Source organism: Brassica rapa, chromosome A04 (assembly GCF_000309985.2).
Source record: "Brassica rapa cultivar Chiifu-401-42 chromosome A04, CAAS_Brap_v3.01, whole genome shotgun sequence".
In the NCBI taxonomy this organism is placed as follows: Eukaryota; Viridiplantae; Streptophyta; class Magnoliopsida; order Brassicales; family Brassicaceae; genus Brassica; species Brassica rapa.
Window position 1 is genome coordinate 3731571 of NC_024798.2, and position 69338 is coordinate 3800908.

Consider the following 69338-nt stretch of genomic DNA (forward strand, 5'->3'; position numbering starts at 1 on the left):
TTTATGGTTGAATAATAATTTTTCACCATCGTCGCTAAAATTAGAGGATGAACATGCCTACGGATGAACACGTGATAGCGTAGCCAGAGCCAAAGGTCTTGAAGAGAAGGTCCAAACTTCATTCTTAACGATATTGAACTCTTGTAAACAATATGTCTCAAACTCAAACATATGAATCCCAAATAAGAACAAACTCTTTTTTTATCAATCTCTCTTAAGGAAAACTATCTCAAAGATCTTAAGCTCTCACACACAATTATAAAACTCACACGTTATCCATGCCAGCCATAAACTCAGCCTCACACGGCGATAACACAACCATCTCTTGCTTTGTTGAGCACCACGTGATTAGTCCTTCGCCAAGGTAAAAGATGTGTCCAAGCGTGCTTCTTTCACACTGGTTTAGATTAAATGAAACTTAGAAAATATTTTGTTACTAATAACAAAATAATGCTATAATACAAAGCCGATAGTGATGGATTTCTCCGGAGAAATCAACGAAGGAGGGAAGCCAAAAGAGGAGATCGAAGAGGGTATGAAAGATGTTGTTTAATTGTGAGAGAGTTAGAGGAGTTGTGGTTACTGTTAGAGCATGATTTATCACATAAAAGGTCCAAAGCGCAATGGATTGATTCACCAACCTATCAGCGAAGCTCATCTATTCCGGTCCTAAAGGGCTACTTCTCAGCCCGAGGTAGTCTGAGCCTACGGATAACGAATAAAGGCCCGGTCACTTCGCGGTCAAACGGTTACGAAATAGGCTGAGATTTCCGGAGCTAGGCACGAAACGTGCACCCTAGATACACGGAGTTGTTAGAGTGAGCTGATCAGCATAAAAGGCAAAGCCCAAGATCATTTACATGGGATCTTTTTGGAAACTAACTTACTCGAGATCTAGATTGCTCTATCTCTGATGTATTCTATTGTGCTTTGTTCCTTATGTACTCTAGATTCACTTTAAATAATATATATCAGTCAAGTTCGTGCAAACTATCTTAGAGATCTACTTATAGAGACCTTTCCCACCGTTTTCCTAAGTCTTATTTCTTTCCTTATTAAATTTCTGATTGTGAAATTTAGCTCCCACATGTATTATGTAAATGCGAAGATTAAAGGATATATAAGGAGAAAACAGCGGTGGTTAGAATGTTTAAGAGGGGAAGAGTCACGGAGCTAGAGCTCAGATTCTTCGTGATTGACATTGAGTGAAATCCAAATAGAAGATGGATCATGTATGAATACCAGAGTAATGCCCCAAGAAACTACAAATAATAAGAGCCCATTTCACAAATAATGAGATCCTAGTGAACGCAAAACAAAATTCTGCAACGAAAATTAGCAAGCCACATGTTTCAAAATGAAGCATGCTTTGCTGAGGTGACATCAGAAGAAGGGACAAAACCTTACTTTATTGTTATAGATATAAGAAAAGGACAATCAGATTTATTTATGCTCGTTCTCTATCGAATCCACAAAAAACGTGGACACACATTAAATCAGATCAAATGTAAGATCAAGTTAGGCAAGAATATATTAAAACAGTAAATAAGATAGATGTAGTTGTAAATGGATAAGGCAGAGAAGCTAGACTTTCATGTTTAGGTAATCCAAATTATGTAAGAACATGTGATAATCAATCATAGAACTCGAATGCAAATATAAGATCTCCAGCTCTCACTATGAGTCTTCATGTTTAAATATGTATCATACTTTCATATGCGATATGGAACAAGTGTCGATCGATGCACCTATAGGATGTCGATCGATACGCTTCCAAACAGGCTTTATTGATCGGATCGATAACTTCACTAAGTCGACAATAGACCAGCGTGTTACTGCGCCTAATAACTAGCTCAACATGATTATATTCAGGTATGAACCTACTCTTGGAGTTTTCAATTATAAGATCAATATTTTAGTTAGCTATTCTAAATGCAAGCAATAAAATTTAATTATGCAAAGGATTTCAATTAATCACCTTCAGTTTTAAATCAATAATTCATCATAACCATCGTAAACCCTAAGTCTAACAAGGACTTCTACTCAGACATAATCAAACAAGACACATAGATAAAATGAATTAATTGCATGATAGATTAGAGATGGAAAAACCGAAGTTTCAATACAATACTCTAAAGGAGTTAAATATCTTCTCTCAAATCTTACAAAGACTTCAAAGAATAATGAAATCTAATTTGTCTCTCTCTGCTTAAACATGGCATAACATATATATTTAAGCAAAACTTGTCAGGCATTTTTGTAAATAGTGGAAGCTTATGGGTCCAATTCTTGATCTTGGTCCGGCAAGGCTTTATCGGATGAGTGTCGATCGACATCAGGGGTGAGTTCTTTTTATCTTCATAAACTCCACAATGTTCCAGAACGTATGTAAACATGTAAAGACTCTAAAATAGAGTCCATACATAACATACAGATTCTAAATAAAACTTATACTATGACATAAAATTAAAAAATGATAATCCCTTTCTTATTAATAATGGAGAATGAATTTGAAAAAAATAACCTTTTATATCCTACTATATATTAATTGAGAAGTCACTTTAGTTATTTTTGCTTACGTATCGATCATAGGTAAACTCTTACAAAATTGTTATAATTTGATTGGTCGATGATTTTTAATTTTTATTTATTTTAATTAGATCTAAAAATAAAATGTAAGCATATAACCAATTAATATCACTTACCAAATATAAAATATTAGTTACCTTATGGTAACTCTTAAATATAAAAAATGATCAATTTATTTCTCTTTCTATAATTTCAACAATTAGCTACCATAAATCAGTATTTGTAATACTAATATGTAATATTATTTAAAAATAATCAAAATTGTTATGTAATAGAATTTCAACAATTAGTCACATATGATCGATATGTAAGCAAAATTCACTAAAGTATTCAAAATACAGACGTAGGTAACTAATAGTTGAAATTATTACAAATAATGATTTATGGTAACTAATTGTTGAAATTATAGAAAGAGAATAAATTGATCATTTTGTATATTTAAAAAATACATAAAATAAAAACGACAAACCGTTTATATAAATCAATATAATGATTTTATATTCTTATTTAAAAGCATTATATTTTATATAAATTATCATAATAACTATTAACATCTCCTAAAGTTCATATTATGTGCTTTATAAATAATGTATAAGAACATTTATCAAACTATTTATCTTGGCTTATTGTATATTTTAAATTATTATAAGAGTTTGTAAGTCATCTTTAAGAGCTTAAAATCAAAGCTATATATCATACTATATATTAATTGAGAAGTCATTTAAGAGATTTTTGGTTATGTGTTGACCATTTATGAAATCTTAAAAAAATGGTATAAATTTATTGTCGATAATTTATAATTTCAAATTATTTTTATTAGATTTAAATGAAAGAAAAATTGGTATATAAACAATTAATATCACTTGCCAAAAATCTACATAATATTACAAATAATTATTTATGGTAACTAATTGTTGAAACTATAGAAAGAGTAATAATGTTCGATCATTTTTTATATATTTATAAACTACATAAAATAGTAAACAATTTTTTTTAAAAAATGGATATAATAATTTTATATTTTTATATAAAGCCATATATTTGTATATGGCCTTATATTTGTATATAAAGTATTATAATAACTATTAATATCTAATAAAATTCATACATGCTTTATAAATTATTTATAAAAATTATAAATACATTTTTAAAATTATTTATCTTTGCTTATCATATGATTTAAATTATGATAAGAGGTATTAATTTATTTATACAAGCTCATAAATTAATTTATAAAATATATTTTAAAATTTTATTTTATATTAAATGATAAATCACTTAATTTTTTTTTTTTTAGGCGTCGATCATATATAGAGTTTGAGAAAAAATATTATAATTTGATTTGTTAATGAATTTTTAATTTTTATTTATTTTATGAGTACGAAAATTAGTTCTAGAAATAGTTTTATCAGTATACGAATGACCTAAATATATTGCACAAAATAATTTATGGTAATTAAGTATGTAGTTTATATAATATATATAATGCTTCATCATCATTTTTAGCAATCAATTATTTCTAAACTATATAAAATATTCCAAAAGTTTCCGTATTACATATTACATGAGAAAGCAAAACACTCTTTCAATAAGCATCAAAGAAACAAATGACAAACAAACAAATGAAATGTCTCACTAAATCATCACTACCATATAAAGAGTTGAAAATAATCAGAAACTTACCTTCTTTGACCCGGAGATGCCATTTTCACGGTCACCAAATCTTCTTTTGTTACCTGAAGCTCTGGTTGCATTTGAAGCGGAATGGTCTCCGTCAAAATCTCCGTCCATTATAGCATGCGCATCAATGAACCGGGGGATGGTTCACAACTTTAATTGTTTATTAAATTTTTTTATAGCAACTTCACTCAAACGAAAGCTTGAGGGTGGTTTTGGATTGGGTGAGGGAAGAAGAGAGAATCGGGTCGGGTCGGGTCAACCCCGTTCGCATGTTTTACTTTACACGTGTAATTCGTTCCTTTTCCAGGATTAAAATGTCAAAAATTAAAGAGAACGTGTGTGGTAATTTTTGTATCGTTCCTTGATTTAAGGTTTTTGGAGTCTTCTTACAATTTTCTCAACAACAAATGGTAGTGGAGGAAAGCTGGAAGAATTGTTCAAATGATCAGATGTGGCTAAATTAGCTGAAAATACACATTCTTCGTATTAATTAGGATGGACGCATGTGAGATCAAATCTATTCTATTAAAACAGCAGTATGACCCATTGATAAAAGTTATGTCCAACTTATAATTTCAACAATACATACTACTTTAATATAAAAGCATCATAATATATATTTTTTTATATGTAACCACCACTTAAATTGCCTACTAATCGGTAACCACTTTTTGTAACTGCATCCAAATATCTTTTTTTTTATGTAACCACCACTGTTTTTATTGTTTAAATCCCAGCAATTTTTTCGATGATGTTCATGTATTTCACCGAACTTGCTCTTTTGTTTTCCCAACTTGCTTTTCTCTTCATGTGGAAATAATATCCTCATCATCCTCAATTTATCGGGAGAGCCTTTCACGGATATTAGATAGAGCTTTTTTTTTTTGTAACTGAGAGAGAGATTGAATCAAGAGACGTTGTGCTTTCTTCAAATGTGTTTGCATGTATCTAGAAGAATTCGTTGGTGCCTCTGTGGAAGAATATTGCAGGATTGCTTTGCTGAAGTCCGGTGGTGGCGCTGTGGCAGTTCGTGAGAAGAAGGACACCAATTGCGTCTTTTTTTGCAAAAAAATAGGTTTTGTTTTTGTCATTGGATGATAAATTAGGTTTGAGGTTTTATCTTTCAAAGTGTATTTAATGATATACGGGATTCGTTAAAACGTCTAAATGATTCTACTGCTAGGAGCTTTCACTTTAAATTTTTAATAAAATAGATATACGGCAGAAACAGTTTTGTATATGTTTTAGCATCATGAGATCATGTATATAAGTTTTTCTTTTTCTTTAACATCAAGATCATGTATATAAAGTTACTTGACATTAGACAACACAAAATCTTATGGCTGTATGGTTTTACAAACCATTATATATGTCTTTATAAAAATCTATTCTATTAAAACAACAGTGTAACGCATTGATAAAGGGTTATGTCCAATTAAAATTTATGAATCATTACAACACTTCTAACATATACTCAATAGTTTTCCTATTTATAATTTATATTTAAAATATATTTTTCTTTAAGGGTTACATAATACTAAAAACTAAGTATTTTTTTTTAAAATGATCATATCTTCAAATACACATACATATAATATATATATAAACAATATAACAAAAATATATAAATTTTTGAAAACCCGATTGAACTGGTTCGACCAGTCACCCAGTAAGGATAACGAGTCGATGTCTGGTATGGCTTTCAAAACATTGGTTCAGTTCAGTTTTCTGGATAATTTTGCATAATGTATGTAAAAACATCGGATAATCCATGTCTTTAGTATAAATATCGGGTTAAGTGACTAAAAATATCGGGTAATTCAAATAGCTTTTAAGGTATTGGATAAAAAGTATCCGAGTAATTCGGTTAATAAATAATATTTTTAGTATATTTGATTAATTAGAAATAAATATAATTAATATTTGTAGGTATATAATTTTTTTCCTTAAAATTTGGGTTTGAAGATTGGTTATGTCAAGAGATATATGATTTTCTTGATTATTTATGAATTTGGTTCTGATTTAGTTTTGATTCTTTGGTTTCAGATAAACATGTGTAGACCTATACAATATTTTACATAGAAATTCATATAAAATCTAGGTTTTGTAGGTTACGTTTAACAATTAGGCCATGAGTCACGATTTTTTTAATAAACACAACTGGTTTTCAACAACTAAAATGGGTTTTTTTTTCATTTTTTAATAAACATAAATATGATTACAAAAAAACACAAATATAAAAATTAGATTTCTAAAAAAAATATGTAAAACAAAAAATATACCCGCCCTCTCAGGGCGGGTCAGATTCTAGTAATCAATAAAATTCTAGCTAGGCTGGTAGGTAGGTAAGTCCAGTTCATTGATTTTTTTCTTTACAGAATCATTTCGCATATATAACATGCATGCATCTCGATATTTCAACACTATGTGGTATCCAAAGAAACTTTGCCTCACGCCAAGTTTGACTTCGTTCAACACTTTTCATAGACAAGAGGAGTTGTATAAAGAAGCTGCGGATAATTCAGATAGATATTCAAAGCAAGAAAAGAAAACGAGAGATAAGTGTAGATTTGTGTACTGTATATGTGTTGTTCTATTAGAAAGCCAATGGCTGAGTATTTATACAATATGAGAGTCGACGTGATCTTTACGTAACAATAAGATTCACTCTAAGATTTAGCCTTATCTTGACTATCTATACGGACTTATCAACACTTTCGTGTATATCCTATCATATACCCCCAATACTCCCCCTCAAGTTGGAGCGTGTGGGTTAACAACACCCAACTTGGACATGATACTTTGAAAAGGTACTCGCCCGAGCGCCTTAGTTAAAATGTCTGCTATCTGAGAAGCCGAAGTAATGTGCTGAGTGGCAATAAGACCAGCTTTCACAGCATCTCTAACTGAATGACAGTCACGTTCCAAGTGCTTAGTACGTTCATGGAAAACGGGATTAGCTGCGATATGTATGGCAGCTTTACTGTCACAAAAGAAGCGCGTCGGATCACTCTGTTCTGCACCAAGTTCTTTGAGCAGACGACGTATCCATTTAGTTTCCTTTAAAGCAACTGCCATCGACCGATACTCCGCCTCTGCTGACGACATGGCAACGGTGTCCTGTTTCTTTGTTTTCCACGCAATAGGAGAGCCACCAAGCATTACTACACACGCACTTAAAGATCGTCGAGACAATGGACATCCACTCCAGTCTGCATCGCAGTAGACAGTGAGTGTGAGATCATCCTTTGACGAGAGAAGTATCCCTTGTCCTGGCGCTCCTTTCAAATAACGAACCACTCTAAGCGCAGCAGACCAGTGTTCTTCCGTAGGTGCTTGCATGAACTGAGAGAGCAAATGAACAGAATAACACAACTCAGGTCGAGTATTCAAAAGGTAAATCAAGCGACCCAACAAGCGACGGTATTTAGTTGGATCAGTGAGCAAAGGAGCCTTAGACTTTGCAAGGTTGTGACCCTGCTCGAGAGGAGTAGCCACTGGTTTTGAGCCAAGGTAACCTGTATCTGCGACAATATCCAGCGTGTACTTGCGCTGTGACAGAAAAATTCCCTCAGGGCCTCTACTGACTTCGATTCCAAGAAAGTATTTTAACTTCCCTAGGTCCTTCATTGCAAAACATTTGCTTAAGTATTCTTTGAACCTCTTCACCATGTGTGGATTGTTGCCGCAGATGAGCAGGTCGTCGACATAAACAAGGACTCGAAGCTCCACACCACTGCGTTCATAAGAGAAGAGAGAGTAATCTTCATAGGACTGAATGAAACCAAACCGTATTAAGGCATCAGAAAGCTTCTTGAACCAACATCTCGGAGCCTGTTTCAAGCCATACAACGACTTGCGCAGTTTACATACTTTGTTAGGATGAGAATGTCGGAAACCTGGAGGTAGTTTCATATACACTTCCTCTTCAAGACCTCCGTGTAGAAAGGCGTTTTGAACATCCATTTGATAAACTTCCCATTGTTTTGCTGCAACAAGTCTCAAAAGGGCACGAACTGTTGTCATTTTGACCACCGGCGCAAATGTTTCTTTGTAATCCTCACCCTCAACTTGACTTTTACCGTTGACAACTAACCGAGCCTTATGCCTTTCGATTGTACCATCCGCGTTGTACTTGATTTTGAAGATCCATAGACAGCCAATCGCCTCTTTCCCTGGTGGTAGGTCTGTGATATCCCAAGTGTTACTGTCTTCGAGAGCTACAACCTCCTTGCCAACTGCGTTTCTCCACACTTTAAGTTGCATGGCGTCTTTGAAATTTCTCGGCTCAGTTGAGTTTGTAATGGCTGTCAAAAAAGCTCGATGGTTCGTAGAAAACTGCTCGTCAGAAATATAATCAGACAGAGGGTACAAGCAGTTACCTGAGACCGATGACGAAGGCTCTAATGTGGAGGAGGTAGAAACAAAATAGTGTGTATTACTTTCAGAGTCAGCCGTAGTGTTGTAGAGGAGATAATCTCGAAGAGTGACTGACTTTGTCTTCTCCTGCTGGCCTCTACCAAGTGTCTCAGAGCTACTTGCTTCGATAGGAGAAGTTGTATTGTTGGAGATGAAGTGTCCTCTGGAGTAGACGTCGAGGGCACCAGAGATGATGAAGTTTCAGAAGCAGAAATTATATTGGAGACGGGAACAGTAGGCGTAGGAGGTGTTGGTGGAACAACTGGAGCAGAGTGCTCTGCTTCTGTCTCAGGTGATGGTGCTGGAGCATTATTACTCCCCCTTCCGTCCAACTGTGTAACGATCCAATCTTCATCACTCACACTATCCACCACCGTAGGACTGACTGCAGGTTTCGGATCAGCAAAGGGAAACAAGTCTTCGCGAAACACAACGTCTCGTGAGACGAAGAACTCATTGCTTTCCATGTCATAAACTTTCCATCCCTTTTTGCCAAATGGGTAACCGACAAATACACATAAGCGACTTCGAGGACCGAACTTATCCTTGTCTCGAGAGGCTCTGTGTACGTAACAAGCTGATCCAAACACCTTCAACACTTTGTAATCAGGTTTAACACCATTGAGGACTTCGTATGGTGTGCTACCATTAAGAACCGATGACGGAGTTCGATTGATTAAGTAAGCAGCCGTGAGCACTGCTTCTCCCCAAAACGTAACTGGAAGTGATGCTTGAAACAACAGAGCGCGTGCAACGTTCAGAATGTGTCTGTGTTTCCTCTCCACACGACCATTTTGTTGTGGAGTGTTGACACAAGATGTTTGGTGAACTATACCCTTGTCTTTGAAATAAGACGAGAGTACTAAAAATTCTGTTCCATTGTCGCTGCGTACCATTCTTACCGGCTTGTTGAACTGCTTCTCTGTGTAAGCCAGGAACATCTTCAGTATTTGTTGGACTTCTGACTTTTCCAGAAGAAGAAACGTCCATACGGCCCTGGAGTAATCGTCTACTATTGTGAGAAAATAGACAGCTCCACAAGAAGAAGGAACTCGGTAAGGACCCCATAGATCAACATGAATAAGTGAAAAACATTCTGCTGTTTTATTCATACTTTCATAAAAAACTTCTCGAGTTTGCTTAGCTCTAAAACAAGTGTCACACGGACTTGAGCTAGCTGGTTTAGAAACAAAAGATAAATCTGAAAATACTGAAAACGATGGATGGCCTAGACGTTGATGCCACAAGACTTGATCAGATCCTCCGACTGCCCGATGACTCTTCGCCACGACCAAATCCGTAAAGTAATACACACCATTCCGTTCCTCACCGGCTCCAATCAGAGTCCTCGAAAAACGGTCCTGAAAAACACAGATTGTATCAGTGAAGTGAGCAAAACAGTTCGCTTGTTTTAAAAGCTTTGCAACTGATACCAAAGTGCAGTTCATATCAGGAACAAACAACACTCTCTGCAGTTTTATCTTATCAGATAAGGAAAACGTTCCCATTTTTACTGCAAAGGTTCTGTTTCCATCAGCAAACGAGATGGAACAAGGTGGAATCATCTCAATATCGGTTAACAAATCCGAGTTTCCCGTCATATGGTGCGAAGCACCTGTATCGAGAATGACATCACCCAAAATTCTCTTACCAGCCAACTTGTCAGAGGCTGTAACACTAGCCTTCTCCTGTATCATCTGAGTGAGCACTTTCCATTGTTCTGATGAGAGCTCTGGAAGGGTTGGAACTGAAGTGTTGAAGCTTGTGGCTTGAGCAACATTAGCCTGACCACGTCCTCGACCATTCGCGCCTCGTCCTCTTCCTTTGTTACCAGCTCCCTGACCACGACCACCACTTCGATCATTGTACCACTCAGGAAAGCCCACGATCTGCCAACAGTCACGCTTCTCGTGACCTGTGCGTCCACAGTGAGAGCAGAGCGGTCGAGAACGCAAGATCGAGTTGTCACCTTTGCTTGAGACAGAATCGCTTGGAGAGTCTTGTCGCGATGAAGCTGAATTTTGTCGAGCTACGAACCCTACTGCTTCCTGCTGTTGATCGCGACCTCGTGCAGTCTCCAGCCTCTGTTCTTCTCTCACCATTTTATTATAAATTTCACCAAGCGAAGGCAAAGGATCAAGACCAATCACGTTTGTTGATATGTTCCCAAAACGTGAATCATCTAGCCCCATTACGAACTGGTGAATCTTCTCATGCTCTCTTTCTTTTGCCATAGCCGCAGCTGCTCCACACGTACAAGCATGAATCGGTTGATACATCTGCAGCTCCTCCCACAACGTCGAGAGTTTGCCAAAATAGTCCAAAACGGACTGTCCATCTTGTCGACACGCCGCAAGTTGAGACTTGATTTGATGAACACGTACCGTGTTTCCCACGGAAAACCTTTGCTTCAGATCTTCCCACAACTGATGCGCATCCGTAACATACGTGACCGTGGAGCGTACCTTTGGTTCGATAGAAGCTCGTATCCACCCCACTATCATCGAGTTAACCGTCAGCCAGTTCTCCACATCTGGACTCGTCTCTTCTGGCTTCTTCAAGGTTCCTCTAATGAAACCCAATTTACGCTTGGCTTGCAGAGCATTAACCATCTCTGAAGACCATTCATTGTAATTTACTCCGTTCAACTTGACAGAGCAAATCACGGCCCCTGGATTGTCGGAACCATACAACATGTAAGGTGAGCTTGACGTCGCTTCATCCTTCCTTTCAACAGCTACAGTATCAGCCATGACTCTCTACGCTAATAAGGAACGAAAGATCAGAGTTTCAGAATCTTCCGCTCTGATACCATGTAGATTTGTGTACTGTATATGTGTTGTTCTATTAGAAAGCCAATGGCTGAGTATTTATACAATATGAGAGTCGACGTGATCTCTACGTAACAATAAGATTCACTCTAAGATTTAGCCTTATCTTGACTATCTATACGGACTTATCAACACTTTCGTGTATATCCTATCATATACCCCCAATAATAAGGAAAATAAAATGGCTGCCTTATCAGAGAAAGAAGCTGAAGCTTACCTCGACGCAAGGCCGAGATACCCGATGGATTGGTATAAGAAGATAGCCGCACAGACACAAGACCACAAGTTTGCTTGGGATGTCGGAACTGGTAGCGGTCAGGCTGCTATTGGGGTAAACCTTCTCATTATTATCTTCTTGTTTTTTTTGTTTTAAAAGATTTATATCTTCTCTCAAGACTTCGAAAAAACTGAAACATTCCGTTACTATATGATTGAGTTAGTTGATTTGCGATAGACTAGGCTGATAAATTCAGCAACAAGATAGCTAGTTTACTTAGGAGGACTCTTTTATTGTTTCATGTTCATTATTAAAGAGGTAAGTCAAATTTGGTGCGGACACACTGATTGTTGTTCTTCAGGCTCTTGCATGGGTTTGTTATTTTATTATATGCATATTATATAATTTATTTTATTTGTGTGACTAGAAAATATTATTGCACAAAAATTCTACTTTTAAAAATATATAATATAAAGAGACATTCTTTTTTATTGATTAGAACTTATTGCAAATGAGCTTATGCAGATTAATTTGGGAGAAAATGTTAAAGGCAAAACTGAAGAAGAGAAAAGAAATTGATATATATATATATATATATATATAGATTTTACTCACTTGGTCTCATTTATGATTGATAAGTTTATTTTGTGAATATGTTATAAAAAAACAAGAACAGTTTAGTTGATATAGTAAGAAAATTTGTCCTGCTAGTCTGGTGAGTTTTATTATATAGCAAAAACTAATCTTGACAATATCAATAACTTTTGATTGACAAAATCAAGAACTTTCTATATTTTCACAGCTTGTTGAGCATTACGAGAACGTGGTGGCTACCGATATAAATGAGGCACAACTTAAACGAGCAGTCAAACACTCAAGAATCAGCTACCATCACACTCCAAAAAACATGTCAGAAGACGAAGTTGTCGCTTTAGTCGGCGGAGAAAACTCTATCGATCTCATAGTTGCTGCACAAGCTGTCCATTTTTTCGACTTGACAACATTTTACAACATTGCAAAACGTGTTCTTCGCAAGGAAGGAGGCCTAATAGCCATTTGGGTTTACAACGATATCATTATTTCGCCTGAGGTCGACCCCATAATGAAGCGCCTTGTCGACTCTACACTTCCTTTTAGAACTCCAATAATGAATTTAGCATTCGATAGCTATAAAACGTTGCCGTTTCCTTTTAAGAGCGTAGGGATGGGGTCAGAAGGGAAGCCTGTTACACTAGATATTCCGCATAAGCTTTCGCTTAAAGGGTTTATAGGATTCTTGAGATCATGGCAGCCAGCGATGAAGGCCAAGGAGCAAGGAGTGGAGCTTGTCAATGAAGATCTAATAAACAAGTTTGAGGAAACTTGGGGAGATGAAAACCAAGTTAAAGATGTTTTCTACAAGGCTCATATGATTGTTGGGAAAATTAAGGTATCCATCCAACATGTTAATTAGGTATTTCACATTTAAATAGCAATTACTGATACTTATTAGCTTGTTGTCAATTGTCTTTTGAGCAGGAAGTGAAATGTGAATCGGAACAAGTGTCTAAAGATGGTAACAAAGATCTCTTGCACCGAACGGAGGTTGGGAGAAAACAAGAAAGGCCACAACCATCTGATGAAGAAAACAGACAAATTAAGAAACAAATTACAAGTAAAGATGAGGCATGCTAGATAAAAAAAATATGCATTACCTCTTGTTATAAACATAAGTATTTGTAAATTAGTTAAAATTTGAATCATCGTCAGTATTTTGGTAATATTTCAATATATAAGGGTTTTTAATAAATTATTAATAAACCATTTGAGAAAGTAATAAACTAATGTTTATTTTATTTTATTTTTTTTGGTCAAACCTTCATTTTTATAAAACTTAAGCAGTAATGTTTATGTTTTAGCTATCAATAACTTCAACGCCGTTGGATCTTGCACAAACCTGGACTACGATAGACTTGAGAATTGTTTTTGAATATATAGACTTGAGAATTGTAGGAACATGCCTGTCAAAATTACTGGATTTGTCCAACATAGTTTTTACATTTTTTGGTAAAATAGTTTTTATTTTTACCATTCGGTGATGACTTAATACACTTTTGTATTGGTTGAGAGTTACTATTTATTGTTGGTATTTATATAAGAGGCCAAATATTATTTTTTGTGCTTTCGGACACTCCAAGTTATGGTTTTTCAAAAACAAAAAAAAAAAATTAACTGGATTTGGATGTTTGATAGAAAATTAGTTACTAACGTTATGACCATGCTATATGGCGTCGGGACACTTTAATATGGACTAAAAAAAACTACAATACACAATATTTTAACAAATTGTCACTCATTTTTTACTCTTTCCTTTATGTAAATGCTACTAATATTTTACATTGAGTAAATTAGCACAACGTACGTAGGTGGCAAGATATTTGCTTATGCTTAAACACCATTTAGAGAGCATTTGAAGTCAGCATCACTATTTTGAATTATGATTTCTTTTGGCTAAAGTTATTTTGTGATGATATAAAAGTACAAATAATTTATCTAACCCATGATTTGAGAGTTGTGAAAAAGCTATAGTAAAAAGGTTATATTCTGTTGACAAAAAAGGTTATATTCTATAGACAGTTGGAGGTCAAATATTTTTTTTTGTAAAATAAATGAAACTTGATTATTTTAAATCATCAACTTGTTTATACACCTATAAATTCATTTCTTTTATAGACATATATGTTCCCATCATTATAGTTTTCATAAAGTGTCACTTTCATACAAAACAAATTATTTCTACCAGTTAAGTTTCTGAACCCATTTTACATGTTATACACAAATATATTTAAGAAATCACCAATGAATTGTAGGAAAATAAATATTTCTACCAGTTGAGTTAAATGTTTTAGAACTAGAATTTTCACACGTCTGGAAAAAAAAATTTGAGTTGTATATGCAACGCTGATAAATGAGTAATTAGGATGCTTTTTAATTGGATTGGAAGAATCAGTGAATTGATCGTAGAATCAAGAAGCAAATTACGTACTATGATCCAAATTTTCCAAATAACTTTATACTATATGAAAAATGAATATATCAAGTGATCACATTGCATTGATGGGTTTTGTTTATATATACATCCCAGTTAGATCTGTCAACAAATGATATTATTCTGATATTGGACCTAGCAACAACCTTTCATACTAACGTTGATGTCTTTATCACTTCGCGTAAGACACTTACCTGCATCACAAAGTTTTGATTATGTTTTCAGTTGGTCTTGGTTTGAGATTTGATCAAATAGTTGGTTTGTTGATGAGCCATGGTTAGCTGGTTAGAACAGAATAAGTTTGTTTAGAATTAGCAGAGTTTTGATTATGTTTTCAGTTTGATGTTTTAAGCCAGCTATTTTTTCTTAAAGCTCCGTGTAATATAAACTGACGTGAGTATGTCTATCTATCGAAACAAACATTTTTTTTTTAATATACTAGGGTCGGCCCGTAGGGCGGGATATTAGTTAATTTGATATTCACTAAATGTTCGAGTTGAAATTTGTTTTAAGATTCAAGAATTTGGTTATCTGTTATGTGTTACTTATTAGTATGCGGTGGTATAGTTGTTTTTCGATTATTCTTGATTTGGTATTGTATCAAATTAACTAATTGTCCAACTCATAATTATAGATGTATAAATATGGATTTGTGATAAAGTTTGATGACAATACTATTTTTTTTAATTCTTATTCATAGTGGAGTGTGCATGTGTCAGAAAGAGGCATATATCAACTTTTATGTTTTTGCGTATGGATTTTAAATATATATTATTTTGTATAATGCATATTTGCTTTACAACATTTGCTTGTAGACTAAAAAAACTGTTTTCTATATTTTTAAAAGAGAAAATATTTAGTTTAGAATATAACATGGACATATGTATTGACTATATATAGAAATTGGGTGTTATTTTAAAATGAAATATGTATAGAGATTTTTCAACCATTAATTCACTGGCACAAAACATTTATAACTCCAAATATTTTCTTTTAAAAGCAAAACTAATAAAAGCGTGTACAACAAATATATTTTGATATATATTATATGCATCAAGTTATAAATGTTGGAAACATTGCAAAATTGTTTGGAGCAAAGTTTTTAACTTCACGATCTTCATCTTGACGTCAGTTCAGTGCCGGCCTTGGCCACAAGCATAAGAAGCATGGACTTCCAGCCAACACGATAATAAATATTTTCGCGGCCACATATTTATAAAAAGTGACTTTAGCGTAGTGGTTCTAAGAGAAATTACCAGTGCTGGAGGTGCTGGATTCAATTACCCCTGACAGCTTTTTGTTTTATTTTGGCCTCAAATATAAAATGGGACACGTGTCACTCTTATAACGCACGACTTGATGACATGGTATCACAGGAAGGAGGCGAACATATTTTTATATATATAGATAGATATCGAAACAACATGAATTAGGCCATTATTACCATTATTATGTATCAACTGATTTTAAGAGTTAATCATTTATTGAAACAATAGATTAAATATCACTTGGGAGGACTACACCATGTGAACCCATATTCCTACAAGTAATAATAACTAAAATAATGCATTGGATCTCAGTCTCTCTTAAGTCAGCGGCTAAGTGATTTTTGCTTACAAGATAATCTAATCCTTAAATTATTACTTGTTGATAATCTTCGGGATGATTCGATGACTTTCAAACATGTATTAAAGAATTCGAATATAAATTACAGCTAATCATTTGGGGATTAAGGAGTTCAAGTCAACAAGTTATAATTGGAGATACTGCCAAATCCTCAGTAGATATTTAGAAGTTATAATTGGAGATACTGCCAAATCCTCAGTAGATATTTAGGATTCAGTTTTTTTATTTGACATCATAATAGGATCCAGCTACGTGGATGCACATGCATTCCTTCTTTTTTTTCGGTATTACTCGAAGAATCTTTAGATCAACTATTAATAACTTGAAAATAGTTGTCTATTCTTTTTTTTGAATAAGAAAAAAGGTTAAATCCGGATCTATTAAAGACACAGACCTAATCTCTGGGTGGAGGATATAACCCACAGATAGATCCTTTTCTAGATATTCAAATGAGCCGAAAGCAATATTCCATATCCGTGTGGCCAGCGGAATTCGAACCAGGGTTCACCATAATAGATTTAATTTCTCAAGCGCCACTAGACTACCAGCACTGATTAATACTTGTCTATTTGCCCCTGTTATTTCACCTAAACCAAATCAAACCCCCATTATCTTTTACTTTCTCGATATCACTATCCGTAGTTTTCAAACGATCAACTAAAATCTTCTTTTTTCTTCTATTTTGACCCTAAAAGCAATGTTTGTTATCTACCAAAAAAAATCAAATTACTGTAGTTTTATTATCCTCAGAAATCCAACAAATATCAATTAAAAGGTCCAAAACCAAATATAAAAAAAGACATTTTTTTATTTTTCATTTTTTGATGAACCAATAATATATCAAAAGATTATTAAAGTGGTGGTCTGATTATAAAACATTCTAATTTTATGATTCGATTTTTCCTTAAAAATATCACAAAATGTGAAAAGAAAAAGATTTAAATAATTTCTGAAAATGACGTAAGGAAATACATAAAATAAAAAAATAGACACTCTTTATGAAGTATGAACACAATTTTAAAAAGAAAACTCAAAATTTTGTTTTCTTTAATTTATTTTTGACAAAAGTTATTGTTTTCACACTTCTTGCTTTTATTGTTTTTTAGTGGGAGAGGTCCACTAAAGTTAGGTGGATGATTCCTTTCGGATATAAATGAAAACTATCACAACACTGGGGACGAAACTGCAAACATGGGAAGAAAAGTAAAGAACGCTCTTCTATAGTTCTTCTATCCATCTTCTTGGATATAAATAGTAAAGCTGGTAAGTGGAAACAGAGAGTCTTCCAACTTTCCAAGCTCACACCTCATTAATAATACTCCCACAAGTGCCGTGTAATCATTCTCTTATCGCTTTACCCTTTTCCCAAAACTTATCTTTTCGTCACCCATCTCCGCCACCGTAACCGTCAACTTCTGTTTCGGACAAAGGTTTGCTCTTTCTTGGAGTTTTTAGTTTTGTCTTAAGCTTTTCCGTTCATTAACAAAGCCTTTGTATCTCGCTTTTTACACAGAATCTTGAATATTCTTAATCTTTTTTTTTTCCTACTGAATCTTGAATATTCAGAGCATGGATTTTATGCTTGCTTTTATGTAGTGGTCGTTTCAGTCTATTCATAAACCAAATGAAATGATTTTAGCTACTTGAAACCACTATGGGGTTTGCTCATATATACCCAAAGTATTCAGCTTTAACTTCTTCTTTTTTCCCCAACAGTTATTTGATTGAAAAGGCTCATTTTTTATAGGACTATGGAAGAAGAAAAGGATGTGTATACTGAAGATGGAACTGTCGATATTCACAAAAACCCTGCCAACAAGAAGAAGACCGGAAACTGGAAAGCTTGCCGTTTCATTCTCGGTACCAATCCTATCATGTTACTTTAGGACATGATCACTGTTTTGTTATAATGTTTTTTGTTCTTTAGGAAATGAATGCTGTGAAAGATTGGCGTACTATGGAATGGGAACTAACCTCGTGAACTATCTTGAGAGTCGTCTGAATCAAGGCAACGCTACTGCTGCAAACAACGTCACCAACTGGTCTGGAACGTGTTACATAACTCCTTTGATTGGTGCCTTTCTAGCTGATGCTTATCTTGGACGTTACTGGACTATTGCAACCTTTGTTTTCATATATGTCTCCGTGAGTTTTTTTCACTTCTTCTCTCCTAATGATTATCCTTGAAATGTTGAGTTTTATTGGAAGTAACAAGTCTTCTCTTACAGGGCATGACTCTTTTGACCCTATCAGCTTCAGTTCCTGGACTTAAACCCGGTAACTGCAACGGCGACACGTGTCACCCCAACTCTGGCCAGACAGCTGTTTTCTTTGTTGCCCTTTACATGATCGCGCTTGGGACAGGAGGTATAAAGCCGTGTGTTTCCTCCTTTGGAGCTGATCAGTTCGATGAGAATGACGAAGCCGAGAAGCTGAAGAAAAGCTCTTTCTTCAACTGGTTCTACTTCTCCATCAACGTTGGAGCTCTTGTTGCCGCCACTGTTCTTGTCTGGATACAGATGAACGTTGGCTGGGGATGGGGTTTCGGTGTTCCGACAGTGGCTATGGTCATTGCGGTTGTGTTTTTCTTCTTGGGGAGTCGTTACTACAGGCTTCAGAGACCTGGAGGGAGTCCACTCACACGGATCTTTCAGGTTATTGTTGCTGCTTTTAGGAAGGTGAGTGTTACGGTTCCAGAGGACAAGTCTCTGCTCTTTGAAACTGCAGATGATGAGAGTAATATCACAGGTAGCAGGAAGCTTGAGCACACAGACAACTTAAAGTAAGAAACACAAAAAAGTTTACATTTTTGTCCTATTCTAATCAATGTTCAAGAGAAATCGCTAGGCGGCAATTAAACGTTTTATAAGGGATTATTGATTATTTTTTGAATGGTCATTAATTTTTGAACGTTTAGACCGATTTTAAAAAAAAAAATGTTCTAGAAAAATCATTTTTGTTTAGGTCCGGTTGCCGCCTAAGCCGATTTTTAGAATATGTTCTAACCATTTATTATGAGGTTTCTAAGGGGATTAGACGTTGCACAGGGGATTACAGATTAGGCGGGTGTTTAGACCAATTTTTTAAAAAATGTTCTAGAAAATTCATTTTAGAACATTGTATCTAACCGTTCCTTGTGAGGTTTCTAACCAAAGTGTTGAACATGTTAGGTTTTTCGACAAGGCAGCGGTTGAGAGTCACTCAGATAGCATCAAAGACGGTGAGGTGAATCCATGGAGACTCTGCTCAGTAACACAAGTAGAAGAGCTCAAGTCTATAATCACTCTTCTTCCAGTATGGGCCTCAGGGATAGTCTTTGCCACAGTGTACAGCCAAATGAACACAATGTTCGTCTTACAAGGAAACACAATGGACCAACACATGGGGAAAAACTTCGAGATCCCATCGGCTTCCCTCTCGCTTTTCGACACGGTCAGTGTACTCTTCTGGACTCCTGTCTACGACCAGTTCATTGTCCCGTTCGCAAGAAAGTTCACACGTCAAGAACGTGGCTTCACTCAGCTTCAACGTATGGGAATAGGTCTCGTGATCTCCATCTTTGCCATGGTCACTGCAGGTGTCTTGGAGGTCGTGAGGCTCGACTACGTCAAAAGCCACAACGCTTATGATGATAAGAAGATCCCCATGTCGATCTTCTGGCAGATACCTCAGTATTTACTTGTTGGGTGTGCTGAAGTTTTCACCTTTATAGGCCAGCTTGAGTTTTTCTATGACCAGGCTCCTGATGCCATGAGGAGTCTCTGCTCTGCTTTGTCTTTGACCACTGTTGCGCTTGGGAACTACTTGAGCACGGTTCTTGTGACGGTTGTGATGAAACTGACTAAGAAGAATGGTAAACCGGGTTGGATACCGGATAACTTGAACCGGGGGCATCTTGATTACTTTTTCTACTTGCTGGCGGTTCTGAGTTTCCTCAACTTCTTGGTGTACCTATGGATCTCAAAACGCTACAAGTACAAGAAAGCTATAGGTCGGGCACATTGATGAAACAAACTGGCTTCAAGTCTTGAGATTCTTCACAGGGTTACAGTGTTGGTTTAGGTTTTGTTTAATATTATTTCAAAGTTCTTGGTTGTGATTTTTAAATGTAGATATACGTGTAGTTGATGATTTGGGTTTCCTCAACTTTATTGTGTGTTTCCTGAATAATGCTATTACTTGTCTGTAAAAGGTTTATTTGATTAAGAAAAAGTTTGAAACTTGGGACAATAAAGGTGAATATTTGCAAACTAATCCAAGTTTTAATTCCCGGTAGGTGTGGGCACTTCAAGTTAATTCGGTTCTAGAAATTTCAGTTATTTTATTGGTTCGGTTAATTTTGGTGGTTTGTGTGTTCGTTTCCGTTTAATCAGAGTTTATTTTAGTTTAGCTTCAGGTTATTCGGTTCTAGAAATTTCAGTTATTTTATCGGTCCGGTTTGGTTAATTCGATGGTTTGTGTGTTCATTTCCATTTAATCAGGTTTATTTTAGTGTAGTTTAGTTTGTCATGTTTAAAACATTAACATAAGGTTGTTAAGTCTTCCACATTGGTCAGAAAAAATAAACTACGTGACTTGATCCAATACATAATTGAAACAAAAACCTTTTAAAAGTCGTAATGGGAACTTTTGTTTTTAATGAAATTTAGTTTAACTTTTAAGCAATCGTGTTTCCAATATAAGAGACTTTTCCATCTTCTTAAAAAATATTTTGATTATATATTAGGTTAGAATATTTATGATTGAACAAAATGGAAAATACGTGTATGTATGATTATGGAAAATACGTGTATGTATTATAGGATTATAGTCCTAGTATCTTATATTCCTTGTAAGTTTAATTCAAATAATTACATAAACTCATTGGTTCTCGATTCGGTTTAGTTTAAAACCAAACTGAACCAAACCTTTATGGTTGGAAAAATCATAACCCAAATGTTTTGATAGTAGACTTAGATTTGGTTTGGATCGATTTAAGTTTGGTTGTTTCGGTTTGATTTAGTTCGCTTTGAATTTTTTGTCCACCTCTGATTCTTAGCATTACCTTAACTTTGCACATTTTTTTCACAAAAACAAAAGAACCAAAAAATCACTGTTGAAAGGTACATTGTGTATCTAAGTAGAAAAAGAGAAAGTAAGGTTATAAACTAAATATTTGAGATATTCATGAAAAACTTTTATGACATGTATTAGATTATAAGGTCTAATTATAAATTTTGATAAACTAATTAAAATCATATTAAATACATCAAATACCAGACTAGTGAATGTACCTTGTGTCGACGGAATGAAGATAGGCGAAGGACTAGACGAAGGGAGTCTCAGACTCTCAATCAAGTTCTTCAAAACATAGTTCTGTCCCATGACAGTGAAAACAGAGAAGACGGCACAAGCTAAATTCTTTCATTACCTAAAACGTTAGGAATTTTGCTTCATCCATGATGGAACAACACATAATTAAAATGTCGAATTACATGGGTATCATTTCTTTAAGTTGAAATTACTAGAATGAAAGTCTTGTGGCTCAAGGCAAATGGATTTAGGATCAACAGATTTTACGATTAGTAGCATCTAATGCAAACTAAAAATAAAGATTGAGAGTTCATTTTCTCTTCCAAATCTTAATTGTATCTAACATTTATAAATTTTATATGGAATTCAAGCTTTAATGGGTTTGATCACTTGCATAAGTTCTCCTAAATTCCACCTTGTTGAAAAATATGGATTTTATCAATAAAATCTATCAAATAATAAAATCTATCAAATGGGATTTGATAGGATTTGGACTATATTTTATTGTGAAAAAGCAATAAATCGAAATCCACCAAATAAGATGGTAAAACGTTTTTAAAAAATAAAAAACTTACTTCACATTTTTGAAAAGAAAATCAAACTATTTTAAATGAAAAAGAAATGGAAGGATTTGAAATCAATTTTTAAAAACTTCTAAATATTTTAAATATTTAACAAACGATAAAATATCAAATTATAGTAATTTTAAAAATAAAAATATTTGTTAAATAAATATTAAAATTAAAAAGTTTTCTGAAAAATTCTGAACTCTAAAAAACCTAAAAAATTGTAACCAATCTTTTTAAAATTTATTCAAATTTTGGATTTTCTTGGATTTACTCAAATCTTTGATTTAATAATCCCCCTTCTATGCTCTAATTCTCTTGAAGTCAATTATTTTTTCCACATGGCACACATTAACATGTATAATGTAGTCATGTCAGAGAAGTTTCCTAAGATAATACTAATTTTTTTTATCATAAATATAACACACAAATGTCAAAATGATCAAAATATTTTATTAAAAATGTAAATATACATGTATACTCATATATGTCTCCGTGAGTTTGGGAGATGAAGTTTATGATTTTTTAAAATAAATAAATATTTAAAATTTAAATTATTATTTTTTAAATAGTTTTAAACAGTTTTCAGATTTTTTTAAAAAAAAAATTGAAAAGGAAAAATTTATAACAAGTTCAAATTCAGAAATGCATTATTAATAATTTTTAATTATTTATCTAAATAATTAATTATGTTTATATTTATATGTATATAATGAAACTTATTTTAGTCTTTTTTGTGGGTTCTTTTGGTAAAACAATAATTATTTTAGTGTCTTTGAGGTAATTATCCTTTGTGTCACTTGTTCCGAATGGTAACATCGGGTAGAGTGGTGCGAGACAAACGTATTAGATACTGCAGTATGGTTTAGCTGCGGTTTGTATAAGAGAAACGCAAGCTGCGGAACAATTGCGGTTCGTCAAAGAAAGCGGTTAAAAACTAGAGAAATTTCCTAGGATAACATTTTTTAAATTTTTCTCACAAAAATAGCTTTCAATAAAAAAAAAAAGATCAAAATAAGTTTTATTAAAAGGTGAAAATGTACTTTTACCCTATGATTAACTAATCTAAGGGCCGAGTTTTGGGGATAGAGTTTCAAATAAAAAAAAAAAATTTTAAAAAATTTAAAAATAAAAAAAAAGACTATTTTGATTATTTTTTTTCTTGAAAGCTATTTTGTGAAAAAAACTTGAAAATGACTATTCTAGAAAATTGTCCTAAAAACTATGAATATATACAAGTTTTTACAAAAAAAGAACGATGAAATATACAATAAATAGGTAACTGCTGGATACATTGTAAATTATTTGCAAATGTTGGAAAATTGTAAAAACAAAATGAAAACTCATATGACAGGAAAGAAGGATAACGAAAGGGAAAATAAATATTCTGTTTCTAACCTCCGATCTCCTCATTGCTTCCTCTTTCTCCTTCTTAGCCTCTCGCTTCCTAATTGCTTCAAGGCAAAGACTCTCGCATCGCTTCATTAATATAATATTCGTCAGGGAAGCAGAAGAGGAATCTTATGGAGCGAACGAGCAACGGAGGAATGTTGTACCACGAGGTTCAGGAAGCTAATCTTTGCGCCGTTCACTGCGTCAACACCGTCCTCCAGGGACCCTTCTTCTCCGAGTTTGATTTGGCCGCCGTCGCTTCCGATCTCGACGAGAAGGAGCGTCAGGTCATGCTCGAAGGCGCCGCCGCCGCCGATTTCTTCTCGGAGGAGTCTCACAATGTCTCCCTCGGCGGCGATTTCAGTATCCAGGTACAATTGCGATTGCGTATGACTTTCGCCTCATTGTGATTCCATTTCTTATTAAGATTAGACGAAATTAGGGTTGAATGCTTATCTTAATCAATTCACCAGTTGAAAGATTTCAACTTTATGGGCATGAAGGAACTACTCTATAGGTATTTGATCATGATTGTCTCTTGTAATAAGTAACTTATCATCTATGGTTCTTGAAGAGCTTGAAAGCTTGTGGCTTGACAAGAAGACGAGTCAGTTTTTTCTTAGTCTTGAGGAAGCTTTGTGTTTTTGATTGACAGGTCTTGCAGAAGGCTTTGGAAGTGTGGGATTTACAAGTGATTCCACTCAACTGTCCCGATGCAGAGCCTGCGCAGATCGACCCCGAGCTTGAGAACGCCTTCATCTGCCACTTGCATGACCATTGGTTTTGCATAAGGAAAGTGAGCGGCGAATGGTATAACTTCGACAGCCTCCTCGCTGCACCCCAACACCTATCGAAGTTCTACCTTTCTGCGTTTCTTGACTCTCTGAAAGGCTCGGGATGGAGTATCTTCATAGTGAAAGGAAGCTTCCCTCGGGAGTGTCCCATGTCGTCTTCTTCTGAGGCTTCCAACGGTTTTGGACAGTGGCTTTGTCCTGAAGACGCAGAGAGAATACTAAAGGAGACAAGCTCGACGCAGAGTTCTTCTTCTTCTTCTGCTGTAAACAACAGAAGTAGTGACAATGTTGATCAGCAAAGACCGTATCAGGCGTTGTCGCGTGAGGAAGTGAGGACTTTTTCAGAGATGGAAGATGATGATTTGAAGGCAGCGATTGCAGCGAGTTTGTTAGATGCTTCTGCGGCTGGGGCTAATCTTGGAGCTGTTGGGATTACTTCTCAGAGGGAGGAAACTGAGAAACAAAAGTAGCAGAGAAAACAGAGTACAATGCTGTATTGATGAAGGTGAAGACACATTCACTTGTTTTTTTGTTATCAACAAGTTTACATACAGAACATAAAAGTTTACATGGACAAAAACAATAAACGGGTTGTAAAATGGTGTTTTGTTTGATTTCTTTTTCCTTAACAGAGCATAGCATAGGTTGAATTTATTTATTGAAAGCTGATGATGGCTTTGATGATGATGGTGATGACCCCAACTTTAGTTTCATCACTTCTTTTACTTTCTCTTCTTGTGATTCATCCGGTTGTTTCGATTTGAGAGCCTTTGTGATTTCCTCTGCACATGATGATCTGTTTCTGATATTCAGAGTGAAATACAAATATCTTGGTAACAGTTGAGATCTGAGAAAATCTGAATCCAAGGTTGCTGATCGTTCTTCTCAAATGGGTTCTTCTTTGGAAAAGTTGTTCAACAGATAGAGGACTTGTACATGAGAGTCTGGGAGGTGGCAATGGTAAGTGAATCAATTATTAGAAGCTAAGTGATGTCTTGCTTGTGTAACTTTTTGTTCTTCTTTCTCTTATGAAATGAATCTGCAGTTTCAGATGTGATGCTGTGGAGGAAGAAGAATATGAGTGTTGGTATAGTGACGGTAACAATAGGATCATGGATGGTGTTTGAGACATTTTCTTACACCATCCTCACTCTTCTTTCAAGTGTTCTTCTCCTCTTGCTCTCTATTCTCTTCCTCTGGTCCAAATCTGCATCTATCCTCAACAGGTAAAACCCACAACTCTCTGACAAGAGATCCTGAGTTTTCCATTCATTTATGATTCAGTATTGCTTGGTTCCAGGCCATTACCGCCACCATTTCCGGAGTTTCATATAACTGAAGCAATGGCTAAAGAAGCGTCCAAGTTGTTACGCATCCATTTGAATAAACTGTTTCAAGTCTCGCATGACATTGCAATGGGAAGAGACTCAGAGTTGTTTATCAAAGTAGCCATCTCTCTGTTTCTCATCTCATTCATCGGAAGCCTCATGGATTTTCAAACACTTTGCCATACCGGTAAGTAAATATATCTCATAGACTTGGACTGGTTTAAGCTGGAAATTCATTAAACTGTGGTTGTTTCTTTTGCCAGGGGTTTAGTGGTTATTGACAGTTCCTACTTTCTATGAGAGATACGAGGTTTACATAGATATATCACTATTGCTCATCTACAACAGAGCTAAAGAGCTTTACCTTAGGTTCCAGATATGGGCTCATCCGGAAAATGAGAAACTAAGCTGAAACTCTCATGTAAATATTGATATATGTTTGAATGGTACAGCCAAAATATGAGCTACCCACAGAAATTTTATTTCAAAGTTTTACTCTGTTCCAAGAACAGTGTTAGATGAAGTTCTGGACGATGCTAGTCCTCTCTCGACCACCGAAGTTAAGAAGAAAACATTGGTGCTCTTATTCTATCTTCTGCAAACTTTGTGTGTCTTAGTATTATTTTTTGGACGATTCTAGTTCCCGGACATACTTCTTTGCCTGGATCAAAGTATTAAGAACTGAGATTATAGAACTGAGTATTAAGGGCCTTGTGTGATTGATTCGATACAGTAAAGGTTGCATTAGTCATTTTTACCTGTTCAAGTGTCAAAAACATGATGACGTTCCATGAGCCAAGGCGTCCAAAGTTGGGGATGAAGCCTTTGTAAAATGCCATAGGACCCTGTAGAGGTAAAACTCAATGGTTAAGCAAACAGTTTCTAAGAGCAAGACTTCTAGAGCGGATAGAGAGCCAGAGTTGCTTACGTCGCTCTGTAGTGTTTTGACGAAGCAGTCTATAGTGTTTTTGTAAGCAGAATCACCCATCATTCTTGATTTCACCTGTACCATACAACCAGATTCAAGAAGATTAATCAGGAAGCTTAGTGAAACAAACTCATGCTCTAGTATCATGTTTAGATATCATACCACGTCAACAGGGGAACCGATGCATACAGCAAAGAACCCTGCTCCCAGTCCAGATAGAATATGTGTGACAACGTTATCAGTGAAACCAGGAATCTTCAAGATTGTCTGAAAGAAAATAAAAAAAAAGGAACGTTAATTAAAATGTAGGATCATTGAGTTAGGCTAGGCAACAGAAGCAGAGATTTAATGTGTTTCATACCTGTTTCACTTGATCGTAACTTGCTAATTCAGCAGCGTTGATGATAGCGTTTCGTGCTACATTTGGTCCAAGACCAGTCCAAAGAGCTCGGACTCCTTCCTGCCAGAGCCAGATCAAATAGATTTGAAGCAGGGCTTTAAGCAAACTTATGCATAGTCTCAGTTTCCATGACAACATGATAACTACCTGTCTCACAATTGTTGAATACGCATTCAGCGCTCCAGTATACCGTTTTGGAACACCTGCCGCTAGTTTTCCTTCAGCCTGAAGTCTAACTTTCACAAGATCAGTGGGATTCGCTACTATGATACCCAAAGCGCCTGTAGAGTTAGAAAATAACAAGGACACAAATGTTATTTCTTAAAGGTATAAACTATATACGAGTTTAAGAGTTATTAAATTATTATTCAGTTAATAATAGATAAGCATTTAATATTAGAGTGTGTCTCAGTGAAATTTCTCTTTAGTTTTCTAGCTTTTTTCAACTTTTATTTATGGCTATTCTCAACAAATGATAAAAGAAAAAAACATCCTGAGTTTCTTCTAAACATTTTTCTAACGTTATGCTAACCTGTTGTCAAACCAGCAAGGATTTTCTTGCTCAACGGAACATCACCTACATGGTCTTTCCCTACGTACAAGTTTTTTACCTGAGGAAATAAAAGGGATGGTTAAGCTTTTTGAGTAGTGTAATTACAAATCACGTTTTGTAGAGCAAGAAAGAAGTAGATTTGAAACTAACCCACCGGCTCATACATTCCGATTCTTAGACCTCCACAGAGGCACTGACGATGCAGTCCCGGTACAATACCTTTCCATAGTGAACGAAGGCCTTCCTCCCTTGCAATGGTACCAACAGTTCCCAACAGTCCACGGTATTTAGGCAGCGTAACATCTCCAGCTATGGCAGACTTTTGGAGTTGAAGCCTAACTTTGGCAGTGTCCAACGGAATCGTACATACCTGTGATGATGTTGCAACCAGAGTTATCTGAGTAAACAGTGGAGCTCATTTGTTCTCAGAGTGAAAAAAAAATCATCAAGTTTGCATTGCTAAAATATAACGGACAAATTACTTAAATAGCAGAAAAAATATTACTACAAAGTTAGCACACAAGATGAAAATGACTTAATTAGCACAAGTTAAAAGAAAAAAATTTACTAAATTACTCTAAACCCTAAACTTGTATCCTAATCCCACACATGTTACAAAAAAAATCACTAAACACAAACTCAAAAATATAATAAAAATACATTTAAGGTTTTAATTAATGCTATTTTGGTTATTTTCTCTCTTGTATGTTAATTATGGAATATAGTAATAAAGTATTTTAGTGCTATTTAAAGGTATTTTTCAAAAATTGTATACAATGATCAAATCGATTTCATCATCAAGATTCTTAATCCTTTCAATGTTACGAAAGATCATATCCAAAGCGTAATTAGCATCGTCAAACACTGCAATCCAAACTTTAAAACTCAAGCCTACCACAGATCTTACCGGCTAACCGTATACATGGAGATGAAATATTGAAGGTCGAATCAGTTCCATACAAACTAAACATGAGCACGTAGAAATGGTATATAGAGTATAGTAACACGATGCTCTAGCTATACGATGACACTCGAAGATCAAACTCATCGGAATCATCATGAAAATTCAAAAGTCCATGGAAAGTTGGGTGAGATGATTACCTCGCCGACGCAGGCAGCGAAGGCACTGCAGGCGAAAGTTTTGGGCAACGTAAGGTCGGGTTTGCTATCAGCAGTTACCATCTTCTTCGATCCACAGAGACGTTCGGGGTTTCTAAACACAGAGGGAAAGAGAGGAATCACGAGAACAGTGACGACGATTACAATTAAGCAACTTGGTTTCAGCTAAGCAACGAAGGTCCCTCTGGTCTCTCTGCTACGTAGCGCTTTATATACACTTTTTAGGTGTGTGTGTGTCAGTAATTTTGATATCATCCGTCAGTTAGTTATTCCTTGTCATTTTACTTCGAACACGTCGAATAAATGCCTGACACCACGTCACGGTGGATTGTAACTAATTGAAATAAATTACACCAAAAAATTGAAATAAAAAATTGAAATAATTCTAATTGAAATAAACATATTTCATGAAATTCTATTCTTCTTATGGATAGTGCATGTAAATTTACCAAAAAGAAAATGTGATGTTAAATTGTTTTTTTTTGAAACACTAATGTTAAATTGTTTAGAATTAATAAAATGATCCGCATTTTCTATTTATATTGATAAATTTTAAAAGAAGTTATTTCATGGTGTTACAAAAAGGAGTTCTTTCATATTCTAGTCATCTGGCATATATTTCGTGAAAAATAGTCAGACGGACCAATCTAATACGCAATATTTGGAACCTTCCAACAACATGGATTTATATTGGCTCTATACAACCGGTGTTTATCGAACTTTAAAAAAAAAAATCTTTTTAAAGTTAGGATCCTACGAATGTTGTTAAAGAAAAATTCAGAAATTGTATAGTTTGAGTGTTAATAGAAGATACATATAGTTTGCTAAATACAATTGTTCTATCGAATTGCTAAATACAAGATGGGCTTAGCGCAAGCGATACGGCCCAACACAGCAACTCCGTATCATCATCTTCTATCTCACCGGCCCATTAGATCAATATGACCGTTAAGCCTTTGAACAACGAACCATCCTTTTACAGAATTTCAATCACTGATAACATCATTAATGGAGTTTCTTATTCAGTTTATAAGTCCGAAATAAGTCGACATCGAACATTTAAAATATATAAAAGTTTGAAAATCATTTTTAACTAGGTAAAATAATCTAAAAGTCCGGTTTATAGTTAGTCCAGTCCACCTGTTCTTTAATCATTTTGAGTAAGTCAGCACATTTCATTTCAAAGATAACTGGATATATGTTTTCTTCATTAGCGCATGCTGCGCGCAGTCTAGAGGAGACATTCCAAGTTCACGTGTAACACCGAGAGGCAATGTTGCTTACTCTTTCTTTGATTTGAGATTTTCATGATGTATTAGTCCTCTCCCTTACTCACCCATTCTTCTCTTAACACAGCCAGGAGTAGCAGGTAGAGAATGATGTTACAGACTATAGACTGATTTTTGAAGATTTCATGTGGATATAAGACACCAACCGCAAGATCCTCTGCTTTTGCTAACTATTGTGTGCTAATTTCTTAAATGATCTGTGGAATGTAAAAATGTTATCCATGGTCGATCCTAATTAAATTGTACTACGATTTGTATAAATTTAACTTGGTTCTGGCTCTATATAAGACAGCTGATTTCTCTATATTGATATCAACAACAAAATAAAAATTTCATATTTAGGATGTGCCATGTTATCAGAAAATGGCTTACAATAGAAATTAAATGGCTTATGTTTCATAAATGACTCAAGCCAAGTACTTCTCCAGCTTCTCCACTTCTTCTTTGCTTCCAATGTAGAGTGGAACCCTCTGATGTATCTGTCATGTATCATAACGAAATTTTTTAGTCTGATAACAACACCCTAACTTCGGATATGGTCTTGGAGTTGTATAGGTTAATTTCTTGTAATAATTAAACATGAAATGGTTTTACCTCGGTCGGTTGGATATCTAGGACTCTCTGGTGTCCATCTGATCCTTTACCTCCGGCTTGTTCAACGATGAAACTCATCGGTGCACACTCATACAAAAGCCTAAGCTTGCCGTTTTTGCTCTTGGCGTCACGAGGGTACCCGTAAATCCCACCGTACAACAAAGTCCTATGAAAATCACCGACCAAACTTCCAATGTACCTTGCTGAGTAAGGCTTCCCACTTGGACCAGGATCCTTGAGATCATCAATGTACTTCTTCAGATTCTCGTCCCACATCTGGTAGTTCCCTTCGTTGAAAGAGTAGATTTTCCCGGCTTTCGGGATCTCAATATTCTCTTGAGTTAGGACGAACTCTCCATACATTGGGTCGAGGGTGAAGGCGAAAACGCCTTTGCCTAAAGTAAGAACGAATATGACTGAGCTTGAGTACATACAGTAGCCAGCTGCTAGCAAGTTGTTCCCTGGCTGGCACACGTTTACTATACACCTTTCTTCTTCTGACCCAAGCTGCAAACAACACACAACCCCATAGGATAACCTTATTTTTCCTACATTGTAAAATGTGTACCATTTAGAAGTGGGAATAATAACCAAGGGAGAGTAGTTATATTACAGCAGAGGTGTCGTCGGAGTTGTCGGGTAGACACTCGTCATTGGGGCTGTAGATACCAAAGATAGAACCGGTAGAGACAGCGGCGTCAATGTTAGAGGAGCCGTCAAGAGGGTCAAACACGACAACGTAGTTGCCGGAGTAACTTTCCTCCACAGCCACTGGCACATCCTCTTCCTCAGACGCTATGATTCCCGTTCTTCCACTTGATCTCAAACAGTTCGAAAACACCTGCATGCACCATCCTCAATCTTTTTATTACACCATCCAACAATTTACATCATGTATAAAAACTATGGTTTAGTACTTGTAGATTGAAACTATGTTGTCTACCTTACATACTAATGAAATATTACTGTTTTTTTTTCATTAAATTGAAGTAACTTTATAAAGTTGAGTTTCACTTTATTTTAGAGTATAAAATAAAACAATAAGTAAAAAAATGTACTACATTTTCGAAAAATCTTTGTTCTAAAATAGAAAATTGAATAAAATTTGAGAAAAGTTACTATAGTCTCTAATTTTGAGTGAAAAAATAAAATAAGAGGTTGGAAATGTTCTAATCAAAACCGAAAAATGATTTTTGGAGAGACAAGAACTTCAAGGGTTTCCAATGCTTAGCTTCTACATATATGTGTGTATATATATAGTTAAACATATTTATTTATTGATCCAATAGAAAACATGTGAATTGTTTTTCTTTCATTGGTTAGGGTCTAAAGGATTCTGCTTGTTGCATCTAAAACGTTATGATTCTAAAAGTCATTGCCTCAAAGAAATATTCAGACACGTGTATATATGAATAAATATTTGACCTCATTAGAGACGACGTCAAGCTTCTTCTGATCCTCTCCCTGAATGTTAACAGCTCCTTGAACGCCCGTCAGATTAGAGATTCCGGCGCGCTGAACTAGCGAAGCGATCTGCTTACATGCCATCGCTATGCTCGACATAACTATCGTCAGCTCTGTATCTATCTCCCCTTTCATCTCCTGTCTCAGCAACCAGCTCGTGAGTGTCTGAAGCTCATACCCACTCTTCTTCTTTGCAGCCGGTTTAGTTTCCGCCGTAGCATCCGCCGCAACCGCCATACACCTCACTCCAGTAGCATGATGGTTTTTCCCAACTGCTACTCGTTTCCCGCTCAGAGATGGGAAAAGGATTCGTGGCTGAGGTGAGGCCGCCACATGGCGAGAGCTTGAGAGAAGAAGATGAGACGATGATGCTGTTCCGGCGGTAGCTGCCATTTTTCTGAGTTTGTGTTTGGAGAAAAATGGCTATTGGAAGCTTTGTTTTTGGAGGTGGAGAGAGGATCGGATTGTGAGGTGGACGAACGATTCGATTCATGTGGATCCCACTTATCTTCGTTGGAGTTGACACATGAACATAGTGTTTGGTCAAGGATCGATAGGAGTTAGACCATGATTATCCCTAAAACCCTTAATGGGGTTCTTAATGATTTTTTTAGTAATAAATGTAACTTAAAAACCTTTGTTAAGAAACTTCTATTTTGAGTGGTCCAATGGGAGTTTCTTAAATAAAAGTTCTTAAAAAAAAATGTTTGATGAAAATTATTCATAAAGCTTGAGATGAAATGTTTGATGTTGTGTTTAGATAATTATTTGAGAAGTAAAAAGAACGTTTGATCTTGAGATGGAACGTTTGATCTTGAGATAACTATTTTGAGAAAGAAGAAGAATGTTTAAGATGGACCTGAGAAGGAAGAAGAACGTTTGTGAACTTGAGAAGGAAGATTAATGTTTGTGAACTTGACAATACATTTTCATTTATACAAGTTTCTAAATACACTTTGCTTACAAACAACAAAAGATCAAAGACATAACCGAAGGGCTTAGACAACACGGCCAGATCGCTGAGCAAAACGTCTACAACTGGTTTCAGAACCGGCGTGCTCGGTCCAAGAGGAAGCAGCATGGTGGTGGTGTTGGTGGTTCTAACAACAACAATAATGGTGCTTATGAGGTGGAGACTGATCAAACCGAGACGGTGAATGAGAAGAGAAAGATATCAGAGAATCTTGTTTCAAGACAAGTGATTACTAAAATACAGAACAAGAACTGAACAAAAGTCCGTGACTGATATACAGAAGATGACTTTACACTCTTCTTGACCTACACAAGTCTGTGACTGATGACTGATGACTTTTCACTCTTCTTCACCTGAAAAAAAATGAGAACATGACACCCTTTATATCAACAATATACAGAAGAGTAGACTACAAAAGTGAGCTTCTCCTTCTTAGCCTTAACCCTCTGTGCCTCAGCCAACAAAGACATTCGCTTCGCCGTCTTTGCATACGGGTTCAACTTCAACATCACATTCAAATTCTTCAAAAGATTCTTCTTCATCACAGACCTCTTTGCATCCTTCTTAATCGGCTTCACCGCACTATGCACCTCTTGAATCAGAAAAAGGAATAAGCTTTATGCTCAAAAACAGGAGAATAATCGAAGGAGGGTGAAGGAATCTCACGAGAAAGCGCCCGTGCCAAGTCAATTTGCGGCGCTTCACGACGTGAGGAAGATAGGGAAGTACAAACGTTTGACGATTTCTTTGAGATTCCCATTGTAGCTTCCTCCAAACTCCTCCGTCGTTCTCCTCTCTTCTCACGCTATCTAATCGTCGGATTCTGATTCACCTCTTTCTCCCACCTTCAGCCTCCTTCGTTTTCGACGAGAGAAACAAAAGAACAGAAAAGAAAAAGAGAAAAAAAATAAAAAAAAATAAATGCATTTGCAATGAGAAGCTGACACGTGGGGTAAAACCTTTCTTAATAATCGATCTCAAAAATCCTTCCTTAAGGATCGGTAACAGCTTTTTTATTTTGTTTTGATTTAATTAAATCCTTCTTTACCACTAAAACCCCTCTTAAGAAACCCCTATAATCATGCTCTTATCTCTTGATATAGTGTTTGGTCGAAACAGTTGGGCCTGATGTAAGTTTATCTTAGCCAAGCTAACCCAACCCAACCCAACCCAACACCACGACATAAAAATATTATAAAGTTTTTTTTTGTTGTAGGCGTGGTCTTTTTTTCTTTTGTTAACCAAGTGTAGGCGTGGCCTTAAACCAGACATTGTTGGTACTTGTAACTGAATTCCGAGATCCGAACCAAATTTCGAACTGAAATTTTTGAATCATATCTGATCCAAATGTCAAAATACCTAAACAAATTTTGTAGAAACGTATTTAGGATTTCCGATATTATTTGAACCCAATAAAATAAACAAAAATTCAGAAAACCCAAATTTAAAAATCTTAATTAATATTTGAAATGAGTTTGTAAATGAAACAAATACCCCAAATAATCAATATTATATTTGACTTATAAATAAATGAATACAAAATATTATTAATTCAATCGTAGTTCTGATCCAAAATTTGATAGCATTATAAAATTTACTTGAAACCGAATGTTATTTGCTAAACCCGATTCGAACATTTATAAAATCTGAATATGATTTAGAAGCTTTAATCAGAAAAACCTAATCCGAACATCCAAGTCTAGCTTCTAACAAAACGAAGGGAATTTAAATTCGTAATGATTTTGTAACCCAGAGGTTGAGATTAATTACACCAAAACGAAACTAAAATTAAACAATTTATTGGAGGACATGTATCGGCTCTTTATCACGCTACTCGCTAATGAATTTTTCAATATTAGAATTGACTAACTAGATGAAAATTCATGTTGAGTTATAAAGATGCGACGTGATGCTGCATTAGTATTTATCTCTACGCTAGAAGTTTCCAGTTTACTAGGTCAATGGAAGCATAATATATCTTAAGAAGAAATTTTGTACATGTAGAAAGTTAGCAAGGGACGTGACAAGTTTTCTTATAACAGAACTTTCAAAACATTGCTTCTACGTATGATAAATATATTTTTCAAGCAGTTTTTGGCAAGAATTGTGTCATACATTTTCCAAATACAAATTATAATACTTGATTTACAAACTCTCCCTCAAGATTGCAGTTGCACCGATATTACTTTGAGCAAACTAACGTGTTGTTTGGTCGCGAAGAAAATCAATTTAACGCGTAGAGTCAAATACGGACGTGAACACATCTATGCACGTCGCTTTAATTTGTTTCCAGGAAAGCCACTAACCCGAAAGTCTTGTAATGAAAAAGATTTATTCAACTAAATTTTTAGAATAGTCTACGTCTTTGATACGTTCATTGGAATATTAAAAATATGCCAATTTACAAAATAAAAGTAGTTAAAATGTTTACATAATAGTATCTTGTAGCGAATTTGAAGAATCCGGGCAAAAGTCTAGATGACCGAAACGAACGAAGCTATCAATAGTAAAAAGTCAAAACAATACAGAAGTTTTTGGTACAAGAAAAAATACAAGTTCTAATATAATAAACTACCGACTGAAGCCTAGTTCATATTCCGTAACACATATGAACTTCCAGCGCACAGTCTTTGAAGATTGAAATCAATAAGCACTCAGTTTATGATGTTTTGATCATTTCCAAAATGTAGTAAATACATATAATTATAGACAATCATGAACTTGTAATGGATCAAACAATTCAAAGTTTTAAAATGGAAAGAAATTACCAATTGTTGATAACAAAAAGAAATGACCAATCACATAACGTAGTACAAATAAAAATGCAACTACTAGGAAAAATATAATTTTACTGTTGACAAAAAACCATCTTGTACTGTATATTATAGTAAAATCATATATAGAGGCTGCTATATAATGAAAATAGTAAATTCAAATCATTCTTTAAATCATCTTGTATATATATACTCATAAACCCCATAACATCTTCTTCAATATACGCCTTCTATTCCATTGACAACATCAAACTTTAAACCCCTGAAGATCAAGAAAGGAGAAAGAGAAGGAGCGATAACAACAAAAAACAGAAGCAATGTCTTATTCTTCCCTCAAATTGCCAATCTTTCTCATTCTCTCATCTCTTCTCCATGCTGCTTTAGGTACGTACACATATCTCTATTGTATACAAAGCTCCGGTCGTTAGAAAAGATCATGATCAAGACCAATATGATCATCTCCATTTTTTAAGTCATGACCAATTTCAAGATTTGTTTTCTCAAAAGTTATTCTTAATTAGGTAAGTCTTTAGTTTTTACATCATAGGAACACGAAGGACCATATATTTCACATTTCTCAGCATAATCATGTGAAATATTGATTGGACCCCAAAATTTAAGAGTTAATATATATTAGATATTTACCTCCACTTTATTCAAACAATTATTTTTATCAAGGTTTTTAACAAATTGTCTATGCCAATCAAAATTTCAAAACCGGCCTTGAGACCAATATAAGATAAACTATAGGAAAATAAAAATCATATGTGAACATTTGATTTTTTTTTCTTAATCAGTTTACGTTTTGTCTTTCCTATAATTGTAGGAGAAGACATCATATGCGAGAATCTGCCCACAAATATGTGCGCGTTCTCGATATCGGCCTCCGGGAAAAGATGTTTATTGGAGACAGCTAACGTCGCCGGAGAATACACTTGCCGGACTTCCGCGGTGGAGGTTGAAGGAATCGTAAACCACGTGGAGAGCGATGAGTGTGTAGCCGCTTGTGGTGTTGATCGGAAAACCGTAGGGATCTCCTCGGACGCAATGATGGAGGCAGGGTTCGCCGCTAAGCTTTGCTCTCCGGCTTGTTTGGATTATTGCCCTAATATCCTTGATCTTTATTTCAATCTTGCCGCCGGTGAAGGTACGATCTTGAGCTGATCTTTTCCTAAGTCTTTCATGCGTACGTTGACATTTTTTTGGTGTGGGTACCAGTACCACATATATAAATCTTATGAATTGAATAAATCTTTGTTTTGATAAATAAGGTTCTTGTTGACAAAACTTAATTGACATGTTCACATAAATAAATAGATGAAAAGAATTAAAGGCATAAATTTCTTAAGTAAAAAATGCTTACATACAAATAGATCATGTGAATGCATGAAACTCATTTTTGTATTTCTGGTGCTTCTTATCGTCAAAACAAGGAATTTCGGTAGGAGCTTGATTTTGTCCTTCACTAATCTTAATTATTATTTGAATGATAAAAAAATTATCTATTGCACCCTATGGTTACTTACTTTAGTACTATATTTTCTTTTTTGAAACACACTTTAGTACTATATTAAACCCTTAAATCAGGGATGTAAAGTGTACACTTGGCGTAACGTACCAATGGACTACACGCAGGTGCATTTTTACCTGATCTGTGTGATGCTCAACGGACAAATCCCCACCGTTCGATGTTGGAAATGCTCAGTTCCGGCGGTGCGGCTCCTGGACCAGTTTCCGAGACTGCTCCAGGCCCTGTCTCCGACTCCTCATCCCCTGCTCTAGCTCCGGCTGCTATGTAAAATTAATGTTATTTATTTCACGTGTGTCATGTTTATGTTTAATATTTCGATTGATGATCCATAATGAATCATATCTCTTTATATGATTGGTGCTAGCTCATCAATTGATACATTTGAGAGAAGAGGATTCAGAGTGAGTTTGCATTTTGGTTCTGTTTCGTAATATTGTCCATGTAATAACACTTTTTGTTATACCATTGTTTTGTTTTCTTGTTCGATATGTATACCATGTGCAATCTCAACTTATACCGTTATACCCGATGCTCCTTTAGAAAAAAACATATAAGGCGACAGGGGCGAAGCCAAGAAATTTTTATAATGGGTGCATAACACTAAAACCAGAAAAATATTTTTAATAAAAAATAAGATAATCATTTAAAAATAATATTTCATTCGATTTCGTAGAGTTGTCTTCAGTATTTTCATTGTCGAGAAATATTTTTTAATATTTGCAACTGATAAAGTTAAAATCAACTTCGAAAACCTATAAACCAAAATTAAAGATTATTAAGTAATAAACTATTTTTTCATCGTCGAGATAAATCTAATTAAAACTGAAAACATAACATAATTCAAACGTGCAATCTACCAAAAACATGATTAATGAAACATATATAAATTACAAACATGTAAAACCTGCAAACCATCAAGAGTAAAAGAGTAAAGCCACTTCTATGAATTTTGGACTTTTACTGAATCAAAAACTTAGATGCTATTTAAATAATTACTAATCGTAAACATTGTTTAGAACGACTCAAAGCATTAACATATAAATTATTAAATTAGTTACCAGTTTTGTATGGTAGACAAGAGAATAAAACTTTGTCAATTTGATTTGATGGTTTACACTTACATGTTTAAGAAGAAAAGCTTAAGCGATTAAATTTTTTGAGCGAATTGTTAGGATTTTAACAAAGAAAAGAGAGAAAACAATTGGGCTTTAAAGCTAATTTTAATTTTTGATGAGGTTAATTATTTTTAATTTTCTTTTCATTTGGGCTTAATGTAAATTCTAGTGGGTGCACTACCATGAATTATAGTGGGTGCACATTTAAAATTCCTTAACAATTACATTAATTTTTCAAAAAAATTATGGGTGCATGTGCACCCCTTCCCTACTGAGTGGCTTCGTCCCTGTAAGGCGATGCTTAAAATTTTACTATTAATCTATTTTAAATAAACACGATTTGACTGTACATCTTTGAGCATGCAGATATGTTTTTGGTTCATTTTCTCTTGAATCTTACCGTTTCTATTTTATTAAAACATCAACATGACCTATTGATATAGATGTGGTCTAACTATTTTAATATAATTATTAAAACTGCTGATTAATTATTTAAGAGAAATATTATACAAAAAACACAAATATGATTAAAAATCATAAATATAAAAATAAAATTTCTAAAAAAATGTAAAGCAAAAAATATACCCATTTTTTTAAGGACGGATAAGAATCTAGTTTTTTTATAAAGTTAAGATGTCAATCATGGTAAAAATTAAATGACAAAGCCTTTGAGTAGCGTCTGGTCCTCACGCGCTTCTATCTAGATCTCGCAACTCTCCTTTCCCGATTCAAAAAAGGTGGATACATCTTGTCTATCTGGCGGTCTCGTAGGTGGTCGTAGTGCTCTCCCCTTCCAATCCTTGCTCAACGAATGATACATACGAGCTCCAGTGCTTTTGGGTGGTTCTTCTTTCTAATCAAAGCAGAACGGGTGGGTTTCTGATGTGAAAACCTCCATGATTTCTCTGATGCTCTGGTGTCTCGTAGGTAGTACGGTCGATGCTTGTTGTTTGAGGATGACGGCTAACCCGCAAGTCAGCCATCAAGGCTGAGGAGAGTCTCCAATTAACAAGATTGGTTGTCGGTGTGGGCGGACCTTACAACTGAGATGGCGGTTCTTTTGTTTGTGTCTCGCCATATATGAGAAACAAAATCTGTACAATGGGAACACTTAGATTTCTGAAATCCTCCTTGTGTGAGCATAATCTGATTACTTTATAGAGTAATACTGCACCTGAAACGCAATAGGATTAGAAATCCCTTTAGTATTATTCCCAATCATTCTTTGACTCTCATCTCGTAGATTTCATTCAGTTGTGGACAAGGCTTCATGTTAAGACACATCCCTTCTTATATAGCAGATCAAAATTTGATCTCTACGTCCTCAACTTGCTCTCCAATTCTTCTAAACACATTTACTGCAACTTTCCATTTTCTTTAATAGAATACTTCATTTTCAAGCAAACTCATTTTACTTTATGGAAAACGTCTATATGTCTTTAAGCATATATCCTCTTTCCTTTTTCAATCTCACACACATCATTAAACACAGACTCCAACATAACCCATCTTCAAGACACACGAATGTACTATCTCCATATAGTAGTTCATGAACTGATACAAAAGATTCCAGCAAACATTTTCAGGTACCATTTCGTAGAAAAATCAAAACTACTGCGGAAAGCTTCGTGTGTTTGTTGTGCGGTGTGCCATTCAAATGTTGTGCGGTGTTATGGTAACCCTGTGTAGAAATCACTCATTTGGAAGAGTCGGAATTATATTCATAAAATAAGTATCACAAACATGGTTTTCCCAACTTAAGTTCTCAACCGCGCCTGCTAATTAATAAAATAGCAAAGGAATACTCATCATTTTTTACAACATACTACTATTCATAAATCATAGTGACAATATTCGAGACTATTTTTGTTGTTTTTATACATCATATTGTACATTTTAATGGTATAGTCGACTTGATAAAAAAAATGGTATAGTCGACATTACTTCCTAAATATATACATGCCAACATTTAGTCATTGTACAAACTATCTAAAATTGAATACGGCACTGATTTGTTATAGTCTTATTGTCTTCTTTAATCATGAACCACTTCAGATATGAGTGAGAAGAGAGGCAGCTAGCAAAAGTCAGTTTAATTACTATAAACCCAATAAATAATATAAACTATAGTATACTTTTTTGTGTCAACCAAATCTCTTTTATAGAGAATGCCCAATGAACCACTACAAGTGAAGGATTACAAAGCAATTCTTCATCATTTACAAAAAAAAATTAAACAGCCTTAGCCCACCTTATATATTGATTAGCTAAGAGCACCACCAATGGAAGGTTCTAACTAAGTATTTAATAATAAAAATTAAAAAACAAAGTAAGAAATTAAGAGAAAGTAGGAGATAGAGTAAGATAAAGTTCTAAAATTAGATCTTTTTAGAACTTCATTAGAACTTCTTTATCCACTTGGCAAGTTATGATTGGATTCTTTTTATTTAAGACAATTAAAATTAATATCATTTTATTAAATTAAAATAATAATAAAATTTCTTTAGAACCTTAAAATAAGAAACATACCAATGAGGTTGCTCTAAGGATCTAATGTGCTACGTCTGATCTCAGCCACACGTCTTCCACTGCTTCTTCTTAGCTTAACACGCGTCCCCATCTGTCAATGTAAGATGAAGAAATTTTTTATGCTCTACCACCAACAACCATGATATGCACAAACGATGTTGCCGGATTTATAAAATTTCACTTGATTGAGTGGCTTCCTCTTGATCGCCCTTGCTTCCCCATTTCCAACCTTCATCAGCTTATGGTAGGAGTGCACCCCCCCCCCCCTTTCTATGGCGAATCTCCCGAAGTAACTTTTACTATCCCACTAAGGATTGATACACAAGGCAGGCACAATATTACCCTATCCAAACTACTGCGGAAAGCTTCGTGTGTTTGTTGTGCGGTGTGCCATTCAAATGTTGTGCGGTGTTATGGTAACCCTGTGTAGAAATCACTCATTTGGAAGAGTCGGAATTATATTCATAAAATAAGTATCACAAACATGGTTTTCCCAACTTAAGTTCTCAACCGCGCCTGCTAATTAATAAAATAGCAAAGGAATACTCATCATTTTTTACAACATACTACTATTCATAAATCATAGTGACAATATTCGAGACTATTTTTGTTGTTTTTATACATCATATTGTACATTTTAATGGTATAGTCGACTTGATAAAAAAAATGGTATAGTCGACATTACTTCCTAAATATATACATGCCAACATTTAGTCATTGTACAAACTATCTAAAATTGAATACGGCACTGATTTGTTATAGTCTTATTGTCTTCTTTAATCATGAACCACTTCAGATATGAGTGAGAAGAGAGGCAGCTAGCAAAAGTCAGTTTAATTACTATAAACCCAATAAATAATATAAACTATAGTATACTTTTTTGTGTCAACCAAATCTCTTTTATAGAGAATGCCCAATGAACCACTACAAGTGAAGGATTACAAAGCAATTCTTCATCATTTACAAAAAAAAATTAAACAGCCTTAGCCCACCTTATATATTGATTAGCTAAGAGCACCACCAATGGAAGGTTCTAACTAAGTATTTAATAATAAAAATTAAAAAACAAAGTAAGAAATTAAGAGAAAGTAGGAGATAGAGTAAGATAAAGTTCTAAAATTAGATCTTTTTAGAACTTCATTAGAACTTCTTTATCCACTTGGCAAGTTATGATTGGATTCTTTTTATTTAAGACAATTAAAATTAATATCATTTTATTAAATTAAAATAATAATAAAATTTCTTTAGAACCTTAAAATAAGAAACATACCAATGAGGTTGCTCTAAGGATCTAATGTGCTACGTCTGATCTCAGCCACACGTCTTCCACTGCTTCTTCTTAGCTTAACACGCGTCCCCATCTGTCAATGTAAGATGAAGAAATTTTTTATGCTCTACCACCAACAACCATGATATGCACAAACGATGTTGCCGGATTTATAAAATTTCACTTGATTGAGTGGCTTCCTCTTGATCGCCCTTGCTTCCCCATTTCCAACCTTCATCAGCTTATGGTAGGAGTGCACCCCCCCCCCCCTTTCTATGGCGAATCTCCCGAAGTAACTTTTACTATCCCACTAAGGATTGATACACAAGGCAGGCACAATATTACCCTATCCAAAACAAGAAAATCCAGTGAAGTGAAAATGGAAGGACGTGTGTTATTAACTAGAGAGCCTTCTATTAGTTCCGATCCAAATGACCGGAAACTGATAATATCAACTCGATCGAAAAGTATATATTTATGAAAAATAGTTTCGATTTGAGGTCGAAGACACAAAACAAATCCCGATTTAAACGAAAAATTATTCAAACCCAAAACAAAGAGAAAATAGAAACTCATGAAGAATAGCTTTGATTTTGGTTGAAAATCACATAAGTAGGTTTCATTTAATAGGAAAAATTACTATTTTATCCATTTCACTAATCTCCTAATTATAATAAAATTAAAAGGTATAACAAAAAAAATTGAATCAGTCATCGACGCCGTGGTTCGTTGTCATCAGCTCTGGCGTCACTCTGCTTCGTCGTCCCTCAGCGCTGCTGTCATCGTTCCTTAGCTTTGCTGTCATTCTTTAGCTTCGATAATCTCCTTCAAATTCATCAAAATTTAGTTAAGATGGTCTCACTCATCAGCTCCGTTGTTGTCCAACTTCAATGAGTATGTTGTTATCGTCATCATCAAGGTCTCTCATATTCATCGTCCTTTTCTATTGGGTATTTTTTTAAAATTGTTTTGGAAGATTTTCAATTAGACTAATTGTGTTATTTTTGATTAACTAACTTGAATGAGTTTTGTGCTTTTTATTCAATTTAGAGTGATTATGTTATTATGAAAGCTATTACGAACAGTCTCTCTTTGTAACCAGTGACTTTTGTTTGTTTGTTGTCAATTGCATATGTTTGTTTGTAGATCAATATTCTCTGTTTGTAGCCAATGAACACTATCTAGTGATCTTTGTACCCGATGAATTTGTTTATAAAGCTTAATTGTAACCAATTACCTCTGTTTGTTTATAGACCAATGTTCTTTGTTTGATCAATGTTCTCTGTTTTGTAGACAATGAACTATATTTGGTGACCTCTCTAACTAATAAATTTTTTTATATTGTTTTGAATTAATTTTCAAATTGAAAAATTTAGTACATATTCAGTAAACCTATCATGACCTTTGTTTGTTTGTTGATCAACGTTTTTTTGGCTCTAGCCAATATCTATGTTTAGACCTCTATTGTGTGGTTTTTGTATGGTTTAATTTTTTTTTGAGACTGTTCAGGATACATTTCTTAAATATATACTAATTTTCAAAAAACAATTCAAATCTTGCAGATTGTTCCTAATTCATATGTCTGTGACATATCAACTTCTGACAGGTGATTCTTACGTTTTCCTGTAATGAAGAAGATTATTCAACTAAATCTTTTAGAATAGCCCGTCTTTGATACGTTCCTTGGAAGATTAAAATGCCAATTTACAAACTAAAAGTATTTGTTTATATAATAGTACCATGTAGCGAATATTTTGAAGAATCCGAGGAAAAGTCTAGATGACCAAAACGAACGTAGCTATCAATAGTAAAAAGTCAAAACAATACAGAATTTTTGGTACAAGAAAAAACAATAGTATATAAGTTTTAAGGAATGAATATTTGTAACACATGTTCCAGCGCTCAGTCTTTGAAGATTGAAATCAATAAGCACTCACTTTATGATGTTTTGATCATTTCCGAAAATGTAGTAAATACATATAATTATAGATACATCCATGAACTTGTAATGGATCAAACAATTCAAAGTTTTAAAATGAAAAGAAATGACCAATTGTTGATAAAAAAAAAAAGAAATGACCAATCACATAACGTAGTACAAATAAAATTGCAACTACTATGAAAAATATAATTTTACTGTTGACAAAAACCATCTTTACTGTATATATATTGAAAATAATAATTAAATAGTAAATATAAATCATTCTTTAAAGCATCTTGTATATATATATACTCACAAACCCCATAACATCTTCAATATACGCCTTCTATTCCCTTGACAACATCAAACTTTAAACGGTAAACCCCTATAAATCAAGAAAGGAGAAAGAGAAGAAGAATCAACAAAAAAACAGAAGCAATGTCTTATTCTTCCCTCAAATTGCCAATCTTTCTCATTCTCTCATCTCTTCTCCATGCCGCTTTAGGTATGTACACATATATCTACTATATGTATATATATATCTCCAATCGTTAGGACTCATGATCAAGTTCAATATGCTCTTCTCCATTTGTTTCACAAATATCTGTTCCAAATTTTTTATTTTTTTTTTCAAAAATCATTCTTGGTTAGACAAGTTTTTAGTTTTTACATCATATAAAGAACCATAGATTTCACATTTTGACCAACTACATGACCGGTTTAAGATAAACCATATAATATTATCCTTTATGTTAACATTTGATGTTTTTTCTAATCAGTTTATGTTTTGGCTTTCTTATAATTATAGGGGAAGAAATCATTTGCGAGAATCTGCCCACTAGTATGTGCGCGTTCTCGATATCGGCTTCCGGGAAAAGATGTTTATTGGAGACAGCTAACGTCGCCGGAGAATACACTTGCCGGAATTCCGCGGTGGAGGTTAAAGGAATTGTAAACTACGTGGAGAGCGATGAGTGTGTAGCCGCTTGTGGTGTTGATCGGAAAACCGTAGGGATCTCCTCGGACGCAATGATGGAGCCAGGCTTCGCCGCTAAGCTTTGCTCTCCGGCTTGTTTGGATTATTGCCCTAACATTCTTGATCTTTATTTCAATCTCGCCGCCGGTGAAGGTAAGATCTTGAGCTTCTTTCTTTTTAGTCTTCATGCATACGTTGACATTTTTTTTGGTATTCTGATGAAAGATTAGAATTTTTAAGAATAAGGGCCATGCTTTAAAAAACGTAATTAATTAATGTATGTCCACATAAATAAATAGGTAGAAACAATTAAAGGTATATATTTCCTAACTAAAAAGCATATATATAACATTAGATCCATTACCTTTACGTAATTGAGGTTTCTTTGCAAAACATATGTTCAGAAATTCATATACCAAAAAGTGAAAACAAAATTGTATTTACCAAATCAGGAAAAAAAACTCAAAGTTATTGCCGTAAATAAAAAGTTGAATATATATATTTATGATGTTTAATGTGGCTCATATGAATGAAGTAAGAAATCCTATGCTTGTGTGTGTTTTGTGTATTTCAATATATTCCTTGTGTCGAGCCCTTTTTTTATTAGACGTACATGCATGAAACTCACTTTCATAATTCTGGTGTTTCTTACCGTCAAGGCAAGGAATTTCGGTTAGGAGCTTGATTTATCATTGTCCTATAGTTACGTACTTACGATAATACTATATAAAATCAATGATGTAAAGTGTAAACTTGACGTAACGTACCAATTGACTACATGCAGGTGCATTTTTACCTGATCTGTGTGATGCTCAACGGACAAATCCACACCGTTCGATGATGGAAATGTTCAGTTCCGGCGGGGCTCCTGCGCCTTCTTCTGAGACTGCTCCAGGCCCTGTCTCCGACTCCTCAGCCCCTGCTCTAGCTCCGGCTGCTATGTAAAATTAATGTAATTAATTTCACGTGTCATGTTTATGTATAATATTTCGATTGTTGATCCATAATGAATCATATCTCTTTATATGATTTGATGCTAGCTCATCAATTGATTCATATGAGAGAAGAGGATTCAGAATGAGTTTGATTTGTGGTTCTGTTTCGTAACATTTCCCCATGTAATAACACTTTTTGTAATACCATTGTTTTCTGTTCGTTATATATACCATGTGCAATCGCAACTTGGAATATCTCCGGCAACTTGGAATATCTCCTCATTTTCTGAAGAGTTTTGCATTACAACCGACTTTTATCCCCATCAAAAACACTATATATTTTTCATTTTCCCCATAATTATATATATCTTACAATAGCATGAATAAATTTTTATATATCATATTTTAATACTTATTGTTATATTTTCTAATTAATATTTCAAAATTAAACTTATTTTATTAATACTTTTAATACTTTTTTTTATTATATTTGACTACATATTATTATACTTTTCAAAAATATTTTATTTTTAATATCTTTCAAATATGATGTTTATTCTCAGTGCAAGGAGGTGAATCTCTCCCATTTGAGTTTCGCTGACGATATCATGGTCTTTACAGATGGTACGCCGGAATCTCTTCATGGTACTCTCCAAGTCTTCGATGACTTTGCTGCAATGTCGGGTTTGCGGATTAATGTAGCGAAGTCAAATGTTTTCTCTGCTGGGAGAGGGAAGCAGGTACTAGACGGGGCTGCAGCGATTTCAAGTCTCTCCATATCTGCTCTACCTATCAAGTATCTTGGGCTTCTCCTCACAACTAAAATCATGATGACCAGAAGTGATTATGAACCGCTTATAGCGAAGATCAGGAACCGGCTCCTCTCTTGGTCTAGTAAAGCCTTGTCCTATGCAGGAAGACTGGTGCTTATAAAGTCTGTTATTGCCAGCATCACTAACTTCTGGTGTGCTGCGTTTTGTCTTCCGCAAGGCTGTATCGACGAAATTGAGAGCATGTGTTCAGCTTTTCTCTGGAGTGGGTCACCTAACATCACAACGAAGGCCAAAGTCTCTTGGGAGGAGGTATGTTGTCTGTATGATGAAGGTGGGTTGGGTATTCGTAGGGTGGCAGATGTAAGTCTGGTTTTTCAGTTGAAGCTCATTTGGCGTCTATTTGCCAACTCCTCTTCGCTTTGGGTTCAGTGGGCCAAGCAGTACTTGCTTCGGGATGAGACGCTCTGGGATGCAAGAGACACAGGTCTAGGGTCGTGGCTATGGCGCAAGCTATTGCGTGTTCGATCTAGAGCGCAAGAGTTTTTACGCTTTGAGGTTAAGAATGGAAATACAGATAGGTTCTGGACGGACCTTTGGCACCCGCTGGGCAGGCTTATTGAGTTTGTTGGCGAGATTGGCACGCAGAGGCTGGGTCTCAGTAGAGATGTGAGGATCCGTGAGGTACTACGTGATGGTGTGTGGATATTTCGTAGATGTCGAGACCCCTTGATTCGCTCAATGATTGACGAGATTGAAGCTTTCAATCTTATATTAACTGATGGAAGAGATGAGGTGTTATGGAAACGTGGGGCTGCTGATTTTGGTTCAAAGTTTGTGTCATCTGCAATTTGGAATCAAATCAGACAGCCCAAATAAAATTTTATAAACCAATAAACATCATATTTTTTTTTCTAACACAATTTTATAAACCAATAAACATCATATTTTGGTTCAAAGTTTGTGTCATCTGCAATTTTATAAACCAATAAACATGATATTAAGGAGTAAAATGTAAATTGTTAATCTTCTAAAAATAAATTTAAGGATGATTGTTGTAGTAATATACTTTCATCCCCTTATTTTGAGGGTGTTTCTAATAAGGGGGTTTGTTGGAAATGGTCTTCTAAGCTATGCTCCTTTAAAAAAACTTATAAGTGATGCTTAAAATTTTGACTATAATATCTATTTGTAATAAGTACGATTGTACTATATATATTTGGGCATGGACATATGTTTTTGGTTAATTTTCTCTTAAATCTTATCGTGTTTTTTATAAAAGGGTAAAAATCTAAAGTTAAGATGTCAACCCGCAACGAGTTTATGTTGTAATTCATGAAAATATGAGAATCATAAAATTTACCTTAACTTCTACCGGAATATTTACCGTCAAAAGAAAAAACATAAAAAAGGAAGAACCTAAAACGGCTAACGGTTGAGCAAACACACAAGACAAGATCAGCCAAAGACACAACTCACCAAAGCTCTTTCTATTCGTTTTAATGAGAAAATGCATCACATATGAGTTGATCATTTTTTATTGAAGATAGCTTGCAGAGTGCAGTTGAAACACCTGTATTCTCCAAAATAAAATAATAAATAATAATCCTCAAATTTTCATTTATTATTTTTCATAAATCGTTTCTAAACCCTATAAATTTAAGAATAGCCATAAATCCTAAAAATATAGATAAAAGCATAAAATCGCAAGTCCGAAAAAGAAAGAAATAAAACGCCCAAATACACTAATCCTATAGCAATCAATCTTGGTCGTCAGTCTCGCCTGAAAGGGAGAAAAAATAAGGGGTAAATAACAGGAGAGTCACTCAGTGTTGTATGGGATGCTAAATAGAACTGCCACTATGAAAGTTTAGCTCTAACATGAACAACCAAGATGCCTAAAGCATCACACACAACACACAATGCATTGATAGTGCATAAATAGATCACACACCCCGCATTCTCCTCATATGGATGTATAAATACTCAAAGTCGCTAGTACAGTCTGTCCATGTACCCCCGTCTACCCTAGTAGCGTCAACGGTACAAACGTCTCTGCACCACACGCCCAACACAAGTAGCATCGGTAGCCCAGACGTCTCTGAACCCCGTCCCCACAATCATAGTAGCATCGCTAGTCCAGACATCTCTGAGCCCCCGCCCGCGCACATAGTATATATATACCATCACTTAGCATCACACAATCCAATAAACAGTTGAATCTTCTAGATCCCTAATTCTGGTTTACAATAAACGAACTAATTACCAATCAAGACTCAAATAAACACAATTAAAACAAACGAATCATGATTCGAAATATAAACTACAATGGAGAGAATTCTACAATGGTACAAAATTTACGAAATAAACCATCACCTTAGCAATGTGGAAAAGTAGTAGCTATGAACTCCAGCTGCTCAAACAGACTCTAAATCTGAAATCAGAGCAAAAAAATTGAGTCAGAACAACTGACGATCTGGTCAAAAATTCAATTCACTGGTTAAAGGTCAACACGGTCAACTATAACCTAAGCCTAAGCCGCTCAATCCTTGACCCAAGCCGCTCAACCCTTGACCAAATTGAAATTGAATTGAACCAACCAGTTTTCCTTAACTGGATTCGATTTCAATTGAACCAGATTTAACCAATTTTAAATCGGTTCAATCCTAACCAAAATCAATTCTCAATAACCAATCGGTTTAACCATAACCAAAAATCAAATAAACCAAACCAGACCGGCTTGACTGGTCGATGGCCTGACTCGCTGAGTCGACTCAGCTGAGCCACCGAGTTACCGGCGAGTCAGTGAGTCGACGACAGTGGACCAAACCGGCAGCGGCTTACCGAAAAGCCACTAACGGCGGCGGAGACGATACGGCATCGGCTGCCTGGCGGCGGACGGACGGTGGTCGGACACAGCTTCTCCGGCGGACGACAATCGGAGACGGTGATGCGTGAACGTCACGCGCGTCGAATCTGGTGGGCTGCGGTGGCGCGTGAGATTCACGCGCGGGACTTCTAGCCGCACGTGAGGGCGCGTGATGGTGGCTATCCGGCTGGTCTTCCTGGTTTGGACTCGTCTCGGCGTCACGAACACTATGGTGGCCTTAGAATCACAAAATTCCGAACGGTTTATGAGTTATGATTGATACCCGAAACTAAACTTTAAGATATGGCAGTTTTCGGTTATACCTTTGGCGAGTATCGGCGGTTCAGTGGACAATATCTTAGGTGAAGGTGGCTGGACGATCTCAGCTCTCATTGACAGCTCGGTTTCTGCAGAGATTCGACGCTTCAGACTTTTCTAAACAAAATAATGAGACTATCACTGTTTAAATAGAAACTCACCTAAAGTTTCCTTCAATGGACCTTGGTTTTGCTGGGCCAAATTAACCGGGAGAGTAATGGGTCGTTACAGCAGCACTGCTAAACTAATGTCATAAATGGTTTCATGTGCTACCCTACGCATGGAATGGACGGTTGAAACTATTTGCTAGACTAGTTCTAATAGCAAATTGACCTGCATTGCCCATATTATAAACGCATGTTTCAGAACCTATCAAACTTATAAATTCGGTTCACTATATGATTGATCCAGTGTCAAGTTTTTATTTGATTTTTTATATATAATTAATATATAGAAACACATTATAAGTATATGTTTTCATTTTTTTTGTTCAAGTATATGTTTTCATTTTACAATAACATTTGATATATAATTCATTGTCTATATAAAAATCTACTATATATATGATTCATTTTTTAATTACCTTTTGTATTTCGTCAAATGGTGGATTACTGTATGCTTTAGGAAATGTTTTTTCAGAAATGGAAGGTAAAACAAAGCTATTAGCTTATCATTGAATATGAGCCGTTGGATCTAATCTTATTATTCTCAAACGTCGCATGCAAAAAGAAGTACAAATCAAATGTACAGAATCTGCTTAAGAGAGGAAAGATCCTTTAATTTGACAGACGCATAGAAATCTTATTTCCTTTTATTAACTTATTTATGGGACAAAGTCACACAGATCTTTATTCATTCTTGACAATATCGCTTCTTCCTAGTGTTAGAGTGGTACAATATAATGTCGCACATCGATTTAGAACAAGGAAGAATAGGAGATCGACAGCTATCGTTCAGAGACAGTGAAGATGTCGTTTCATGCTTCCACTCGAATACGTACGGATATTATGACGATGACACCGACGAGTATTCGAGCAGTGTCTCTTCGGTAAGTGATGAGTCAGAGAAGAGTGTGTGTAGGATTTGCAAATCGGAGGTTGGATACGGTCAGGGTTTGATTGAGTTGGGATGTTCGTGTAAGGGTGATCTGGCGTTTTCTCATCGACAATGTGCTGAGACTTGGTTCAAACTCAAAGGAAACCAGTATGTTCTTTCTTGCTATATATCATATCTTTGATTCATGTTTATTTTACTTTTTAATTACCACAAATTATTAACTATTGAATTAACAAATCTCATTAACTTTGTTTTGCATGCGATTATTTTTTGATGTATTGATTCTTTTTGGTTATGGTGTCTAGTATACTAAAAACTGATATATCAATAAAGGATAAACGTAAAACTTATACATAAAGTAATTTTGCTCGTAGAGTATGTGAGATTTGCCACTCGGATGCGAGGAACGTGATCGGCGCGAATGAAATGGTAGAGGAGGAGGAGGAAGAGGAGGAGGAGGAGGTGATGGTGGTGGTAGAGGTTGAGGAAGAAGGAGTGGCTGCGGTGGGGGAAGACGGAGAGAGCTGGTGGAAGCGGCGGATGGTATTGATTTTTGTGATAACTTGTTGGGTGTCACCATTTTCCATCTACTTTCTTGTAATCCAAAATTAAGTTTTTTTTCCCCTTACTGACCAAATCATATATACTTTCCAAATGAACGACAATCTTATTGTTTCAAAAAAAAAAAAAAAAAAAGGACGACAATCTTATATATCTTACAAAACTATCTTATTAATTGTAAATGAGAAATTTTCTTATATAACATTTTTTTAGTTTATTTTCACAAAAATATATTTTTAAGGAGAAAAATGACCAAAATAATTTTTATTAAAAGGTAAATATGCATTATACCATCAGGGTTAACAAATCTTGACTTAGGTGTAGAGTTAAGGGGTTTGTTTTTGGAGATGAGTTCAAATTTTTTAAAATAAAAAATAAATATTAAAATTTTCAAAATAAAAAAGGCTATTTTGATCATTTTATTTTTTGAATGTTATTTTTGTGACAAAAACTTAAGAAATGCTATTTGAAAAATTACCCATCGTAAATTCATTTGTGTTTCAAGTTTGAGTTTGCAATTGTAAATATATTTTACTGAATGATTCAATTCTATGAACTGAAACTTAGATTTAATTCCCCCTTATATGATTGCATCTAGAGACACCATAAATCACCATCATCATAATTCATGATATATATGCATATCTTACACCCACGTGATGTGCATATAGAATAAGAGAGGGAACACGAAATAAAAACTATCATTAATGGTGGTTTTTATTAAACGGATTTCTCAATACAAATATATTAATATTTTAAGGTAATTCATTTATCTATATTTTAAGGTAATTCATTTAGGTGTTTAGGAGTTCTCTAAACATTGTATATCTAGTGTGTTTAGGACCTATTATATATATGTTTTCAAAATAAAAAAGGCTATTTTGATCATTTTATTTTTTGAATGTTATTTTTGTGACAAAAACTTAAGAAATGCTATTTGAAAAATTGCCCATCATAAATTCATTTGTGTTTCAAGTTTGAGTTTGCAATTGTAAATATATTTTACTGAATGATTCAATTCTATGAACTGAAACTTAGATTTAATTCCCCCTTATATGATTGCATCTAGAGACACCATAAATCACCATCATCATAATTCATGATATATATGCATATCTTACACCCACGTGATGTGCATATAGAATAAGAGATGGAACACGAAATAAAAACTATCATTAATGGTGGTTTTTATTAAACGGATTTCTCAATACAAATATATTAATATTTTAAGGTAATTCATTTATCTATATTTTAAGGTAATTCATTTAGGTGTTTAGGAGTTCTCTAAACATTGTATATCTAGTGTGTTTAGGACCTATTATATATATGGAGATGTCAAAGTGTGACATAACATATGAGTTTTGAGAGCTTTAGTTTTGAGTGATTTTCTAAAGCATTGAGTGTTTAATAAAGAGTTTTGGTTAAAAGATTATTGAGAGTTTGATTCAATAATTGGTATCAAATCATTATACTGAATCAAACATATGGGGGAGATCGTTGCAGAAAATAGCAGTTCGAAGGGGAGTAGCTCTTCGACGATACAATGTCCTCTTCTCAACGACACCAACTACACCGTATGGACGATACGGATGAAGGTAGCTTTAAAGGTTTACAAAGTATGGGAGACAATTGATCCAGGAGAAGATGAATGAGAAAATAATACTATGGCAAGAGCTCTTCTACTCCAATCCATACCATAATCTTTAATACTACAAGTCAGAAACCTAGAAACTGCGAAAGCAGTTTGGGAAACCATAAAGACAAGACATATGGGTACTGATCGAGTTAAGGAGGCTAGATTACAGACATTAGTGGTGGATTTCGACATGATAAATATGAAAGAAACCGACTCCATTGATAGCTTTGTCGGAAGGCTTTCGGAATTGTCATCAAAGTCTGCGGCATTGGGGGAGACTATCAAAGAACCAAAGCTTGTTAAGAAGTTTCTTAACAGTCTACCAAGGAATAAGTATATCCACATCATAGCTGCACTTGAACATGTTCTTGACCTGAACAAAACCAGCTTTGAAGATATTGTGAGTAGGCTAAAGGCGTATGAAGAAAGAATCTTCGAAGAGGAAGAAGAGAAACAAGAAGATCAAGGTCAGAGTAAGCTTATGTATGTGAATACATAGTCGCAGCAGTACCAAGAGAGGTACGAATCAAGCAGAGGAAGAGGCAGAGGCCGGCGATTTCAGTATTGAGGAAGAGGCCGAGGGCTTTATGGATACCAGCAATATGGTAATTACAGACCAAATATCGATCTATCAAAGGTTGTGTGTTACAGGTGTGAAAAGACCGGCCATTATGCTTCCTCATGTCCTGATGGGTTGTTAAAACTTGAAGAAACTCATGAGAATGAGGATGACACCACGCAGGAGGCTGAAAATTAATGCACGGAGTCGTATATCTCAATGAAAACAACACCACACCAAGCAAGCTCGAAACCAGCGTAGATGGAAAAAATATGTGGTACTTAGACAACAGAGCCAGGCAACACATGACTGGAAACCTTAGCTATTTTTCGAGACTTGATGAGAAAGTAACAGGACAAGTGAAATTTGGAGAAGACTCTCCAATAAATATAAAAGGAAAAGGTTACATCCTCTTTCTAACCAAGACCGGTGAGCAGAAAATACTGAATGCATCTACTATATCCCAGACCTTATAAGCAATATTATATCTCTCGGTCGAGCAACAGAACCATGGTGTGATGTCCGTATGAAGGAGGATCACTTAATGTTATACGATAGATATGGAAAGTCACTAGTGAAAGCAAGAAGATCGAGGAATCGACTCTACAAAGTCATACTCAAAGTGGAGAGTGCACGGTGCTTACAAGTAGTTAAACTGAAAAATTAACTCTTTTTAGACAAACCAGTTATTTTGAGTTTCAATAACTGAAAAAAAAAAGAAAAAAAAAAGAAAAAAAAAGGGTCTTCGGTATTTGTAGATGAAGATTTTTTTTAAATGACTAAGAAGTTTTATGCCCTAGGTCCGTCTATCCCCGTAGGGTGATGCCAAGACCATGTTAAATTAACTCTTTTTAGAAGAGTCGATCTCTCCCCACAAAAAAAGCGAATCTATGATCTTTTAGACCTGTATTACTTGATCTAAGAGTTTTAGTCACTACGTCTACTCCTTGTTGGTATGCAGATATTATCTGAGTGTAGAAATGGACTGCGGTTGTATAGTCTTTGGAACGGAAAGCTACGTCACAATTCTTCTTATAATTGAGGGATTCCTGCATCTGGTTAGTCCACATTTGAAATGAGAGCTGCAGAAAAAGATACATATGAAAAATGATTAAAACATACACATAACAAGTGCCTTATTCAGAGCATAGACAAGACTAAGCAGTGAGCCAAAGTATGAATATATTTAGACCTGGTTAGCAATTCCGAGAACATTTTTGTTCGTCCATAACCTAAAAGGGACTCTATCTAGTGTTTTACGCTCTGTGATCCCCACCATGAAAAAATTAAAGCAGATTGTATCAACGGATTTCCTAACAATCTCCACATGCAGTACACAATCTTCAACCGTAGAAAGACAATACACAGAAAGTAGAACTACTCCCAGTTGATCTCATTATCGATAGTCCCATCAAAGTCCATAGCTAGGTTTCGCTGCTAGCAAAATCATGGGCTAACATACTTTGCCTTCCATATTTCACTGAGTTGTTTCTGAAGAAGTCTTTGAATCATCCACGGCTCTTGTTCAACTTTAAAGTTGATGGCAAGTTATATTTCTTCTCTGCCCCTCAGACTCAAAACACAGATGACAACTCTTCTCTTGTAGCCACTCATTACCGTACGCATTCCTTCAACCATATAAATGGAATCAGCTACTTGCTCCAAGTCCACGGGCTGGTATGTAGTTAATACTGGAGAGAAGACTATACAATGACTCCGGTGATGTGTAGTCCCGCCACTGGCGAGTTTATTACATTACCCGAAGTGAAAGAAATCTTACCCTATCCAAAAACTTATTGCGGGTATGATCCTACCGACAAACAATTCAAAGTGTTGTGTGTATCCGCTAACTCTGCCTCCACCAGGGCTCATGTTTTGACACTAAAGACTGGAAAACATTTATGGAGAATGATTGAATGCACGCCCCATCATACTGTTGTCTCTCATGGGATTTCTATAGCTAGATGGGGTTTTGTATGACCATGCTTATTCAGCAGTGGATTATATGATAGTTTGCTTTAATGTTAGGTCTGAGAAGTTTAGCTATATCAAAATGGATGATGAAAGCACAACCGGAGCTTGTACTTTGATCAACTACAAGGGTAAACAAGGCGGAGTTCAGTTTATGATAGAGATAAACCGTAGATCTTGTTAGAAATAGGAATGGATGTTCACAAAAACAACTATTCCTGCTCACCAGTCGAAGGTATCGCAATAGAATCAACCTTCCAACTAAAATGAGATGAAGAGTTTTACAGAAAATTCAAGAAAGAGAAAAATCCACAAAAGTTCTGAATGAATCTGTAAAACAAACACGAAACATAGTATATACGACTTGTTTCGTAACAAACTTCTTGATCCTCCACCGTACACGTGTTCGCATCTCCCTCTCTCATTTATTCAACTTCTTCTTCGCCTCTTCTTAACTTGTTTCCCACGTTTCTTCTCTTTTCCCATATCAAATCCTTCCCCTCCAAAAAACCTTGACCTCAAGGTTTAAACGATGGAAACTTCTTCTCAATGTCAAACAAGTACTCCCACGTAGCCTCTGCAAGTGACTCATTAGTCCATTTGACCAGCACCATAGTAGCAGCACGTCCTTGTCTTTGCACCATCTTACGCTCCAAAATCTTCTCAGGTTCTCGCAACAAAACATCACTGCTTACTCGTGGTAACTCTGTAGCAACTTGAATATTTCCCACCAATTCCTTTAGCTGTGAAACATGGAAGACTGGGTGAATCAAAGACGTTGCAGGAAGCTCGAGTTTGTAAGCCACTTTGCCGCATTTATCAAGAATCTTATACAGTCCAAAGTACTTTGGGGCCAACTTCTGGTTACCCCGTATCACCAATGACTTCTGTCGATACGGCTGTAGTTTCACAAAGACATAATCACCGATATCAAAGCTTCTATCCGTCCGGTGAAGATCGGCATTTTGTTGCATACGATGCTGTGCCCTCAAAAGGTGAAACTTGAGAATTAGAATCATGCTTTCTCGCTCCTGTAAAGTCTTAGCTACCACTGCAACTTTAGACTCTCCTGGTAGATAAGGCAAATGAACAGGAGGAGGTTGCCCATACACTGCTTCAAACGGAGTAAGCTGAGTCGAGGTATGAAAGTTAGTGTTATACCAATACTCAGCTAAAGGAATCCATTTGGACCAGAGGTGAGGACGATCACTGCACATACACCGTAAATATGTTTCCAAACAACGGTTCACGACCTCTGTCTGACCATCACTTTGGGGGTGATACGCTGATGAGAAGTTGAGACCAACACCTTGCAGAGACATTAATTCTTTCCAAAACTCGCTCAAGAACACTGCATCACGGTCACTGACAATGGTTCTCGGTAACCCATGTAGTCTGAAAATGTTATCCAAAAAAACTTGAGCTATTGTCAAAGCAGAGTAAGGATGTGAAAGACACATGAAGTGAGCTGCTTTAGATAGCCTGTCAACAACCACCAGAATCACTGATTTCCCAAAAGATAAGGGAAGACCATCTATGAAATCCATAGAGATATCAGTCCATATACTCTCAGGAATAGGTAAAGGTTGTAGAAGACCTGGTGACGCAGCGTTATCATATTTACATGTTTGACAAACTCCACATTTCCGAATGTAAGCCTGTACCTCCTTCGATAAACCCTTCCAATAAAACAATCCTTTAACCCGCTGCATCGTTGCTTCTCTACCAGAATGACCCCCCACGCCAGATCCATGTAGCCATTGGAGAATTTTTTCTCTCAATTCCCCATTTGCAGGAACCACAATCTTGCTCTTCCTTCTTAGAACATTCTGAACCCATGAGTAAAACCTCTTTGCTTTCGAATCAATCTTGAGCTTCTCAATAATCTGTTTCAACTCATTGTCCGACGAGTAACCCTCCTGGATCTCTTTCATAAGATCACACTCCAACACAGACATTGCCATATGTAAAATTTCTGCACCTTCTACACGAGATAAAGCGTCTGCTGCTACGTTGTCTTTACCTTGACGGTACTGTATTTCATAATCAAACTCTAGCAACTTTGGGAGCCATTGTTGTTGTATTGGCGTGTTCAATCTCTGCTCTAGAAGATACTTGAGACTTTTCTGATCCGTCTTGATCACAAAGTGTCTGGTGATCAGGTAATGCCTCCATTTTTGAACCGCAAATACTACTGCTAGGAGCTCCTTTTCGTATATAGAAAGATGAAGTTGTTTTCCTTTAAGATGCCTACTTATGTAAGCTAGTGGGTGGCCTTCTTGCATAAGAACAGCGCCAATACCACTACCACTTGCATCTGTTTCGACTACAAAAGGTTTGTCGAATTGCGGTAACGCCAAGACTGGAGCTCCACACAAAGCTCGTTTTAACTCATCGAATGCATCCTGAGCTTCGGCAGACCAATAGAAAGCTTCTTTCTTCGTTAAAGCCGTCAACGGCCGTGCTATTGTGCCAAAGTCTCTCACAAATCTTCTATAATACCCTGCTAAACCAAGAAACCCCCTCAGCTGCTTTAAGTTTCCCGGTTTAGGCCATTCTGCTACAGCTTTGATCTTGTTAGGATCTGTTGAAATGCCCTTCTCTTCAATGTAATGACCAAGGTACTCTACCTTATCGGTCGCAAATACACATTTACTCTCTTTAGCATATAAGTTGTTCCTTCTCATCACTTCAAAGACCTTCTTTAGATGATCCAAATGTGAGTTCACAGAGTTACTATATATCAAGATATCATCAAAGAAGATCAAGACGAACTTCCTCAAAAACTCTCTGAAAACTTCATTCATCAGACTTTGAAACGTAGCAGGGGCATTTGTGAGGCCAAATGGCATCACTAAATACTCGTAGTGACCACTGTGGGTTTTGAAAGCAGTTTTATGTATGTCATCCACATCCATTCTCACCTGATGATACCCTGCTCGTAAGTCTATCTTAGAGTAGATCACTGAACCACCTAGCTCATCCATTAGATCTTCAATAAGTGGTATTGGAAATCTATCTTTGATCGTCAGTTCATTCAGTCCTCTGTAATCTACACATAGTCGCCAAGTGCCATCTTTCTTTTTAACGAGGACAACAGGGGATGCGTAAGGACTGCAACTCGGTTGAATAGTTCCACTTTTCAACATATCCTGAACCATTCTGTCAATCTCGTTCTTTTGATACAGTGCGTATCTGTATGGCCTTTGATTGACTGGATTAGCTCCCTCCAAAAGTGGTATCTTATGGTTATGATTATCTCGAAATGGTGGAAGCTTCGTTGGTTCCAAGAAAATGTCTGCAAACTCTGTTAAGAGTAGTTGTATTGCAGGTGCCATTTTGTTAGAACATGTTACTGCTTCAATAGCACACAACTCCACTTCACTCTCCTGGTGATGTTCATAAGCATATATCATCGACAATTGAGGTTCAACATCCTTGATTTTAATGATCTTGGATGCTTTAGACTCACGGACAGACCCCTGATGTATCCCATTCAACGTCACCTTCCGAGATTCAAACTTGAACTGCATAACCAACTTGTCAAAGTCCCAAGTAATAGGGCCCAAGGTTCTCAACCACTGGACTCCCAACACCATATCGCAATTACCCAGAGCAATAACCATAAAGTCTGCTTGAAAATGATGACTCTGAAAATTCCACTTCAGCTTCTCAATCTTTCCGGTTACTCTTAACTGTCCTCCATCAGCAACAGTCACTCTTGCCAATCCTGGTGGTTTCACATTACATCCCAACCTCTCAGCCACTCTTGTGTCCATGAAATTGTGTGTTGAACCCGAGTCAATTAACACAAAGATTGGTCTTTTTCCATAAACTCCCTTAACCTTCATTGTTGAGTAATCTGTAACGCCAGCGATAGCATTGACAGAGATATGAGCAATATCACATTCATCTTGCTGCTCAAGTATTGCTCTGACTTCTGGATCCTCCCTCTCTTCTTCTTCTTGCGCATCCAGTAAGTACAACTGAGCTTTTTTATGAGTTAAGTAATGAGCAGGGGAAAACTTTTCATCACAAAAATAGCAAAGTCCTTTTGCTCTTCTGTCACTCATCTCTGCTGGAGTTAAAAACTTCCTCGGTTGCAGTATAGGAGTCTTTGTCTGCTCAGCTCCGTTAGACCCCGCTACTTTCAACTCACCCTCTTTCTTATAATTCACCGTACTCTTGGTGAACGTATTCTTAGATCCTGACCAAGCAGTTTGCTTCTTAGGATGTGCCATCTCGTATAACCTGCCAAGAACGAAGCATTGACGCACTGATTGAGGCTGAAACATTCTCACATGCATCTGTGTATCAGTTCTCAGACCAGCCAGGTAAGCACTGATCAAGTACTGCTCAGTTTAACTCGTGCTCTAATGACTTCGAATTTCTCGTTATACTCAGCAATACCATCTGTTTCCTGCAGGTTCTTCAAATCTGCAATAGGATCGTCTAAAACTTCTTCAAACCTTTCCACCAACAACAGACGGTATGATTTCCAGTCCAACAACAAGTCCACACCGAGATCTGATTGCATGATTGCTTGATGCCAAGTAGAAGCAGGTACATCAAAGTGTATCGATGAAATTCGAACCTTAATATCATCAGGAGTTCCATCAATAAGAAAAAATTCTTCCACCTTAAACAACCACTCTCTAACTTTATCACCGTTGAATCGAGGAAAATCCAGACGACCTAATCTTGTGATTCCATTATAATGAGGATTCATACCAGATCTAGGACGAGGATGATCGGTGATCGTATTCTGCATATCTTGCGTCACCGATACTCCCGGTGTTGTATCTCGCTGAGATCTTTCGATACTGTTGATCGCCTTGTCCGTCTTCTCCGATATAGCTCGAATCGCTTCGAATATATCCCCCACACTCTTTTCGAGCTTGTTGCTCTGTTCTGCGATCTTTTCCTCCATGCTCGCGAACTGCGATCCAAACGCTTCCGTCGTCTCGCGAACAACTGCCTCCTTCAAAATTTGTTGTGCTCTCGTTTCCGCCATAGTTTCCGAGGAAAGACGAAGCTCTGATACCTTTGATAGAGATAAACCGTAGATCTTGTTAGAAATAGGAATGGATGTTCACAAAAACAACTATTCCTGCTCACCAGTCGAAGGTATCGCAATAGAATCAACCTTCCAACTAAAATGAGATGAAGAGTTTTACAGAGAATTCAAGAAAGAGAAAAATCCACAAAAGTTCTGAATGAATCTGTAAAACAAACACGAAACATAGTATATACGACTTGTTTCGTAACAAACTTCTTGATCCTCCACCGTACACGTGTTCGCATCTCCCTCTCTCATTTATTCAACTTCTTCTTCGCCTCTTCTTAACTTGTTTCCCACGTTTCTTCTCTTTTCCCATATCAGTTTACAGATACCTGTAAAAGAAATCTCCGGTTGTGGTTGGTAGAACAAGATCATGCTGGCAAATATAAATGGTCATCGAATATCTATGTACTGACTCTGTCATTTAGAGGTTTTGACACTGCTGGAATGACTGGTACAAGTGATATTAGTCCTGTTCGTTTGGTTGCCGCAGGTTTCGGCGGCAGCGGCAGCGGCAGCGTCAGCGGCGGCGGCAGCGTCAATGAGGACAGTTGTTGTTCGTTTCGCAGACGCTGATGCTGCCGCTGACGCTGCCGCATATCATATCGCGACCGCAGGTTTTATCGGCGTCAGCCGCAGGACGCAGCGTTCGGACGCTGCCGCTGCCGCCGGTTCCTGCGTCAACGAAACGAACAAGAGTTGACGCAGAATGTTGACGCTGCCGCTGCCGCCGGTACCGGCGGCAACCAAACGAACAGCCCTATTGTGTTGTCGACATACTATTTGTCAGACCCTTTTTATGTTTTTTACTACAATGTGGAGAGAAAAGGCTTTGACAAAAGTTGAATACAAGGGTTTCAAGAGTTTAAAAATGTCTGAAGCTTACTAAAGTGTACACCTTTCAAGATTATGTAGAGGATGTTAAGCTTATGGAATGTCTTTAGGGCTTTGTGAGACTTTGTTTTTGTGTTCTCTTTTTAATTAGCTTTGTTGTCTGTTGAACTCTTAGGTTTTTATACATCTCTTTTTAATGACAGAAAAACATTTTCACATGAGACAAACCAGAAATCACAATCATTATCATCATAATTCATAATAAATACAAAGAAGAAGAAGAAGAATATGCATATAGATGGAGAGAGATGAGTGAGAGAGAGAGGAAACAAAGTAAGCCTATACAAAGCTCATTTTGAAAACATTTTTATCAGCGTCTATTGGTCTTCTTGGATTCCAATGTAGTACCGTCTTTAAGAGCTTGCTGGGCATCGGCTTCCATGCCGAGCTTGAACAAGCAAGCCGCTTGTAGATACAACGCGGCTGGCCATTCTGGAGACACAACCTGTGCTTGCAATGCATCGGTCAGAGCCTCTTGTGGGTTCTCGTTCATCAGATACGACAGGCAACGCCGTGCGTGAACAGTTGGTGACACCATTGTTCCTCCATCTATGAACTAAATACACACAAAACAAACCAGCCCATTTTCAGTTTTATTGACTGAAAAAGAAAGAAAAAAAAGAAAATTATATTGTATAGTTTTATATTAGAGTCTATCTTGGGTATAGGCATGTGAAACATTGGTTTATAATCCTCAAATTTTTAGAGATAATTTCCCTAAACACAGAATTCCAAAATTGTTAAAAATATCTATTTTTAAATCCTTGCTAAATCATTTATAACCCCCAAAATCTTAGAACCGGCCATGTTTATATTACCTGAGTGTAGCAATGGACTGCGGTTGTATAGTCTTTGGAACGGAAAGCTACGTCGCCTTGCTTCTTCGAGTTAAGAGATTCCTGCATCTGGTTGGTCCACATTTGGAACGAGAGCTGCAGAAAAAGAAACATATAAAAAATGATCAAATCATACACATAACAAGTCCCTTATCCATAGCATAGAAAACACTAAGCAGTACGTGAGCAAAAGGTAGGAACAAGTTAAGACCTCGTTAGCGATTCCTTCATCATCCTTGTATCCCATCTTACTAATTATTTCGTGTATAGCCGTAAGATCTACTCTTAAACAAGCGTCACCAAAGGGGGTCAATGAAAGCTGCTGCTCTTCCTCGTCCTTGGTTTCATGGGGTATACCCATAAGATCATATGAAGGTACGTCAGTTTCCTTCTGGAGTGGAGTGAGTGAAGTGAGGAGAGACTTCACATTTGGCCTTTCTCGAGCTTCGTACTGCAGACAACGTGTGGCTAACCGTACTAGCTCAGTTCCATCTTCGTTTGAGAAGTGACCCTCGAGAGCAGAGTCCATTAGCATTGCACAGTTCTTTCCCTTGATCAGGTCAAGCGCCTGTATAACAAGCAAGGTTAGAAAACATGATGAACTATCAAAACTTAGTAAGAACTATCTAGCCGGATACAATGAGACAGGTCCCAACATTACATCTAACATTGTATATATAATATAACGAGAGGACTTACATGGCTTGGTGGAATATGTTTACCACTCATGAGATCAAGCAAAACAGTTCCAAAACTGAATACTACACTCTCTGGTGTCACTCTACCTGACACACGACATTCAAAACACATATATTCATATAGGGAGCTAAGGAGACATATATAAACATGAAGAAGACAAGACAGGGTCTTACCAGTTCGTAGATACTCTGGAGGAGTAAATGCCAAGTTTGTGCTATAACTCTTGCCATCTCTGCTATTTTTCATGAGACCAAAGCAAGACAACCTCGGATTCCCATCCTGTTAACCACAAATGATCATATAAAAACACTTAAACGGAAGATAAAATACAAATCACTCAGAAGAATAAGCAGAGAATCAGTAAAAGAAAAATTCACCTTGTCAAACAAAACCCTGTAAGCATTGAGATCATGATACAAAGCTCTCCCTTTATCACAACAATACTCCAATGCTTGCGCTAAACACAAAGCAACTCTTAGTCTCATCGCCCATTTCATCGGATGATTCTCCCCTGAAACAACAAAAAACGAATAATCATCAGTTAATCAAATTTGCAGCAGCCGGAAGGAACTACAAAAAAAACTTTAGAACAAACACTACACTATCACTGTATTGTCTCTCCCGAACACCTCCAACCCACCTCTATTTCTACATCTATAATAACATTTAGAGGCAAAATTACTCCAACCCATTGCTATTTTTTCCTCTATTTATAGAGAAAGAAATAGCATTCATCTATATTTTGTTCTATATATAGAGATTTCTATTTTAGAGAAATACATTAGAGTAAAACACATCTATATTATAGAGTTTTTATATTTTAAAGATAAAAATAGAGGAATACATTAAAGATGGTACCACCTAGAGCATCTCAAACTCTACTCAATTTTTTTATTCCAACATAGTTTGGAGTTAAATCGTAGCAAAATCCCACTATATAAATACAAAAATGAGACTACTCCAAAACTAGAGTATTAATAAATTAGAGTATTAATTTTATTTTATTTTATTTTACTCTCATTGCCCTATTTTCGATCCAACACGAGAGTATGAAACGAGTCTAAATGAGAAGGTAAATAAGGAAGTACAGTGAAAAAGATGCTTTGCAAGAGTTTCGTGAGGCATAAACTCAGCAACGAGTAGCCTCTCCTCGCCTTCGTAACAGCATCCTATCAGATTCGCAAGGCGATCGCTCCTCAAGCTCCCAACAGCTTTCGCTTCATCCTAACGATGAACAACAAACATTTTCAGGATCTAGACTCCAAAAAAAAAAATCATAAAATATTCGAATTACGAAAGAAGATTATTAACCAGGAACTGTCGGTGATCGGCCCAGGCGAGGCGGTTAAAGCGTTTGACGGCGATTAAACGGCCATCGTCAAGTCTTCCTCTGTAAACAATGTTGGGAGCTTTCTCGCCGTGTTCCGACACAATGTTGTCTGAGGAGAAACCGCCGGTCGCAGATTTCAGCTGCTCTAATCTGAATTCCTTGAAACTCGGCCACAATTTCCCTCCATTTTCTTTCACACAATTAAAAAAAGAAAAATATCAGAAAAAAAAAATCTACAATTTGAAACCAAACAGAGATAAGGAACATACCGAGATCGGGAGATTCGAGGACTGAAGAGGATTTGAAGTTGGAATGGAACAAACAAGAAGAGAACTTAGAGCAATGAGCTCCCATTTGATGATGATGATGGCTTAAATGTCGAGGTGAGGTGATCGGATTTTTTAGAAGGATGAATCAAACTATCACAACAACACTTGTCTTCTTCTTCTTCTTCTCGGCTTTTCAGACGTCCCTCAAGGAGGAGGAGACTGTTTGTTTTCGTTGTCTTTTTAATAATATTTAAAATTTCTTTTTATCCGAAAGTTGTTTTTGTCACAAAACTTTCCGCCTCTCCCTTTTAAAAACTTTTTGAAATTCTTATTTTTTTTGTAGACAAAATGTTTTTAAAATAATTGTTTAGATATTTAGCTTTTTTTAATTGAATTATAAACGAATTCTAAAATGGAGGAACTTTTTTGCTCATGATATAATGTGGTTCACGCGATATCTATACATATATATATAACAGTTTTGTGAAAGTATGTATTAATATGCCGACATGAAAATGAAAGTCTATGGAAAGTATTAAAGAGGTAAAATCATAAGGGTGGACAAATTTTTAGTTTTTATAGTGAATTATTATTCTTTTGAACCAGTGAAAGTAAAAGACGCAAAAAGCAGAAACACTTTTTACATGTTGAAAGTTGAAACCGCGTGAGCTTCATCACTATTACACTATTTGTTGCTGAGTTTTGTGTTTTCCGCTGACTTTTAAGCACTATGTTCTTTTTTATATTCACACTTGTATAAATCTTAAATTTCAAGTTTCAAATATAAAACCCGCTTCAACATTCACTAAACTAAGATTAATTTCTTATTTCTAAAACTTAGGAAAAAATATTTTCACAATAAAATTTTGGAATGTAAGATAAAGCATCATATCGTAGGGAATTTTTTTTTGACGACTTATATTGTGAACATTTCCAGAAGATATTTTATAACTTCAAATATGGATTTTTTTTTTTTCTAAAAAAAAACTTTACTTCAAATTTAGAGTTTTGAAGAGTGAAACTTTACATTTATATTTGAAGTTTCACTATTAAAAGTTTCAAATTTGAAGTTTCATATTTCTATTTGCATTTTTCTCTTTATATTTACATATTACATTTATGATTTTTAAATATTTTATCATTTATCGTTTTAATCCTTATAAATTTTATATTTCATAAACATTTCAAATTTATTTTTATAAAGTTTTAGCTCGTAATCTATAAATTAAAATAAAGAGAGTCATTTCTTATTTCGAAATGCACAAGTTGATTATATATAGAAACATTGCAAAAACAAATTTATGGAATAATGTGGTATTTTTCTTGCAATTTAATATTTAATTATGTATTTCTAGTTATAATTTTATATTTTAGTGTAATATTTCATTAATTAATATTGTTGTAATATACTTTTTATATATGTGCTAGTTATTTAACAAAAAAATATGAATTTAAATTAATTATAACAAATATAAAGACCATAATGTAAAATACAAATAATTTTGAATTTACTTTTGAAATCTTACTTTTAGGAAAAAACACCTTCAAACTTCAGATATAGAGTTTTGCAAACTTCAAAATAGATAATCTTTTTGGAATGCTCTCAAGGTGTCCTAGTAATGAGGTACATAAAATGTAAATTAGGATTGAAAACATTTGAATCTGAAAAACCAAATCGTATCCAACTCAAAAAGGTTTTATCAAACCTGAACTGAACTAACAAAATATCCAAACGAAATCAAAATTTAGGTATCAAAAATCATACCCGAACTCGCCCTAAACTTAAATGTTTCGGGTACTCGAAAATACCCGAATCACAATTAATATCTTTAAATATATTAAATTTTAATATTTAATATCTAAAAATATCTAAAATACTCAAAATTACTCCGAATATATTATCCAGATATTTGAAACTAACTAAACGTAAATATCCAAAAATATACAAAAATACTCAAAATACCAAAAATACATTAAATGTCCAGTGGTTTTCCATCCAAATATATATATATTGACCCAGTTTTCATGTTAATTTTAGATATTTAGCACCTATTATTCAAATTTATATGATGTACGTTCTTCTAATTTTTGAATTTTGAGAATTTTAAAGGTATATTGGGTTTTCTTAATTTTTTTACATCATTTAAATGGATATCTGAACTCGAATCGAACACACAAAATCTGAACCGAATCCAAACCAAAATTTATAAGTATTCAAATAGGTTTAAAATTTTAAGTTCTGAAAACCAGAAAACCAAATAGACTCAAACTAAAGCCGAACGGGTATCCAAATGTCCACTTCTAAATCATATAATCAGTATGAAAATTCATTGTTTGCCTAGGCGAAATATGCATGTATCGATCGATGCTTACATTTAGTACGTACATACTCCCTACGTTTCAATATAGATGATGTTTTATGTGATTTTTGTTGTTTCACAATAGATGATGTTTTCACATATCTTGATAATTTTAACTTTATCAAAAACTGTGTAGCCAATAGTGTTTTTACTATTTTTGTTTATAATTAAATAAATTAATTTTAAATTATATTTCTAATAGCAGTTTTTAAAGAATTTTTTTTTCTTAATATGTGTGCAAAGAGTTAAAACTTTGTGTATTATGAAACGAATGGAGTATTTTTTAATGCATCACGATACAAAATTTCATAATCATTTACTCCTTCTGTTCCTAAATATAAGATAATTAGGTAAAACACATATATTAAGAAAATTATTTTTTGTCTAGAAAGTATCATTAAAACTATAAATTAATGTTATTCAACCATATAAAATAGATTATCAAATATGATTGGTTAAACAGTTTTTAATAAATTAAAATTTTATCTAGAAAAATGAAAATATCTTATATATTGATACTTTAAATTTTTTTTTAAACATCCTGCATTTGGGAACGGAGGGAGTACCTTTTGAACACAAATGAGTTTTCATCTGATGATCTATATGGTGAAGTATATAGTCATATGTTAGGGCTCGTTACTGAATGGTTGTGTTAAGAAGTTAAGAGTCCCTGTTAAATCACTTGTGCGTTACTCACGAGTCATGCTTCTCATTTCTCAAGTTCGGGATTAGTCTCTATTGGTTGGTGTCTTAATTCTGTTTCTTTCTTTCTTTCATCTTTTAATTTGTAACTAAGTTAATATTTGTGCCTTACGCGGAATGAATATTATATATACTATTTTTATGTATTATATATTCTTTTATATATTCATGAAATAATAAAAAATATTAAATAATTAAAAAGTCAGTAACAATTATATATATAATTAAATTGGTGTGAACACATAATAAATTTCATTAATCAAAACAATATTTTTTTTCTGGTATATAATTTAATTTAAATGACATTGACATATATATAGTGTATTTTTAATATTGATATATATTAAATGATTATTTCTACTCATATAGTCTTTGGTAATTTGTATATTTTTATAACAAAAACTTTAAATCACTGATAACAAATTTTTCGTTGTATGATTAATAGTTATGGTAGTTTATAAAATTTTAAAAAAAATCAAGGCTAAGTTTAAAATGTAAATATTAAGTGTTCAATATTTGTTCAAAGGTTTTACCAAAAAATAATTTGTTCAAAGGAAATTTAGAAATTGAAATATTTATGTATTTTATATGGTATACAGTTTAATTTAAATGATATTAATATATATATATATATTACATTTAATATTTATTTGATGAGACTCCTTACTTATATGATTTTGTAATCATTTGTATTTTATAATAACAAAAAATGTAAACCATGGATCACAAAAATTTGAATGCGAGACTTTTACTAGTTTTAGTAATTTATAGTCGTTTAAAAAAAATCAAAATATAACATATACAAAAAAATCTAATTTTTAGTATATGGTTAATGTAGTTGCTTAATTTATTTTATTAATTTAAAATTAAACAAATATGATAGAGAATACACTAATTTTTATCAAATCTTAATTATTCAAAATCATTAACTTTCATATATACCTTAACCACATTAGAAAATTCCGTAAATTTTATTTAAGAAAAGAATGAAAAATATTAATAATGAATTTATGGTTAATTTAATAAAAAAGCTTATTATATATTTAGATGAACCAACCTATTTTCTAAGTATTCTAAGATTCATTGTGTGATGACACGTTGATACTTCAAAAGTTATAATGCTTCTTTTTTAATATAGAGGAGGATATTTTATTTTATTTCATTTCAAATTATAGATATAAAGAATTAGCTATAGGCCCATTTTTCTGATATGTAGCCATCCTTGTCCAAAGAAAAACGTATAGAATGTTTTCCCCAGATCACAACTGATAATATCACTCATAAAAGTGACTTTTTCTCTATAAAAATATATATGG

At 35.2% G+C, this 69338-nt stretch overlaps 9 protein-coding genes and 1 pseudogene across 18 annotated transcripts; 7 read left to right on the top strand and 3 right to left on the bottom strand.

Moving 5' to 3' along the window:
• The first annotated feature begins 3757 nt into the window (after positions 1–3757).
• Positions 3758–14044, top strand: LOC103863257. Of its 2 annotated transcripts, none has more exons than XM_009141013.3 (4): positions 3758–6831; positions 11691–11850; positions 12539–13165; positions 13255–14044. In XM_009141013.3, the coding sequence occupies exons 1-4, from the start codon at positions 6668–6670 to the stop codon at positions 13408–13410; spliced, it is 1107 nt and encodes a 368-aa protein (XP_009139261.1). In that variant the 5' UTR covers positions 3758–6667; the 3' UTR covers positions 13411–14044. The 2 variants fall into 2 exon arrangements, with proteins under 2 accessions (XP_009139261.1, XP_033146374.1); XM_033290483.1 differs by having other exon boundaries at positions 3759–6827; positions 11697–11850.
• A 3515-nt stretch (positions 14045–17559) lies between these two features.
• Positions 17560–20624, top strand: LOC103863259 (protein NRT1/ PTR FAMILY 8.1). Of its 2 annotated transcripts, none has more exons than XM_009141014.3 (5): positions 17560–17820; positions 18138–18250; positions 18318–18535; positions 18619–19172; positions 19561–20624. In XM_009141014.3, exons 2-5 carry the CDS (start codon positions 18142–18144, stop codon positions 20393–20395), a joined length of 1716 nt encoding a protein of 571 aa, XP_009139262.2. In that variant the 5' UTR covers positions 17560–17820; positions 18138–18141; the 3' UTR covers positions 20396–20624. The 2 variants fall into 2 exon arrangements, with proteins under 2 accessions (XP_009139262.2, XP_018514158.2); XM_018658642.2 differs by lacking the exon at positions 17560–17820 and adding an exon at positions 17849–18070.
• Positions 20625–22486: 1862 nt separating this feature from the next.
• On the top strand, positions 22487–26348 carry LOC103863262 (ataxin-3 homolog). 5 transcript variants are annotated; one of them, XR_001958147.2, is made up of 6 exons: positions 22487–24011; positions 24296–24939; positions 25356–25394; positions 25480–25660; positions 25735–25949; positions 26026–26348. XR_001958147.2 is itself a non-coding variant. In XM_033289559.1 (3 exons), exons 1-2 carry the CDS (start codon positions 23772–23774, stop codon positions 24902–24904), a joined length of 849 nt encoding a protein of 282 aa, XP_033145450.1. In that variant the 5' UTR covers positions 22487–23771; the 3' UTR covers positions 24905–24939; positions 25067–25159. The 5 variants fall into 5 exon arrangements, 2 of the variants coding, with proteins under 2 accessions (XP_033145450.1, XP_009139265.1); XR_004457215.1 differs by having other exon boundaries at positions 22488–24011; positions 25248–25394; XR_004457216.1 differs by having other exon boundaries at positions 22488–24011; positions 25275–25394.
• LOC103863261 lies at positions 25324–26353 on the top strand (annotated as a pseudogene).
• LOC103863260 (mitochondrial uncoupling protein 1) lies at positions 26167–30062 on the bottom strand. 2 transcript variants are annotated; one of them, XM_009141015.3, is made up of 9 exons: positions 28745–29594; positions 27798–28013; positions 27623–27701; positions 27238–27371; positions 27052–27150; positions 26853–26957; positions 26691–26765; positions 26521–26607; positions 26167–26423 (listed from the first exon to the last, which is right to left on the bottom strand). In XM_009141015.3, exons 1-9 carry the CDS (start codon positions 28823–28825, stop codon positions 26382–26384), a joined length of 918 nt encoding a protein of 305 aa, XP_009139263.1. In that variant the 5' UTR covers positions 28826–29594; the 3' UTR covers positions 26167–26381. The 2 variants fall into 2 exon arrangements, with proteins under 2 accessions (XP_009139263.1, XP_033145449.1); XM_033289558.1 differs by having other exon boundaries at positions 27052–27371; positions 28745–30062.
• Positions 30063–30312: 250 nt separating this feature from the next.
• Positions 30313–32564, bottom strand: LOC103863263 (fructose-1,6-bisphosphatase, chloroplastic). The gene is made up of 4 exons (XM_009141018.3): positions 32071–32564; positions 31259–31486; positions 30646–31152; positions 30313–30530 (listed from the first exon to the last, which is right to left on the bottom strand). Exons 1-4 carry the CDS (start codon positions 32500–32502, stop codon positions 30459–30461), a joined length of 1239 nt encoding a protein of 412 aa, XP_009139266.2. The 5' UTR covers positions 32503–32564; the 3' UTR covers positions 30313–30458.
• Positions 32565–35133: 2569 nt separating this feature from the next.
• On the top strand, positions 35134–37909 carry LOC103863264. The gene is made up of 3 exons (XM_009141019.3): positions 35134–36240; positions 36683–37003; positions 37492–37909. The coding sequence occupies exons 1-3, from the start codon at positions 36174–36176 to the stop codon at positions 37653–37655; spliced, it is 552 nt and encodes a 183-aa protein (XP_009139267.1). The 5' UTR covers positions 35134–36173; the 3' UTR covers positions 37656–37909.
• A 3478-nt stretch (positions 37910–41387) lies between these two features.
• On the top strand, positions 41388–46356 carry LOC103863265. Its single transcript, XM_009141020.3, has 3 exons — positions 41388–44724; positions 45028–45348; positions 45980–46356. Exons 1-3 carry the CDS (start codon positions 44658–44660, stop codon positions 46138–46140), a joined length of 549 nt encoding a protein of 182 aa, XP_009139268.1. The 5' UTR covers positions 41388–44657; the 3' UTR covers positions 46141–46356.
• A 4632-nt stretch (positions 46357–50988) lies between these two features.
• LOC103863378 lies at positions 50989–53356 on the top strand. The gene is made up of 3 exons (XM_009141127.2): positions 50989–51290; positions 51518–51686; positions 53198–53356. Exons 1-3 carry the CDS (start codon positions 50989–50991, stop codon positions 53354–53356), a joined length of 630 nt encoding a protein of 209 aa, XP_009139375.1.
• Positions 52110–65796, bottom strand: LOC103863266 (serine/threonine-protein kinase BSK6). Of its 3 annotated transcripts, none has more exons than XR_004457517.1 (9): positions 64961–65796; positions 64673–64881; positions 64450–64585; positions 63739–63872; positions 63535–63640; positions 63362–63447; positions 62874–63230; positions 53020–54981; positions 52110–52548 (listed from the first exon to the last, which is right to left on the bottom strand). XR_004457517.1 is itself a non-coding variant. In XM_009141021.3 (9 exons), exons 1-9 carry the CDS (start codon positions 65043–65045, stop codon positions 62137–62139), a joined length of 1473 nt encoding a protein of 490 aa, XP_009139269.1. In that variant the 5' UTR covers positions 65046–65400; the 3' UTR covers positions 61957–62136. The 3 variants fall into 3 exon arrangements, 2 of the variants coding, with proteins under 2 accessions (XP_033146069.1, XP_009139269.1); XM_009141021.3 differs by lacking the exons at positions 52110–52548; positions 53020–54981 and adding exons at positions 61957–62382; positions 62645–62758 and having other exon boundaries at positions 64961–65400; XM_033290178.1 differs by lacking the exon at positions 52110–52548 and having other exon boundaries at positions 52581–54981.
• Between the last annotated feature and the right edge of the window lie 3542 nt (positions 65797–69338).

Bases quoted from the DNA above. Each gene is read 5' to 3' on its own strand.
- LOC103863257 (XM_009141013.3), top strand. From the start codon at position 6,668: ATGCATGCATCTCGATATTTCAACACTATGTGGTATCCAAAGAAACTT. The intron at 11,851-12,538 runs GTAAACCTTCTC...ATATTTTCACAG, and splicing joins GCGGTCAGGCTGCTATTGGG to CTTGTTGAGCATTACGAGAA. The intron at 13,166-13,254 runs GTATCCATCCAA...TCTTTTGAGCAG, and splicing joins TGATTGTTGGGAAAATTAAG to GAAGTGAAATGTGAATCGGA.
- LOC103863259 (XM_018658642.2), top strand. From the start codon at position 18,045: ATGGGGTTTGCTCATATATACCCAAA. The intron at 18,071-18,137 runs GTATTCAGCTTT...CATTTTTTATAG, and splicing joins TTTGCTCATATATACCCAAA to GACTATGGAAGAAGAAAAGG. The intron at 18,251-18,317 runs GTACCAATCCTA...TTTGTTCTTTAG, and splicing joins AGCTTGCCGTTTCATTCTCG to GAAATGAATGCTGTGAAAGA.
- LOC103863262 (XM_033289559.1), top strand. From the start codon at position 23,772: ATGGAGCGAACGAGCAACGGAGGAATGTTGTACCACGAGGTTCAGGAA. The intron at 24,012-24,295 runs GTACAATTGCGA...TTTGATTGACAG, and splicing joins GCGGCGATTTCAGTATCCAG to GTCTTGCAGAAGGCTTTGGA.
- LOC103863260 (XM_033289558.1), bottom strand. From the start codon at position 28,825: ATGGTAACTGCTGATAGCAAACCCGACCTTACGTTGCCCAAAACTTTC. The intron at 27,702-27,797 runs GTGGGTTAGTTT...TTATTTCCTCAG, and splicing joins GAATCGGAATGTATGAGCCG to GTAAAAAACTTGTACGTAGG. The intron at 26,958-27,051 runs GTATGAAACACA...ATTTTCTTTCAG, and splicing joins GTTACGATCAAGTGAAACAG to ACAATCTTGAAGATTCCTGG.
- LOC103863263 (XM_009141018.3), bottom strand. From the start codon at position 32,502: ATGGCAGCTACCGCCGGAACAGCATCATCGTCTCATCTTCTTCTCTCA. The intron at 31,487-32,070 runs GTCAAATATTTA...TGGTGCATGCAG, and splicing joins TTGACGTCGTCTCTAATGAG to GTGTTTTCGAACTGTTTGAG. The intron at 30,531-30,645 runs GTAAAACCATTT...GATACATGACAG, and splicing joins TAGATATCCAACCGACCGAG to ATACATCAGAGGGTTCCACT.
- LOC103863264 (XM_009141019.3), top strand. From the start codon at position 36,174: ATGTCTTATTCTTCCCTCAAATTGCCAATCTTTCTCATTCTCTCATCT. The intron at 36,241-36,682 runs GTACGTACACAT...CTATAATTGTAG, and splicing joins TCTTCTCCATGCTGCTTTAG to GAGAAGACATCATATGCGAG. The intron at 37,004-37,491 runs GTACGATCTTGA...GACTACACGCAG, and splicing joins CAATCTTGCCGCCGGTGAAG to GTGCATTTTTACCTGATCTG.
- LOC103863265 (XM_009141020.3), top strand. From the start codon at position 44,658: ATGTCTTATTCTTCCCTCAAATTGCCAATCTTTCTCATTCTCTCATCT. The intron at 44,725-45,027 runs GTATGTACACAT...TTATAATTATAG, and splicing joins TCTTCTCCATGCCGCTTTAG to GGGAAGAAATCATTTGCGAG. The intron at 45,349-45,979 runs GTAAGATCTTGA...GACTACATGCAG, and splicing joins CAATCTCGCCGCCGGTGAAG to GTGCATTTTTACCTGATCTG.
- LOC103863378 (XM_009141127.2), top strand. From the start codon at position 50,989: ATGTCGCACATCGATTTAGAACAAGGAAGAATAGGAGATCGACAGCTA. The intron at 51,291-51,517 runs GTATGTTCTTTC...TTTTGCTCGTAG, and splicing joins TTCAAACTCAAAGGAAACCA to AGTATGTGAGATTTGCCACT. The intron at 51,687-53,197 runs GTATTGATTTTT...CATATGGGGGAG, and splicing joins GCTGGTGGAAGCGGCGGATG to ATCGTTGCAGAAAATAGCAG.
- LOC103863266 (XM_009141021.3), bottom strand. From the start codon at position 65,045: ATGGGAGCTCATTGCTCTAAGTTCTCTTCTTGTTTGTTCCATTCCAAC. The intron at 63,873-64,449 runs GTACTTCCTTAT...TTGTTGTTTCAG, and splicing joins TGCAAAGCATCTTTTTCACT to GGGAGAATCATCCGATGAAA. The intron at 63,448-63,534 runs GTAAGACCCTGT...GTCGTGTGTCAG, and splicing joins TCCAGAGTATCTACGAACTG to GTAGAGTGACACCAGAGAGT.